The sequence below is a fragment of the Monodelphis domestica genome, chromosome X, assembly GCF_027887165.1.
Source record: "Monodelphis domestica isolate mMonDom1 chromosome X, mMonDom1.pri, whole genome shotgun sequence".
NCBI lineage: Eukaryota > Metazoa > Chordata > Mammalia > Didelphimorphia > Didelphidae > Monodelphis > Monodelphis domestica.
Window position 1 is genome coordinate 61,586,977 of NC_077235.1, and position 58,749 is coordinate 61,645,725.

Below are 58,749 nucleotides of genomic sequence, written 5' to 3' on the forward strand. Positions count from 1 at the left end.
TTCCTCCCAGTTCAAGATCAATGATTCTACTGCAATAATAGTCCAAAAGATGGACCCATCTCACTTAACTTCTTTAGAGACTTAATTTCTTCAACTGTAGTATTGGGGGAAGGAAGTACCTACCTCTGCCTACCTCACAGAGCTGTTGTGAGGATCAAGTTTGAAGATGGAGGGGAAAGCTTTGAAAAGGAAAAACACAATGGTCCAAGTGAGAATTAGTGAGGACCCGAGAGTTGGAATGGAACGAGGGGGACAGAGGAACAGAGGGGGCAGAAGACAGAGGGGCAGAATCAACTGAGCTGGACAACCACTTGGCTGAGGGAGGGAGGAGAGGACTCAAAGATGCCTCCTACTTTGCATCTAGGTGACCACGTGAATTATGGTGGGGCTGCCCTCCAAAATGGGGAGTTGGAGAGGAAGGTGGACTGGCCAAAGGAGGAAGAGTAATTTGGGTTTGGAGAGGCCCAAAGGGCAGTGGAAAAAGCTGGATTCAAACTTGTCAGACAATCACTATAGATGTGATCGTGTTGGAATTGCTGGAATCACTCTGGGAGAGTGGACAGATGGCAGAGAGGGAAGCAGACAGCGACACCATGAGCTTGAGCGATGCCAACATTTAGTAGGAAGGAGGAGAAAGGTAAGAATTAGTAGGTGTTACAGAAGGAAGAATTCTGATTTGGTGGGGGGAGGCAGGGTACTTTTTAAAATCCCTCTGAGCCATTTCAGTGCAGTCATGGTGCTGCCACTCAGTGGTAGGAAGTGAAAGTAGCAAGAGTAGAGTCATGAAGTCTGACACTTCAGGGAAAGGGAGAGGTATCTAGAAGTACAGCAGTGGGAGCAGGAGAGGCCTCTGGGGCTCCAAAGGGCTCCTATTTACAGCCTGAGAGGCTTACTTGGGAGTTTCATTTGGTGGTTCCTTATTGTCACCAAGGACAGCAGAGGGGGTGGCGTTGGCGGGGAGCCTTGGCCTAAGCAGCCATTCTCTATCTTCTTGCATGGATTGGGCCCTTGACAGCACTGACTGCTCACCTTGTTATGATAGGCCTTACTGATCACGTTATTATAAAGGGAAATGGCACAGGCTTACTAGAGATAACCACATGCTGCCCATCAACTGAGAATGGCTGGAAAAACGGGGATGCCAGTGCAACGGATTGTATTTGCATCGTAAGATATGGAACAAACTCCTCAAAAACTCAGAGAAAATGGGCAAATTGACACGAACGGTTGCAGAGCAAAATCAGCACACATCCAAGAAGAGCACTGACAGTGACTCCAACAGTGGGAACGAGAGGCGCTCTGGAAGCAAGGGGCAAGGAGAGGAATCTGGACAAGAGATCATTCACTTTGTCACAAAGCGGGCCTAGAACCTAGGTCTTCTTGGTTCTAAAGCCAGTGCGCTCTCACTCTCTGCCTCTCTGTAGAATTGTCTTGTGATGCGGATGAAAAAAAAGGCTCATTAATTTTTATTCATGTAATTCTACTTGAAGGCTATGTGACTTCCAGCGTGAGGAAATCATTTCCGAATGCAGGTTGCAGCCCTTCTCCCCATTAGCAGCCTATTGCCTGAGTTGTTGAGGCCAGAAAAATGTATTGCCTGCCACTTAATCTGTGGCACACCCCTTCCCCCCCCCCCCAGGATATGGTGCCATAATAAGGTATCCAGAAAGGACCTCTGTGGAGAAGGGTGTGCACGCAGGTAACAGCCAGCCAGCCAGCCAGCCCCCAATCCTGCTGCCCCAGCAGGGGCCAGAAATCTGTTGAGTACAGTATTAGCAGCAGTGGTCCCCTTCTCTGCTCTGCCCTCCTAGCTCCGGTGTCCTCTGAAGGGCCACTCATCAGTTCCCCCTAAGGCAGGGCTCTCAGTGCCCTCCCAGCACCAGGGCCAGAGCTGGGGATTTGAAAACAACATGAAGAAGGCCTTGGTCTCAGAGAACGGAAAAGCTTCCTTTTGGGGGCCCAAGTGGCCTGGCTCGACACCCAAGCCACGGGGGAACGTTGGACCGTCATTCCCTGGAGAAAGCGCGGAGGAAAAGGGCAACGTTCCGAGAAAGCCCCCACCCTCACGTCTGGGCCCTCCTGAACATCCGGGTCCTCGGAGACAACATGGCGAAAATCTTTTAAGCGGCAGTGAGAATTCGGGAGTCTGAAGGAATCATACCTCCCTCTGCTGGAAGGAAGGTTTGCCTGGCTCTCGCAGGCCCTCCAGTGGATGTTGTAAGCCATTTCTGGTGTGGAAAAAGCAAGACAGCTGAAAAGAGGGCTTTGAGGCCAGAGGGGAGAAGGCCTCCTTTCATGGGATCTCAGAGCCGGAAGGAAGCTAAACTGGCAAGCCTCAGCTCGCATCCCGGCTTCCGCAGGAGGCCTCTCGGGCTCTCTTACTTAATGCTTCCGAGGGAAGCCTCGGAGATGGCCTCTCCTTCTCTCCCCATTAGAATGGGAACCATTGAGGGCAGGGACCATTGTTTCTAGCTTTCTTCCTCAGTATCCTCAGTGCAGATTAAGCTCATGGAAAGTGCTTAACAAATGTTTGTTGTCTGACTGAATGAGTCCAGGCTGTACCAGAACACAACATGGCCAACAAGTGCTCTTCCAGACTGGGTTTAGACGCTCCCAGTGGGGCTGCCCATTCCATTCCAGTTGTCTTTTGGTTTTCCTTTCCCCTTCTCCTCTCCCCATCTCCTGGAGGCTGGATGTGAGGCAGCCCCTCACAGGCTAATATGGCTGTTGATCAGCACATAAGTTCTGACCTGGACCACTTCACCCCTCCATAGGCAGCCTGATTGACTCTCCCTTTCAGGAGCTCACCATATGGGTGCTGGGCTGAGCTCTCCTGGAGTCTCAAATTCTTGATCTTAAGCAATCTGGTAACCTCAGCCTCTTTGGTAGCTGCAGACCAGCACCCATACACCCAGCAGGAAGTTATTCTTTGTCTCCAGCCTAAATCTTTGGCTTCCATATCCATAGTTCCTATTTCTGCCCCCTCAGATGGAGTTTTGCACACTATGAGAAGCCTCCAGGGCCATTTTCTGCCAAACCACTAGCAACTGGACAAATCGTCTCCACGTTAGAACACTAGCACCGAAGTCAGAGGATATGGGTTCATATGGTTCCCCTGCCTCTTATTACTTGTAAGGACTTTGGGCAAATTACTTAATGCTCTTCTTCCCCACCCCATTGCCACACCTCAATTTGTTCAACTGCAAAATGGTTTTTGAGGTTCCCTCCAACTCTAGATCTCTGATTCTCTGGTCCTATTTATGGATATAGACTAATTTCTTCCTCTCCTTAGGCTTCAGTTTCCTTATGTGTAAATTGAGAGGTTTAGACTAGATGGCCCCTGAGGTCCCTTCTGGCCTATATCTAGGATCCTTTGATCTTTGCTTCCCCTACCCTTCTGCCTTGATTTTCTACATTCTGTAGACATCACACACATGTTCTTACATCCTTTTCAACTAACAAAACATATCGAACTCTGAACATTAAAATATATCTTGGGGGAATTCTTCTCTTTCTCCATCCCCTACTCCCACAACACTCAGATGCAGGCAGACCTTCTCTCTGCTCCAATGGCAATCCAGTTCTGAGCATGACATTTAGGAAGGACATTGGTAAGCTGGAGCAGATCCAGAGAAGAGCAGTCAGGATGGTGTGTCAGGTGAATATAGCCATCCCATGACCATTGAGGCAAAGTGGACTCCCTACACACACATCTAGATAGTTAGATGGGTACGAGAATCAACAAAATTTTTGCTGTTACTGAATAATAGGATGTGAGCTCCATTGAAAAGAAGCAATGCTCCTATATGGAAAAATGATAACTGTAAATCTTAAAAATTGTTTTCATTATCATAATAGAAGAAATATACATAGGCAGAGGTTATGGTATTAAGCTGTCTAGGAGGATATGCAAAAAATGGGGGAAAAGAGGATTGTACTAAGAGAAATGTAAAGGAAGACGTAAAATGGGGTAAATTGTATCATATAAAGAGTTGTCTGGGTGAGGGGAAAATACTATTACAAGAAGGGGAGATTGGAGAGGTGACAGGTAATACTTAAACATTACTTTCATTGGAATCATTTCAATGAGGGAAGAAGAGCCAGATTTATTGGGGTATAGAATCCTATCTTACCCAATAGAGAATTAGAAGGAGAATAAGGAAGGGGTGTGTGTAGTAATATAAGGAAGGGAAAAGTTGGGAGGTGATTAAAAGACCCTAAAGATAAGTAGGAGGGGAATAAGAAGAGGTGCTAGGAAGGGGAATAAAATAAGGGAGGGGGGAAAAGGGACTGATTAAAAGCAAAACACTGGTATGGAGGAGAAGAGCAAAAGGAGAAAGGGCAGGATTAAAAGAGGAAATCAAAATGATGGGGAATACACAGATGGTAATCATAATTGTGAATGTGAATGGGATGAATTCATCCATAAAATGGAAGCAGATAGCAGTGTGGATTAAAAACCGAAATTTTACTATATGTTGTTTACAAGAAACACACACACAAGACAGGTAGACACACACGGGGTAAAGGTAAGAGGCTGGAGCCAAATCTATTGGGCTGCAACTGAGACAAAGAAGGCAGGAGTTGCAATTGTGATCTCTGACAAAGCTAAAGCAAAAATATATCTGATTAAAAGAGATAAGGAAGGTAATTACATCCTGATAAAAGTCAATATAGACAATGAAGAAATATCAGTACTCAACATGTATGCACCAAATGATATAGCATCCAGATTTTTAAAGGAGAAACTATTGTAGCTTAAGGAAGAAATAGATAGTAAAACTATACTAGTAGAGGACCTCAAGCTTCCCCTATCAGATCTAGATAAATCAAGCCAAAAATAAGAAAGAAGAGAAGTGAATGAAATTTTAGAAAAATTAGAGTTAATAGATATCTGGAGAAAAGCAAATAGGGATAAAAAGGAATATACCTTCTTTTCAGCATCACATGGCAATTATACAAAGATTAACCATGTACTAGGGCATAAAAAACCTCTCAAACAAATGAAGAAAAGCAGAAATAATAAATGCAACTTTTTCAGATCATAATACAATAAAAATTATAATTAGTAAGGGTCCATGGAGGGGCAAATTAAAAATCAATTGGAAATTAAATAATCTAATTCTCCAAAACTGGTGGGTTAAAGAACAAATCATAGAAATAATTATTGATTTCATTGAAGAGAATGACAATGAGGAGACAACATAAAATCTGTGGAATACAGCCAAAGCAGTACTCAGGGGAAAAGTTATATCCCTGAGTTCATATATAAATAAAAAAGAGAAAGAGGAGATCAATAAATTGGGCATACAACCAAAAACACTAGAAAAAGAACAAATTAAAAATCCTCAGATAAAGACCAGATTGGAAATCCTAAAAATTAAAGGAGAAATTAGTGAAATTGAAAGTAAAAAAGACTATTGAACTAATAAATAAGACTAGGAGCTGGCATTTTTTAATGTTTTTATTTTATTTTTAGATTTAAACTGTTAGTTTCCATTTGTATCTTTTTTTAAAAAAATCTTTATTTAATTAATTTAGGATATTTTCCCATGGTTACATGATTCATTTTCTTTCCCTCCTCCCTTCCATAGCCAACAAACAATTCAACTGGGTTTTACATGTATCATTGACCAAGACCTATTCCCATATTATTAATATTTGCACTAGGGTGTTTGTTTAGAGTCTATCCCCATCGAACCATGTGATCAAGCAAATGTTTTTCTTCTGTGTTTCTACTCCCACAGTTCTTTTTAAAAAACAAATGAAATAGATAAAGTATTGGTTAATCTAATTTTTAAAAAGAAAGAAGAGATTCAAATTAATAGTACCATGAATGAAAAGGGTGATTTCACCTCTAATGAAGAAGAAATTAAGGCAATTATTATGATCTACGTTGCCCAATTACATGATAAATATGTCAATCTATATGAAATGGAAAAAAATTTACAAAAATATAAATTGCCTAGATTAACAAAAGAGGAAATAGTATACTTAAATAACCCCATCTCAGAGAAAGAAATTGAACAAGCCATCAAGGAGCTCCCTAAGAAAAAATCTCCAGGGCCAGTGAATTCTATCAAACATTTAAAGAACAACTAATCCCAGTAGTCTGTAAACTATGTGATAAAATAAGCAAAGGAGTCTTACCAAATTGTTTTTATGACACAGATATGGTACTGATTCCCAAGCCATGAAGACCAAAAGCAGAGAAAAAAACTATATGCCAATCTCCTTAATGAACATAGATGCAAAAAATCTTAAATAAAATACTAGCAAAGAGACTACAGCAAGTTGCCACAAGGATTATTCACTCTGACCAGGTGGGATTTATACCAGGAATTCAAGACTGATTCAATATTAGAAAAACCATCCATATAGTTGACCATATCAACAACCAAACCAAAATAAATCACATGACTATCTCAATAGATGCAGAAAAAGCCTTTGACAAAATACAACAACCGTTCCTATTGAAAACACTAGAAAGTATAGGAATAGAATGGCCATTCATCAGCAAGTATCATCTGCAATGGGGATAAGTTAGAAGCCTTCCCAATAAGATCAGGAGTGAAGCAAGGATGCCCATTATCACTACTACTATTTAATATTGTACTAGAAACACTAGCAGTAGCAATTAGAGAAGAAAAAGAAATTGAAGGGATCAAAGTAGGCAAGGAGGAGACAAAGTTATCACTCTTTACAGATGATATGATGCTATATACTTAGAGAATCTGAGAAAATAAACTAAAAGGCTAGTGGAAATAATAACTTTAGCAAAGTTGCAGGGTACAAAATAAATCCACATAAATCATCACCATTTCTATATATTTCCAACAAAACTCAGCAGCAAGAGTTAGAGAAGCTCTACAAACTACAAAACAGTTTTCACACAAATAAAAGATCTAAACAATTGGAAAAACATTAATTGCTCATGGGTACGATGAACTAATATAATACAAATGACAATACTTCCTAAATTAATTTACTTATTTGGTGTCATACCTATCAAACTACCAAAAACTATTTTATAGAATTAGAAAAAATTACAAAAGATCAAGACTATCAAGGGTACTAATGAAAAAAATGTGATGGATGGGGGCCTAGCAGTACCAGATCTTAAACTGTACTACAAAGCAGTGGTCATCAAAACAATATGGTACTGGCTAAGAGACAGATAAATGACATCAGCAAACTAGTGTCCAATAAACCCAAAGATCCCAGCTTTGGGGATAAGAACCCACTATTTGACAAAAACTGCTGGAGAAATTTGAAAACAGTATGGCAAAAATTAGATTTAGATGGACATCTCACACCCTATACCAAGATAAATTCAAAATATGTAAATGACTTAAATATAAAGAGTGATGTTATAAGTAAATTAAGTGAACATTGAATAGTATGCCTGGGGGAAAGAGAATTTAAGACCAAGCAAGAGATAGGGAATATTACAAGATGTAAAATGAATAATTTTGATTATATTAAATTTAAAAAGTTTTATACAAACAAAACCAATGCGATCAAAATTAAAAGGGGAACAATAAACTCAGAAAAATATTTTATATCAAAACTCTCTGACAAAGATCTAATTTCCCAAATATATAAAGAACTAAGCCAAATGTACAAGAAATCAAGCCATTTCCCAATTGACAAATGGTCAAGGGACATGAATAGGCAGTTTTCAGGTAAAGAAATCAAAACTATCAATAATCACATGAAGTGTTCTAAATCCCTCCTGATTAGAGAAATGCAAATCAAAACAACTTTGAGGTACCGCCTCACACCTAGCACATTGGCCAATATGACAGTAAAGGAAAGTAATAAATGTTGGAGGGGATGTGGCAAAATTGGTATACTAAGACATTATTGGTGGAGTTGTGAACTGATCCAACCATTCTGGAAGGCAATTTGGAATTATGCCCAAAGGGTGCTAAAAGACTGTCTGCCCTTTGATCCAGCCATACCACTGCTGGGTTTATACCCCAAAGAGATCATAGGCTTGTACAAGAATATTTATAGCTGCACTCTGTGGTGGCATAAAACTAGAAGATGAGGGGATGCCCTTTGATTGGGAATGGCTAAACAAATTATGGTATCTCTTGGTGATGGAATGTTAGTAGTCTCTTGGTAACTGAGGATGACGATTGTCTTTGTGTGTTTTCATCTATGATAGATGAGTGTGCACTAAGACACTTTTGCGTGAAGGAGATTTAAGTGGAAAAGTCGATGCACAGAGACAGCCCCCCTCTCTCGGAGTTGGAAGCCTGGGTCCAGTGGCATGAAAAGTCATTACACCTGGAGACTTCCTCATGGCCATGTTGTCTTTTGTGCTCCAACACGCCCTAAGCACTCCACAGGGCTTTGCTGCATCACCCTCTCAGCCTTTGAACCTTCTGATGGAATACTATTGTGCTAAAAGAAATAATGAACTGGAGGACATTTCTGAGGAACTTAGAAAGAACGCTCTCCACATTCAGAGAAAGAACTATGGGAGTAGACACTCAGAAGAAAACCAGCTGCCTGATCACATGGTTTGAAGGGGATATGACTGGGGATGTAGACTCTAAATGATCACCCCAGTGCAAATATCAATAATATGGAAATAGTTCTTGATCAATGACACATGTAAAACCCAGTGGAATTGCTCATTGGCTACTGGAGAGGGGGTGGAGGGGAGGGAAAGAACATGAATCATGTAACCATGAAAAAATTTTCTTAATTAATCAATTAAAAAAGAATTAAATTTTTTTAAAAAAAGAATGCATGCCCTTTGATCCAGCAATACCACTACTGGGTTTTTACCCCAAAGAGATAATAAAAAAGGGTTGTACAAAGACCTCCATGAACTGATGTGGAGGGAAATGAGCAGAACTAAGAGAACATTGTACACAGTAACTAAAATATTATGGGATGATCAAATGTAACTGACTTTGCCACTAAAAGCAGTGCAATGATCTAGGACAATTCTGAGGCACTTATGAGAAAGACTGTTATCCACATCGAGAGAAAGAACTGTGGGAGTAGAAATGCAGAAGAAAAACAACTGCTTGATCATTTGTTTATATGGAATATATGGGATATCGGATTTGGGGTTTTGATTTTAAAAGATTATTCTATTACAAAAAGGAATAATATGGAAATGGGCATTGAGTAATAAAACATGTGTAACCCAGTGGAATTGCTTCTCAGCTCCTGGAGGGGGGAGGGAAGGGGGAAGGGAGAGAACATGAATCATGTAACTGTGGGAAAATATTTAAAAAGAAAAGGAGAGAAACAGTGCAGAACATACCACTTATCATCAGAAAGAGGACCACAGTTTTAGAACTGGAAGGGACCTCAGAAGTTTCTCTTTCATGGCCAGGCACGGTTGATAAGAAATCTTTCCCCAGATGAATCATGTGATTCCCCCCATCTTAAAATGGCCTTTTTCCTTTTCTCCAAGTTGTAGATAGTTGTTTGTAGTATGCAAGGAGAAATTTAATTCCTCCCTAGTCAATTTTATTGAACATACTCTAGACAGGCTCCTTGTGACCTTGTTAACAGGACCATTTCTCAGAATGGGTCTTGAAAGGTTTCCAGGCTCCTCCAGGATTGCCTAGAGTGCTCAAGTCCATTTTCTGGCTTTTCCTCTTTTTCCCTTGTGTCTTCCTTCTGGAGTACCTCAGGATCAGGGAAGAGGGGATCCCTCTCCTTTTCTCACCTTGAGCGGAGCAATGAATGTTGACATGAGCTTCAGAAGCACACAGCAAGTTACACATGTTTGCTTACTTGGCCTGAAAAGAGAGTTCCTGGTAGTCAACTTTTCCAGCCCAAGAGTTGGCAGAATCTGAGACAATGACAAGAGTTCCTGCAGGAGCTGGCATGCTATTTCCCATGTGGCTTAAAAGGAGAGTTCATGGACAATGTTGGTGACTCCCAGCATTCTGTATAGAAAAGAGGGGGTACCTGGATTTCCTAGATATAAGAAGAAGACTTTCTTGGGTAGTGCCAGCTTTGGGTGTTACCTTCTTACTAACCTCTGATTCAAGAATTCAGAAATGGAAGTGGAATTCCTTGAGTAGGGTGCTACTTGGATCACCCACATGGCACCTGCAAGACTTGGGCTCTTTCCCACCTCCAACCCTCTCTCCTGTGAGTAATTTAGATAGTGCAGGCCCAAAGGGAAGGGGGCTGCTTATCCAGCTCCTCAGTCATCCAGGGGAGCCCAAACCTCATCAGGAGCTACATGTCTGGAAGGCTCTGGCTAGGACATCATGGGAAAGCTAGAGACTGAAGGTCAGAATGTTGCCCCAGTGGCCAACCCAAGTTTGGATCACTTCAAATCTCTAGCCCTCAGTTTCCTCTTCTTCTCTAGGACCCAGTTTCCTCATCTCTCTGTCAATAATGTTTGCAAAACTCAGAAATGCTTGGGAAGAGTTAGTTGTTATTCTTTGAAAGGCATTTCTAAGTGGGGGAACCAAACAGTATATAAAAGTGATGGTACCCATCTGGTTTCCCTAGGCAGAGGGTAGAGAGATGTGTTAGAAGAGGATGCTTCCTTAGAAATCAGAACTGAGGACCCAACTACATCGAAAGGGAAATCTCCCGACAGAAGAAATGAATGGAGGATGGCATCTGCATTCTAGGACATGGCCAATGTGAGTATTTGCTCGGTTTAACTAGATATCTTTTTTATAAGATTTTTTTCCCCTTCTCAATTGGGCTGGCCCATATGGAGTGCTGAACCTGGAGTTAGGAAAATCTGAGTTCAAATTTGGCCTCAGACACTCTGGGCATAACATTTAACCTCTATTTGCCTCAGTTTCTTCATCTGCAAGATGGGAACACTAATAGCACTTACCTAGCAGGATTATTGTGAGGATTAAAGGAGAAAATATTTGTTAAAATCTCTTAGTACAGGGCCTGGCAAATAGAGCTATGTAAATGTTGGTGGGTTTTTAAAAAATCTTTACCTTCTGTCTTAGAGTGGATACTAAGTGTGGGTTGCAAGGCAAAAGAGTGGTAAAGGCTAGGCAGTGGTGGTTAAGTGATTTGCCTGGGGTCTAGTCTAGTCTAGTAGTAGTCTCTCGGTAACCGAGGATGACGATTGTCTTTGTGCGTTTTCATCTAGGATAGATGAGCGTGCACAAAGACACTTGTACGTGAAGGAGATTTAAGTGGAAAAGTCGATGCACAGAGACAGTCCCACTCTCTCGGCGTTGGAAGCCTGGGTCCAGTGGCACGAAAAGTCGTTACACCTGGAGACTTCCGCCGCTGCATTGGATGGCCATGTTGTCTTTTGTGCTCCAACATGCCCTGAGCACTCCACAGTGCCTTGCTGCGTCGCCCTCTCAGCTGTTGAACCTTCTTACTGGTTTCTTCCGTCTGTTCTGCCAAAGCAGTCTTCACATGCTGGGGGAGCAAAGCCCTGGTTCACCAGGGGTCTACGACCCAATGGCTACTCTCACAGGGTTTGGCCAGCCTGTTGAAGCCGTTGCCCGGGGTGTGGCCGCTGCCGCATGCTAGCAGCTACTGGGAGCCACAAGTGGGAGCTGGGTGTCAGCCTGGGGTCATGCAGCTAAGAAGTATCTGAACCGAGAACCTCCTATCCCCAGGCCTGGTGCTCTATCCACTGAGCTACCTAGCTGTCCTGCCTGTTATTCAAAGAGGTGAGAGAGATAGGAAGTAAACACCTCATAAACATAAATGAAATAAAAGCTTTAAAAAAAGAAGGTAAGGGGGCAGCTGGGTAGCTCAGTGGACTGAGAGCCAGGCCTAGGGACAGGAGGGCCTAGGTTCCAATTTGGCCTCAGACACTTCCCAGTTGTGTGACCCTGGGCAAGTCACTTGACCCCCATTGCCTAGCCCTTACCACTCTTCTGCCTTGGAGCCAATACACAGTATTGATTCTAAGATGGAAGGTGAGGGTTTAAAAAAGAAGGTAAGTACAGTCAATACTGTTTGAGAACCTTCTGAGCCAGTCCAAGATCATGGTTCTATCTGTTGTCCTCTATGTGAGCAGGGCCTACCCCTCCAAAGCCTCTCCCCCAAATTCTGCCCCTCTGACCTATGGGAGTACTTGGATTCCCCCTCCAGCCTTCATAAAGGGCATCAATGACACAAGGGTGTCTCACTGGGGCTCTATGGGAGTCTTCAAGTCCCTTTTCAGCATCTTTCTGCTGTGGACAAGGACACAGACCTCATCCTGGACTGACCTAGAATCCTTGATGGACTTCTTGACCTTTCTGCGTCCTGGAGTCCCCTGGCCACCTGCAAGGCTTAGACATCCCTTTTCAGAGTCATGTTTGGAAACGAAGAAAATCAGTGCCACCGAGGAAGCCAAAGGTTAGTGAAGATAAAGCTGTGAGGCTTCCTTGTCCTAAAGCCCACCCAGGCTGGGAATCCCTGGTCTAAGAGCACTCTCCTGAAGTCAATAGCACTCTCACACTCACCTCATTGGATGCTCACAAGAATCCTGTGCCATACATGCTCTTGTCTCCATTTTCCCAGAAATGGCAGAGAAGGTGCTGCTCTGCATTAGGGAAAGGAGTTTCCTCACTTGGGAGTTCCCTCTAGCAACAAAATTGTTGGTGGTGTCCCTGGGGACGGGGGAGAATGACACGGAAACAAAGCTTCCTAGCACAAAGGGAAAGGAGGCCAGGGCCAAGCTTGGGGAGGGCTAAGCTGGGAAAACTGATGGAGCAGCCTGATGCTGGGCCTCTGGGCAGTATGGGAGGGGTAGAGAGAGGGCCAGGTCCGCAGGAGGCCCAGGGGTGAAGCAAAGACTCAGCCAGGAGGGCAGGACCAGGTTGGGGTCCCAAGCCCTGGGCCAGGCCTGTTGTGCTGGTTTCATTTGGTTCCATTTAGGGGCTTCTGCAGAAAAGCATTCCTTTATTGCCAGGCACTCTCCTCTTCTGGGGACACGGTTTGGCCTTGAGTGGCCCTGAGAAGGCCCAGAGGGAAAGTTCTCAGCAGGGAAACTATTTTCACCTTCACTTGCCCCTGGTTAAGCCCTCTTCAGTCTGGCCACAGCGCTAACCATCAGACTCCCCATTCCTTTTATCTGGTTTTCCACAAGGTAACAACAGAAGAGCCTACCCTGGAGTTCTGGTTGAGAAGCAGGAAGCCACTTGGGCCATCTTCATTTCCTTTTACTGTGGTAAACCTCCCCAGATGAGTAATGGAAAACTAGCTGGTACCAGGGATGGTGGGCTGGAGGCCCGGCCTGGACGGGGATGGGGTGCACTTCCAGGGGCCTCTGAGGCTGGGCTGGGGAAAAGGGCCAAATGAAGGGGCCCTCTGCCACTCAGGAAATCTTGTCTGGCTGCCAGGGAGCACCCCGGGACCTTCCCAGGGGTTATGGGTAAAACAAGGACTCTGATAACAGGTGGACCAGCCCCCAGCTCTTAGTGACCCAGCATCATTGAGTAACGAGTCCTACAGAAGAAACTTTGGAGTCACTGTGGTGTGGTGTGGTGTGGGAAGACCTGCTGAACTTGATACCAACAGGCCATCATTGGGATCGCCCCTCAGAGACGTTTTACCCTGGGCAGGTCACTTGAAATTCTGGCCTTCAGTTTTCTCACCTGTAAATTGGGAACATTGAACTAGATGAATGGTCTCTTCCAGGTTCATATCACCACCTCTGGAGTCAAAAACCCTAAGATTCAAATCCTGTCTCTGATACACTGTGTGTGTGTGTGTGTGTGTGTGTGTGTAAGAGAAACCTTAAGTCCCTTTTCCTCCCTGGGCCTCAGTTTCCTCCTCTGTAAAATGAAGAGATAGGAGGTTCCTTCCAGCAATAGGTCTAGGAGCTTACCAGACAACAAAGGGGATGGGGGGAGAAGCACTTATTAAGTGCCCATTTTGTTCCAGGAACTGTGCCAAGTACTTTACAAGCATCTCATCTCAAGCGGAAGGCTCCTTGGAGCTCATTGGTCTAGCCTCATCCTTTTATAGACGATGAGTAAATAGCTAGGGGACAGGGAGGGGAAGGTCACACCTAGGACCCCAGATCCAGAGCTGGAAGGGACCTCAGGGGTCATTTAGTTCAACACCCCCTCACCAGTATAGAAAATGAGGCCCCATTGGAGCTCAGAGTTTGGGGAAGCTCTGGACCAGAGGCGACAAATTATTGGGAGTATTCCTGATAAGGATTTGGAATAGGTTCGGATAAGTTCATTGGCAGGAGAGAGAAATTCTGGCAGGAGGTCTTAGGCCAGGTTAGAACGAGAGAGACCAATCTGTTGGAACTTTCAGGTGGGGGCTTCCAACCGTGTTCTGAGCTCCGAGGAGATTCTGAGCGTCTCTGGGCTGAGCTTGGTCCTAAACTCCGGGATTTTCAGACGGTCAGAGGCAAGATCTTCTCTTGTCAGGGTTTCACACTAGCCACACGGGCACTCCTCTCTTTTCCAACAACTGCCAAGCCAGGTATTGCCAAAGGGAAAACAGATTTGTCTCTCTCGTTCTAAACTGGCTTAAGACCACCTGACCGAATTTCTCTCTCCTGCCAATGAACTTATCAGAACCTATTCCAAATCCGTATCCACGATATTTCCAATAAAACAGAACTAATGAATGTAGATGCCACAGGGTGGGAGCTAGAGGGCATCTCCAGGGCTCTCTAGGTTAGTGGTTTGCCAAGTATGGGCTGGGCACTCCTTGGGGTCCTGGAGACCCTCCTTCAATTGATCCTGGAGGGCAAAATGATTTTCATAAGAAGATGTTTTCATTTCCAACATAGTCACTGTCGATAGCTCTAACCCGTATACATGAAAGAAAGCTCTTTGGTGGGTTTATTCTCAGAGTTTGAGAACAGCTAACTGCCTTGGCCAAAGTCACTGGAACAGGAAGCAGCAAAGTCCAGATCTGATTCTGAGTCTTTGCTTTTAAATCTTCTTTTCCATCATGCCATGCTGTCTCAGAAATCCATAGACAATCGTGGGGGACAGGGGACTCATCCAAGGTCACCTGGCTGATAAGGGACAGCTTGGACTTGATTCCCAGGCCAGGGCACTGCTCTGCCTACTGTGCTTCCTTGGCTCTAGGCATGGTGCCTCAGATGTTCTGTAGGTGATTTGGGAAGGAGAACGGCTGCCGAGCTTTTATCTGAATCGCTTTTCCTGCCTCTGGTTAGCCCAGAGAGGAGCTCTAAGGGCTTTTTAGGGAACACCAGACCTCAATGACTTGTATCCTGCAAGAGCCTATCCCCAGCTTAGCTTCGGCTTAGACATGGTGGGCGATTTCACTAATCGACATCCAGCAAGCGGGACAGAGTTTATTTCCACACTGAACTGACCACAGACTTATCATTAAGGATATCTCAAATGACTCTCAAATAGAGTTCCAGCTGGCGGGCAAAGCAGTCAGGAAGCTATTTCCTGCCTCCTCTCCCATTTGCTGGGGTTTTCATACCGAGCGTTAGCTTTGTGGAGAGAATTTGTTTTGAAATCAGTCAATCAGAAAGCACTTATTAAGCCCTTCTTGGTACAGCGGGGAAGTACTGGGGTTTGGAATTAGAGAATTTGGGTCCGAATGTCACTCTAATGCTCCCTTCATGACCTTGAGCAAGTATCACTTCCCCTCCCTCAGCCTTAGTTTCACCATCTGTAAAAGGAGAGTTGGACTCGGCTTCGGAGACGCCTTCCAGCTCGAAATCTCCCATCCAATATATGACATTGGACAAGTCTCTTCTCCTTGCTACGACTCCGTTTTGTCCTGGGTAAAACGGGGAGGGCAGTATTGAACTAGCTGACCTCTGATAGGCCTCCAGCTTTAAATCTATGGCCTTTGGCAAGTTACCCATGCTCCCTGGGCCTCAGTTTTCCTCAATGAGAGAATTGTGGCCTCCAATGTGTCCATTTCTGGAGGTAGAAAGGAAAGAATTCCGGCCCTTCTAAAGGGCTTTCCCCATAATGAATGATGCCCGAAGAAAGGGGGCCATAGCATGGATCCTGGGAATCTTTGGGTTACACAGAATTCTTTATTAGTGCATAGTCAGAGCACTAACATCTGAAAGGGGAAGAGAAGATGACTCTTGGGCTCAGCTGGGATTTTAGATCTTAATGGTGGCAGAAAGGGACTGTGGGAATGCGCGGGCTCACACTGGTGCTGTCCATGTTTTCTAAAATGGTAGGATGGAAAGTAGAGTCAGAAGGCTCATTTCCTCATCATGTGCCATTAAACAAAGAACTTCTCTGAACCTCAGTTTTCTCATCTGCCAAATGGAAATAATAATCCCTTTTCTGCTTATATTAAAGGGCTATCAAAAATTTCCCTAAATGGTATCAGGAATTTGAGCTATTATAGATACTAGACAATGACTTAAAAAAAACCCACCTTTGTTATGGTCTCTAAAACAGAAAGAAGAGCAGCAAGGGCTGACTTGTGTAAGGTCACACAGCTGGGAAGTGTTTAAGACCAGATTTGAACCCACGTTCTCCTTACTCCAGGCCTGGCTCTCTATCCACTGTGCTACCCAGCCACTGCTGCTACAGACCTTGGAATGTTAGGGCCGAAACCCATTTTGCCCTCCCTTTTCCTATTCCCCCAATTTGCAAACTACTCGACTTCCTTTTTGTTCATCGGTAATTCATGCTAGGGGGCACCAGGAGCCATGGCAGTGTGGCTAGTTCCAGTCCATGTAGGATCCCAAGGCTTTGTGTTTCCTCCCGCTCCAGCTGCTGCACAGTATCTCTTCTGACTGGCTCTGGCTCCTGTTCCTAGACTCAGCCCACCACCTGGCAGGGGCAGCCAGAGAAACTGAAATGGCAGCTGGTGGTAGAAGGAAAGGAGAGAAGCAGCCAGGATCTGCCTAGATAATCCCCAAGCTGGAGAATGAGCTTTAGGATCAGCATGAGTTGGCCAGAGCCAAGGGCCAGCTGTTATGCCCTGATTTGGGTTCCTGGGACCAGAGGGAGTTGGGAGACTGCAAGGCTGCCAGTCCAACCCCCTCCTCAAATCTTCCAGCTGGGGGGGGGCTATTGGCTGGGGAAAGCCCTTCCCTACGGAAGTCCTGATTGAGGGTTCAGCTTCCAGCCCCAGATAGTCCTCGACTGGCACTACTATCCTTTTCTGCCCAGCTATAAGGGGTGGTCCATTGGTGCTCTGAGTGCCATGGCCCATACCAGTCTCTGAATCGGGATACTGTGAGCCAACTGGAAAAGGGTTGGGGACTCGGGACATGGCAGAGGCAGAAATCTGCTCACTGCTCAGTATTTAGCAGCCTCTGGCTACAAAGTTTTGTGCTGGAGCGCAGACACCCCTATTTTGCCTAATCGGGGAGCACAGCGGACCAGCTGTCTGGAAGGCCCAAATCCCAGGGGCCCAAGAATTTGATAGCCAGCTTTCAGACAGCACACTGGTTTAGGTTTATGTTCCAGGCCTCCCCACTGAAAACAAAGAACCCTAGAACCTTGTCCCAGCTGGAATAGGCCTTAGAGATCATAGGAACATTGGATCTAGAACTAGAAGGGACCTCGGAGGCCATCAATCCCCTCATTTTATAAGAGGAGGAACTAGGCCCAGGGAGGAGAAGGGGCCACATACAGGATCTGGGATCTGGAGCTGGAAAGGACTTCCAAGACAAGCTAGTCCAACCTCCACATTTTACAAAGGAGACTGAAGCCCTACGTAGGTGGGCTGATTTACCCAGGGGCACCCGTATGTCCTTTAGGGATCTAGAACTAGAAGGGACCTCAGAGGCCATCTAGTCCAACTTCTTCACCTTACAGAGGAAGAGACTGAGGCCCATCAAGGGAAAGAAATTTATGTAGGCTCCTAAGAGACCAGCAACTAATTCCTTTCAAATCACAGAGGACAAAACAGGTCCCAAGAGGAAAAGTCTTGTAGGTAATGAGTGATAGATCCAGACTCGCACCTGAGTCCTCGAATGACAGATCCAGCATGCTTCCCATCATGGATTTTGAGCCAAAAGAGAAACAAAGCCTTCAAGGTAATCCCGGGTTTGGTATGTGCCTGTGTTGATGTTATAGTACAATAGCCAACAGCACAAGTGGTTCTTGCTTTATTAAGTGGAAGAAATGGACGTCCATTTGTGGGTCACCAGGGTGACCTTTTAAAAACCAAGGCAACGGGGAGCACTTTCTGTCCTAAGTGATCAGTGACCATGTCCTCACTAGGGGAGAGAGGTTGGTGGCTATCAGTGGCATATGAGGGAACACTCAGGGGGTTGGGGGGGACCCAAGCAGGGGCAGCTACCCGCCAATGTTCAGCGTGAAGAGGACCCGGCCCACGAACCGGTCATTGGTGATGTTGTTTTGAATGTTTTTGCCCTTCAGCTGACACTCCACACCCACAGCCCGATTCTTCTTTACTTCCGTAAAGTGTACCGCCACCAGTGGGGATGTGTAGTTAACCTGCAGGCAGGAGGAGAGACTCCACTTACTGAGGCAGGGAAATAATGTCACGGTATCCATCCTAGATCAAAAATTTCAAGGGACCTTAGAGTCCAGCCCCCTCATTTTACACAGGGGGAAACTGAGGCTCGCCGGGGTTAAGGGACCTACTAAAGGTCACACAAAGAATAAGCCCTAGAGCTAGAAGAGACCTCAGAGCCTATCGAGCCTAACCTCCTTATGTTTCAGAGGAAACAAATGAAGGGTCTGTCCCAAAGTCCCAATCAGACCATAGGATGTCAACCGTAGATCCAGAAGGGGCCTCACAAGTCCTCCAGTATAGTGTTCCCATTTTACAGCTGAACAAACAGGGGGCCCAGAGAGCTTCAGTGAGTTATCCACGATCATCCACTAGAAGTAGGTTGTGAACCTAGGTCTTCATGACTCCTAGACAACATGCCACGTCACTTCTCATGAGCTCAGGCACTTTAAACAAAGATTTCTAGCCTGAAGGGAGGGTATCCAGTTTTAGATAACTGAGAATTTCTTCAGTAATCTCCAGCTGTCTAAACAGGTATGTGATACTTTGTTGTATGCCCCAGTGCATTGTAGGATTATCAGGTGGCAGCCTCGGTTCTAGTGAAGACGATTTTCCCAACAATGCGTGATCCGAGTCAAAGAGAGGAACCCCATTCTCTCCTATCCCCTTCCCCGAACTTCAGCATCGTGTTTTTCTTCTAACGGAAACCCAAGGGATGTGAGAATCAGAGGGTTCCAAACTGGGCCTTGGTCTAACCGAGCCCACCTGAATCTTCTAATGCCAGCTCCAATTCCCTTTGCCCTCTACTTCTGGGGACCCAAAGACTTCATTCAGCCCCGCCATGGTCTTCTCTCTGCCCCAAGCTGCCCAATGTGCTCTAATGTAGAACAGTGCCTGGCACATAGTAGGCACAAAATAAATGTTGACTAATTGACAGCCAGAGCATCTACCTAGGCCTGCCCTCCCTGACAGAGGCTTCATGGCCAGATGGTTCCTCCTTCTTTCTCTCCCCTCACAATTTAATCCTTTGTAATCGTCTGGCTTCAGGCTCCTCATTCTACTGAAAATGCTCTCTAAAGGTGCCAGTGACCTTCATTTTAACAACCTGGTGGCTTTTTCTTTTCTCAATTTAATTGTATTTATTTTAAGTCTGACCACTGCCTCCCTATTCTGCATGTCTTTAAAAAACACCTTATTTTCTGGCTTAGAATCAATACTGTGTATTGGTTCCAAGGCAGAAGAGTGGTAATGGCTAGGCAATGGGGTTAAATGACTTGTCCAGGGTCACACAGCTGGGAAGTGTCTGAGGTCAGATTGGATCCCATGTCTGGACCTAGTTCTCAATCCACTGAGCCACTTAGCTGCCCCCAATCGGGATAACTTCTAAGCGTCCCTCCCTTATTTTATCCCCTTGCTTTATTGCTCTCTCACTTAAGATTTTTATACCCTTCTAATGAGAATAAGGTTCCAGCACTACCAGCCCTCCATCCCCTTTTCTCTTCCACTGTAATGCTTCTTCCATTCATGCTTCTTTTCTATGAGATTGTTGCCTCATTTGACCCCAGCCTACCCAATTTTATTTTATTTTTTTAAATCCTCCCCTTCCATCTTGGAGTCAATACTGTGTATTGTCTCCAAGGCAGAAGAGTGGTAAGGACTAGGCAATGGAGGGGGGTCAAGTGACTTGCCCAGGGTCACACAGCCCAAATTTATTTTTTTAAGCCATAATCAACTCAACTCAGAGCCTTCTATCTGTGTATGTACTTTCCAACTACCCTAGTGATGCTATATAGCATTCTTGAGTTCTGATCTCCTTTTCCCATATAAGTAAACAGTCTGACTTTATTAAATCCATATACTTGGACTTTCTTCTTTACCTTCTTATGTTTCTCCTGATTCTTGAAGGTCAAATTTCGGTTCAGTTCTGGTCTTTTAAAAATACCTGAAAGGCTTTTAATTCATTAAATCTCTACTTTTTTTCCTTGCAGGGCTACAATTAGCTTTTTTTAACCCTCACCTTCCATCTTGGAATCAATACTGTGTATTGGTTCCAAGGCAGAAGAGCAGTAAGGACTGGCAATGGGGGTTAAGTGACTTGCTCAGGATCACACAGCTAGGAAGTGTCTGAGGCCAGATTTGAATGCAGGAACTCCATCTCTGGGCCTGGCTCTCTTAAGCAGTGAAGCACTTTGCTGCCCCTGCACTACTGGGCAGGTTATCCTTGGTTGCAAACTTGGCTCCTTTGCTCTTTGGACTAGAGGATCCCATGCCCCTAGGTGGATCTTGTAGCTCCACAAGACTTCAATGGTTTCTTTCTAGCTGCCTCTAGTATTTTCTCCTTGACCTGAGAGCTTTGCCTTGTGGCTGCTCCTTGGACTGGCCTGTTCCTTGGCTGTTACCTTTATGTTACGGTGGGTCTCGGGTCCTCGGGGTGGGGGTGCTACTGCCTGAGCTCTCCTGGGGGGCCACTGACTTCCTTGTTCTTCTGATGGCCTGTGGTCACTGCCCCTCAGCATCCCTGTGGTCTATGAGTGGCCTCAAGTGGTCCCACAGGGCAGCTGCTTCAAACCCTCTCAGGGCCAGCTCACAGTAGGACTCTGCTCTCCTCAGCAAGACAGCAGCTGCTAGAGTCCTGCCCTCTGAGGCCCCAGCCCCAGGGACCCATATGTGTCTCCACCAGAAGCTAAAGCCAGGACTTAGTGTGCTCATTGGGTGTTAGTGGAGGGCCCGCCCCTTTCCTTCTTCCCCCTCCTCTTGATAAAGCCTCCACCTATATGCCTCTGAACTTTCAGGGACCCAGCACCTACTTTGGAGTTGAGTGCTTCCCTCAGACCTTCTTCCAGGAGAGATCTCTTCCCTCAGGGACCAGCAATGGCTTCTGGCCCTCTGCCCGGCCTCAGAGCCATTCTTTTCAGTTATTTGTGGGGGAATTTGGGAGCCCTAGGTGGATCCTGCCACTCTCCCATAATGCACTTGGCTCTCCTGATCTGGCCGTAGCAGGTAAGAAACAGTTGAGTGGGCCTTGTGTGGGCTCACTGCCCCTCTTCTGAGCTACCCTATTTCTTGCAAGAGCACCTAGCCTTCTGGTCTCCCACATACCCAACCAGTTGTTAAGGCCTGTCATTCCTACATCCACTCTTCGGTCTCCTCAGTGCTTATATCACCGACACCCAACGTCAGGGCCCCCTTGTCTCCCATTTGAATTATTGCAATGACCTCCAAAACGTGCTTGGATGCTTCGTCTCTCCTCTCTCCTCTCTCCAATCTAGCTGCCAAAGAGATTTCTCCAAAGCACAGTCTTGTCACTCCACACCCCCACCCCAAGAAGCTCCCATGGGTACCCATTGCCTCTTGACTCAAGTACAGACTGCCCTGTTGGACATCATAAAACCCTTCACAACCTAGCTCGGACCTATCTTTGAAGACCAGTTTCACAACAACTTGTTTTTCTGTGAACACAACATTCTATCTCTTGCCATCCTTCCTTTGCCCAAGCTGTACCTCCTGCCTAGCTTACTTTCCCTCTAGATCCCTTCAAGTTTCAACTCAAGTGCTACTTCCCACAAGGCCTTGCCTTATTCTCCCAGGTGCTAGTGCTTCCCTCTCCTCAAATTCCAATTATTCTCTTGACCTTGTTTTGTATTTTCAGATGTATGGACATGTTGTTCCCCCTCCAAAAGTATGGAAGCTTTTTGAGGTCAGCTTAACAAATGCTCATAGAATTGAATTGGGCAAAAGGGGAGAGACAGAGACAGAGACAGAGACAGAGACAGAGACAGAGAAGGAAGGAGGAGAGGAAGAGGAAGAAGAAAGGAGGGGGAGGAGGAAGAAAGGAAGTGAGAGAGAGAGAGAGAGAGAGCCTTGCTCTATTTCTCCCACAGACATCAGATGTAGGTTAGCAATTCCAGGGAGCCAGGAACAGGACTAGGAATGATACTTACATGAGTGAGCTTGCCATAGTAGGGGTAGTAACTGAGGTCAAATGTGCCAGCTTCTGGATAGAATTGCATAGACTTGAGATCACTCTTGTTGCCTTTCTGGAGAGGAGGAAGCAAAAAGGACACTGGCTTCTGAATGGTGAACCCCAGCTCTGCATCTGGCAGGGACCTCGGCGACCATCTAGTTCAACAGCCCCTCATTTTATAACTGAGGAAACTGAGTCATGAGAAGGGTAATCCATTTGCCTTAGTTCCCACAAAGGATCCTAGATCTCCCTAAAGCTAGAAGGGACCTCAGACGGGGAGGTAGAGGCAAAGCCACTTGTCCCAGGTCACATTTGATAAGTGCCCTGGTAGGGCAAGACTTAAACTCAGATGTTCTTTGTCCCAAGTCTAGTGCCCTGCCCGTCAGGCCAGCAATTCTCAGTGGTGGTTCTCTGAGCCCCTTTTTATTCTCGCTACCAAGTTCTCTCCCTCCCTTTTTCTACGACTCTCCTCCCCCCTGAGAAGGCAAGAAATAGAATACCCATTATACACATGAAGTCCTTGGCGATTACGCTAATGCTATCATTATAGAAACTGTTCTGGTTCTGTTTGCTTCATTTTGTACAAATTCATGCAAGTCTTCCCCCATTTCTCTGAAACCAACTCTTTTGTCATCTGTTCCCTTTGTTAAATAGCCCTTATTTTCTGTCTGATTATCAGTTCTAAGACAGAAGAACAGCAAGCGCTAGGCAACTGAAGTTAAATGACTTGCCCAGGGTCACACAGGTAGGAGCTGTCTGAGGTCACATTTGAACCCAGCTCCTCCTAACTCCAGGCTTGGCACTCTGCTACCTAGCTGCCCCTTATTTTCATTTTGCATACTTTCCTACAAGGCTTCCCAGGTTTCTCTGAAGCCATCCCTTTCATCATTTCTTCCAGCACAGTGATATTCGGTCACGTTCATACTGCATAACTTTGGTGGCCATTTCCCAGTTGCTGGGCAGCCCCTCTGTTTACCCCCTTTGCCCCAGATGAGCACATATAGCAGAGCAGATCTCTGGGGGTTCCTGGGGCCCTTTCCAGGAGGACCCTGGAATTCAGGAGGTCTCTGTTTTCCTAATAATGCCGAGACATTTTCATTTTGGATATGGTAAGTGTTGACAGCTAGAATACATCTGAACAAGGCTCTGGGGAGAGGTCCTCAATCATTTTTTAAACCCTTACCTTCCGTTTTGGAATCAATCCTATGTATTGGTTCCAAGGCAGAAGAGTGGGAAGGGCTAGGCAATGGGGGTCAAGTGACTTGCCCAGGGTCACACAGCTGGGAAGTGTCTGAGGCCAGATTTGAACCTGAGACCTCCTGTCTCTAGGCCTGGCTCTCAATCCACTGAGCTACCCAGCTGCCCCCCTCAATCATTTTTAAGGGTGCAAAAAAGTTGGAGAACCAATGCTACAGTGGGTGCTGGTGAAGAAATTCATGCCATCAATGCAGATGGGCCCTGTTTGGTAGCTTTAAGCTAACACATACTACAGGAGATAGAGAGCCAGATCTGGAGTGGGGAAGACCTGGGTTCAAACCTGGCCTCAGATACTTCCTAGCTGGGTGACCCTAGACAAGTCATTTAACCCCAAAAGCCTAGCCTTGACATCTCTTCCATCTTAGAATTGATACTAAGACACAGGGAGAGGATTTTAAAAATCTTAACTGACATAAAAAAAGAATTTTTTAAAACAAAAGATCACAGGTCCCTGGAAATGATTCACCCAGGGTCAAACAGCTAGTGGGTGTCAGTGGCAGGACCTGAACTCAGGTCTTTCTAACTACAGAGTCAGTTCTCTATCCACCATGCCATGCTGCCTCTTTCTAAAATATTAACTAGGAATTGTGCATCAGCCATGGGGCGGGGGCAGGAGAGGAGAGAAAGAACATGGAAAAATATTCTAAATTAATTACATAACATTTTTTCAATTAAAAAAGAAAATATTAACCAGGGAACAATGGTATAGCCCAAATGCTTAACATGCTCAGTGAGTAATTGGTATAATCCAGATTTCTCTTCCTTAATTTTGCTCCAAAGGGACCCAGGTCTTCCTTTGCCCCAGCAATATGGATTTATTTCCCATGGCCGTCCCCAGGCCTGTCTTTTCAGGCCTAAAATGTGCTGGGCCCAGATGAGTGGGGCATGCTGGGTAGTATCCAGATGCCCCATGCGCTGAGGCTTTTAGTACTACATGGGGCCAACTTCTTCCATCTAACTCTATCAAGCAGAAACATTACCTGAACATGGCAGTTGACCTTCACAGGTTCTCCGTTGCCAGGCTGAAAGCCTACAATCTGTTTAAAGCAACAACAACCACAAGCAGCTTTTATTTATTGAACTTCAATTTCGTAAACATTTGTTGTGAACCTGCTATACGTGGGGTCCTATGTCTGGTGTTGGAGGAGGCGTGACGATGAAATAACTTGGAGTCCCTGCCCTCAGGGAGTTTTTAGTCTAGTTGGGTACAAGACACGCACATAGTTAACTCTGATCTCTAGAGAAGGAGGGAGAATAAAAAGAGGCTCAGAGGAGTCCAGGCCTCTCTTTCCTCACCTCCTTTGTTTCCAAGCCCTTGTTGCCACCCGAAATGCTGCTCTAACTCTTTTGGGGTGTGGATGATGCCTTTCTCTCTGTCTTCAACCTCTTTGGGGAACATACTCGGGCAGGGGATTGCTGGGTCAGTGCGGATGGAGGTTTTATTTCATCATCATCCAGGAGAGTCTGGCCAAATGACAGCCCTCCAGCCGTGTATTCTCACAGCCTCTTCAATAGAGACGCTTCCCACTTTTGGCCAAGTTGCAAGGTATGAGATGAATCGTCAGTGCCATTTTGATTTGCACTCAGGGGGAGCCTGATTTCACATGGCCTTTGAGCATGCGCAGTTCTTTTGAGAATCATTTGTTCATAACCTTTGAGGGGGACAGCTTTTGGTCTGATATATTTGTGCAAACTTCCTAGGAAGCTCAGACATCATGCTGTTAAGAATTCTCCCCCAGCCATAATGAGGAAAGGCGGTGCCTCCTCTGCTCCTCGAATTTTGTATAGGATGGACTTTTATATAGTCAGGTCTATATTTATTTGGAGTTGATAGTTGTGGGGGGCATAAGATGTTCTCTGTAGGGGAGTTATCTGTGGGCCTTTCTTAGGAAGGATCCTGGAGTGGTTTTCTATTTCCTGATCCATTGGATCTGTTTGTCGGGCAATCAGAGGTCAAGTGACTTGCCTGAAGTCACATAGCTCAGAAGTGTCTGAGGCCAGATTTTGAACTCGGGTCTTCCTGGCTCCAAGCCTGATGCTCTATCCACTGAGCCACATCCCTACCTCTCCCAAAAATCTTGGTGCATTTTTAGGAACTTAAAACTTGTGTTTTGATAAGCTAACTCCCAAATATTGAATATGTTTTACATTATTTTGAGTAGAATTTCTCATTTCCTTCTGGTCTTTGTTAGTACTCAGTAGAGCACTACTCTCCTGAAGTCATCCATTTACTGAAGTTATCTATCCATTCTTTGATGATTCTCTGGGGTTTTCTTTTCTTTGTAAACCCTTACCTTCCATCTTGGAATAGATAAAGTGTATTGATTCCAAAGCAGAAGAATGATAAAGGCTAGGCAATGGGGGTTAAGTGACTTGCCCAGGGTCACACAGCTAAGTCTGGGGTCTTCTAAGTATCTTACCATGCTGTTTTTCAATGAAATTGTAATAATAATCACTAGCGTTTGCATAGCATTTTAAGATTTGGTAAGGTACAAATGTCTAATCTGAGCCTCACAACTAGCTTATTATCCTCATTTAACAGATGAGGAAAGTGAGGCAGTCAGGTAAAATGACTTGGCAAGTATTACACAGTTAAGAATCTGAGGCAAAATTTGAATTCAGATCTTTTAGAACCCCCCCCCCCAGTCCAGCACTGTCCACTGTTCCACCTAGCTTCCTTTTAAGGTCAAGACAACATGTGTAAATCATGTTGCAAACCATATTATTATGTGTGCTCTATCTTCGTCACGCTTATATTATTTACTTAACTGCTTAGCAGCAGGGATTTTAAGGTGTGGGGTCTTCAACTGGAAGCATGTTGGAGTGTTGCATTCGGTGTCAGAATTTATCATGGAAAAATTTTTGAGAGAAAGAAAAAAACATGATGGAGGCTAGGAGTGGAATGTGTGGCAGCCAAGACAGCATTTGTTTTGGTGGTGCTGCCTGGTTGCCTTCAGTCCAAAGGGCCATGGGCCCATTGAGTGTGTAGACTGAGGCCTGGAGCTCCCTCCCTTTTTCACTGAGGGGCCTTCTCTGAGAGCAGCAAAAACCACGCCATAGGTCACTGATGGCCAACCTTTTAAAGATGGTATGCTATGCCCCCACCATAGATAGGGCAGGGAGAAAAGGCTCCCATTGGGCTGCTGACCAGGGTGTTGGGTGATGAGAAAAGGTCAGCAGGCAAAGTGGAGAGGGGAAAGTGAGCAACTCCACCAGAGTCTGCCTGCCATAGGTTTGCCATCATGGCCACGGGTGGGCCTTACCCGGTTCATCTTCAAAAGGACGCAAGGTTGCCCGGTAGAATAGCCAAATGTTGGGTCATCAAGCCCAGAGCAGTTGCCCAGATATGAGCGCTTGAACTGACAGGCTTTCTTCTCTTTGTCCTCTGCTCCCTCCTGGATGAAATACTTCCCGGGAGGGCACTCCAGATTCTTTTCATCTTGAATGCTGTCATTGTACGCTGCAGTCAGAGGGAGGATAAATTGAGGCTGGCACAGCAGGAAGGCCTCCCTTTTCAAACAGCCTTCCATCTTGGGCTCTGAGCAGTAGGCATGCATTCAATGCCCTCCCATCACTCCCACCGCCCCAACCCCTACTCAGTCAGTCAAGCAACAGGTAGCGCCATGTGGATGGAAGAAAGGAGCCCTAGCACCGCCGGAATGACACATCCTGGGATCAGCTTCTGGCTGGGCTAGTGTCAGGAGCTACTGAGATTCAGCTAGCTGGCCTCTGCTCCAGGACTAGGAGCGTGGGCCTGCTAGCTTGAAGGAAATCTGTTTGTAGGTTTAGAGGCTTTCCCTTCTTTGCTAGCCAGCCTGCAGCAGGCCCACCAATCACACAGCAGATGTTCAGTCAATGATTTTTGAATCATGGGTAAGCAGGGGAGAAGGCAGTACAGTAATACAGGCACTTGCTGTCTAATGGCAGATAGCAAATTCGAATGGAGTTCTGGCATTCATCAGCAACTCAAAGGTAACCTTTTCCCATCCCACCTAGAACTAATACGTCCGGATCGATTTGGACTGGACCTCCCAGGTGAAGAAACTCCCTTCACTAATGTAAATGGACACCCTTTCTGGAATTTCTCGTCTCAAGAGCTCATGCTTGCACTGTGAAGTTAAGTGATTTGCCCAGCATTATATTGCTAAGACATGTCAGAGGCATAATTGAATTCAAGTCTTAGTTTTGAGGATGATCTATTATGCCATGCCAATAATAACAGGAATAGCCATAATAACAGTCTAGGGACTCCATTGGTGTAGGAAACCTCCAATGAGAAAACTCTGTTTAACAGGGCAGACAGACATCTCTGCAAGTTGGCATGTTAGGGATATGCTTAGGTTACTTAAGAGTTTGACAGGGACAGCTCTAGAACTCCAGGCCTGGAGTCAGGAGGGCCTTTCATATGTTGCAACCATCTTAGGTTCACCCTAGGGCTTTTATCCCCACCTTGTCATTTCTGCGTCATAATAGCCTTGCAAGGCTGCTAGTGCTACCAAGGACTGCCCTCCCCTCTTAAAGATAAGAAAACTGAGACTCTTTGGATTTTGTTTCCATTCCTCTTGGTCTGGCATGTCTGCAACATGTAGAATGGGGGCTCAAAAATGGAGCCCATGACCAGGTTCCCCAGGATGTGAAACACCCTGGGTGTGGATCTCTAGACATCATTGGCCTGGCTGGTTCCTTTTTTAGCATTTTGTTGCAGATGTTGGCTACCAGCCCCGAGTCCTCACACTAATCTTAGTGCCAATAGTGGGTCAGAATTAAAGCTAAAAACTAGCTGCCCTAAACTCATGGGCTAGGGCATTTGCTTGTTGGAGATTTGGTATTAACAGGGAGAGCCCCTTAGAAAATGGAAACCGGCTTCTGTTTTTAAGCAAGCTACGTTCAATTCAAGGGCGTTTTCCCCCCTGGTCTTTTTTAGAGGAACAAATTATGTTCACATAAATAAATTTTGAAATAGAAACTAAAGTCACATACTTATTGTTCCTCTTGAGGTATTTCGACTAAAAATAATATGACATGGGCCTGACCTTCATTGCAAAATCCCAGGGCCTCATGGGAATGAAACTGATCCTCTGCCTACAAGATATTTCTGTTTCTGAGACCTTCTCCTTTCCTAAACAGTTGTCCTGCTGCTTACCGTTGGTCAGTTCATCAAATATGAGATCTGGAAAAGACTTTAGAGAACCTTCAACTTAGGAGATCTGAGCTGCGGAGTCACTAGAGACCTTGGGGGCCATCTAGTTTAGGCCCAGGGAGGTAAGTACCCTAGGAACATAGGATCATGAATTTAGAGCTAGAAGAACCTTTGAAGCCATATAGTCAGACCTTCCCTTTTCACTTCTTAGGGAACCGAGAGATACAGAGGAGTCGCTTGTCAGTGGTCAGACAGTGTTGGAGACAGGATCTGAACACATGTCTTTTTGACTCCACATCTAGTCTTTGGAAGGGACATCAGAGGTCATCTAGTCCACCCTTCTCATCTTCCAATTGAGGAAAGCAGTGGAGTGATTTGCACAAAGAATAAAACACATAAGGAGTTTGGACTGAAGAGGACCTGGAATAAAATCTGACCTCCAATACTTCCTAGATGTGTGATCCTGGGCTAGTCACTTAATCCCCATTTGCCTAGCCCTTGCCCTTTTGTCTTGGCATTGTTACTAAGACAGAAAGTAAGGGTGAAAAGAAATTAAAATAAGCATAAGGATCCGAATTTGAACCCAAGCCCCCTGACCAGTGATATTTCCATTGTTCTATGCTGACTCTACTCTGAGCTCTTCATTGTAGAGTCAGAAAATCAGGCCCAGAAAGGGGAAATGACTTGCTCAAGGTCATATGATGTTCAGGCTGGGTCTTGAACCTGGGTATCCTGGCCTTTTTCCAACTATGTTAACACAGCTAAATTTAACTTACTGGCTTTCCCTCTCTGGTTTCAGCTCAGCCCATCTTCTGACTGGCTAGTGGCTGAAATGGAGTCATGGCATGGTGGCAATGATGAAAAATTGTGCAGTTACCCTGGGGACAACCCAGCATCTTCCTCCATCACTGGAATGTCCCTGAGGTCCCTCTTAGCCTTGATCTTTTTGACCCAAGGGCCCTCCCAGCTCTGAAGATCTCAAGTTTTCTGAAGTCTTTGTTAAGAAGGAAGGAAACAAGCATTTGTTAAGTCAACAAAGCTGGGTGGCTCAGTGGATGGAGAGCCAGGCTTAGAGACAGGAGGTCCTGGGTTCCAACCTGGCTTCAGACACTTTCTAGCTGTGTGACCCTGGGCAAGTCACTTGATCCCCATTGCCTAGCTCTTACTGCTCTTCTGCCTTGGAGCATCAATTCTAAGACAAGGTAAAAAAGAAGTATATCATTTGAGCCTCACTGTCCTGGGATAGGAAGGCTGTTCCTAGCCCTGTTTTACAGGTGAACAGACAGAGACAGAGTTTAAGTGACTTGCTCAGGGTCATACAGCTAGTAGTGTCCAAGGCAAGATTTGAGCTCAGATCTTCCTGACTGCAGATCTATTCATTGGCCCACCCAGCTCTCTCTATTAGGGGAATCCAATGGCTTAGTCAATATAGCCACCACATTACTGGCTTAACTCGACTACTGATGGCTTAGCCTCTGGTGCCCAGAGGTAGAACCGATAATTGTAACCCTCCTTTGAGCTGGCAGAAGGAAGGGGCTGCTCACAACCCACCCAAACCTAGTTAGGGGCAAAGTGCCTGCCAGGGGCTTTCAGAGTTCTGCGCCACTGGCCTCAGGTGTACCAGGAGGTCCACACACTAGCTGTCTCTGTGGAAAGTCTCTGGCCCTGAGAAATGATCTCTTTTCCCTCCAGAATGTCAGTGTGAAAGAAACATTCTTCAGGAGAGACTTGAATTCAAATCTTACCTCGGATACTTACTAGCTCTATGTTCATGGGCCAATCATTTTACCTCCAAGCTCTCATTTTCTTTATCTTTAAAATGGGGGCGATAACGCCTCTAGTCCCACCCAGTAACAAAGGGCCATCCTGTTGGGTGTTGTATATCTTTGGCAAATGAAACAGTGGTCTCCTAAAACTTAATATCACATCGAGGGTAAAGGAGAGGCCCGTGGGGACTTCAGAGACCATCTAGGCCAACCCCCTCATTTTCCACATAAGGAAACTGAGGACTCAGCCAAGGTCATACACAGGAGTCAGGCCATGGACCTGAAGCTAGAAGAGATTTTAAGAGGCCAGCTGGTCCAGTCCCCTCACTTCCCAGATAAGAAAATTGAAGCCCAGGAAGAGGACTTTCTAAGAATGACAGAAACATGGCTTCAGAGTTGGAAGTGATCTTAGAGGTCATTTAGGCTAACCCCCTCATTTTCCATATAAGGTAGTTGAGGCATAGAGGAAGGAAAGGGACTTGACCAAGGTCTCCCAGGCAGTACGCATTAGAACTGCGATCTGAACCCTGGTCCTCTGCCTCCAGAGCCAGGGTTCTTCAGTCTACTCCTTTGGGAGGAAAAAACTCCAGGAGTGAAAGATGTTGTCAGGGAAATGTTTGAGCAAAAATGAAGGGTTTTTTGGTCATGTGGTGAGGGGTGACCTGTTGACAGGTAGACAGACGCCCCACTGGTACTGTGCTGATGTCAGGAGACATGGAGGAAGGCCTCCAGCACCCACCTTGAGGCTGGTGAACTTTTGAGGTACGCAGTGCAGTCGGGCAGGGCTTGGCGATAGTGTTAAGTCCTGGGAGGAAGATTAGCAGGGGTGATACTGCAGGCCCAGTGGGGCTTTAGAATGCTGGAGAGTGGGTTGTTGGGAAACTCCGACTGGACACTCTTATGAGCCCTTCCCCTTCTTGGCCTTGGGACCAAGCTGGAAAGGACCTTGGACCCTCTACCCGGCCAGGCATCCCCTCTAGATGCTCCCACTTGCAGAAACACCTTAATCCTGCCGTCTTCCCCACCTTGGAGGATGGACTTACCCTGGAGGAAGTGATGCAAGCTGTCCACGTAAGAGAGCCATGTGTTACGTTCAGACGCGTTGAAGTTGAAGACAAAGCTGTAGGTGTAGGGCCTGATCATAACTCCTGGCAAGGGAAACAGGGCTTAGTCGGATTCATTCAGGCTGTCTCTGTAGCATTCCCTTTCAAGATGGCTCTCTCTTCCCATGAAACCATTTCCTCCCCCACCCCAGGCAATCAAGAAATGGACCATTATTTGCCAAGGCCTATTTAACATTCCTCCTTAATCACTGCATCCTTTAGTCATTGCCGGGAAGAGCCAGTGGCGAGCAGAGGTTGGCCAAGCAGTGCAGACAGCAGATGGATGGCCTTGGGCACTCACCGGGGGGACTCACTCGATCCCGGTAGGTTGGGATGTAAGGGCTGATGGTCAGCAACATGGTGTACATACACAGAGTGAACATCCCGGCCAGGAAGGCATAGAAGATAAGGTAGAAGAGCAAAATGAGACCTATCGGAGAAGCCAAAAGAAAGGTAGATCAGGGTCCCTCCCATATGCCCACCTCCTAGGCCCAGCAGCGCCCAAATAAAGAGGAGCCCCCACTCCTTTGTCCACTTAAGACCATGGGGCTACCGTATCCACACCCACTCCCTGCAGGGGGCTGCCAAAGCCTCAGTCAGGCAGATCTCATTCATTTGGAATCTGTGATCATGTGGGAACAGGGCCCTCGCCGAAGGTCACCTTTCCTGTGCCGTCAGTCAATGACTCAATCAAAACTCGTTTATTAAGTGCCCGTTCCGTGCCAGGCACTGCGCTAAGTGCTAGGGATGCAAATGAAGCTGGCCCTGATTTCAAGGGGAAAGAGGGCAAGCACAAGGAAAGAGAAACTCAGCAAAGGGGAGAGAGGCAGGACAGGTCATTCCCTTTGCATGGGGAGCTCGCCATGTGGGAAGAGTTCCGTCTCCCCATCCAAGCGAAGTGGGCACCTTCTCTACCTTAGAGAATTGCCCAGCTAACCAAGGGGCAAAGAGACTTCCCCAGGGTGGCAGCTGCTTGTTCACAGGCATGACTCAACCTCAGGCTTTCCAGGCTTCTAGGCTAGCCCATCTCTAGTCCAATTCACAGTTGCTGCCTCTCGTCCTAGATAAATGCAAGAAGGGCAGGTACTAGCAACCAACAGGGTGAATTGGGATGGGCGTCATGGCGCAGGTCCTGCTTGAGCTGCACTTTGGAAGGATTCTGTAGGCAAGGAGGGAGTGCACACTGAGGATTCAGATAGTTGTTCTTGTGGTTTAGTTGTTTGGGGCTCTTTATGACCCCATTTGGGGTTCTCTTGGCAGAAGTTTGCCATTTCCTTTTCTAGCTCATTTTCTAGATGAGGAAATGAGGTAAACAGGATTAAGTGACTTGCCCAGGGTCACACAGCTAGTATGTATCTGAAGTCACATTTGAACTTGGGTCTTCCTTATTCCAGACCTGGCCTGCATTGCCACTTAGCTGCCTTGGAACACCCGGATGCCCAGGATTCAGGATAGCCTGGCAAAGGCATGGAGATGAGAGCAGGTGGGGCGTCATATCCACGGAACATCCTGGAAGCCAACTAGGGCCCAAGATGGTTAAGTAACTTGTTCCATATCACACGACTAATGAGTTTCCAAGGTGGGATTTGAACCCAGGTCTTCACTACTCATGTCCGATGTTCAGTTTACTATGCCAGACTTCTTCCAGTCAGCTGTGAAGAGTTTTAATACCAGAAGAGTTTGTGTTTAGTCTATGGGGCCATAGGAGCCACCAAAGCATTTTGAGACAGGGAGGGCTATGGCCAGACCTGGGCTATAGCATCTGTACATGGGACAGACTGGAGAGGAGAGAGAATAAAGGTTTCATGGACTCCCAGATAGGAGACTATTGTGATAGTCCAGGTAAGGGTTGCTGAGGGCTTGAACTAAGGTGGCGGCTGTGAGTGAAGGACAAGATGGATGCCCTAAATGTGGCAGAGGCCAGAACGAGACCTAGCAAGAGGTGGGCCACATGGAATGAGGGATCTGTAAGAGTCAAGGATAACTCCAGACGTTGGAATCTTAGTGTCGAGAAGGTTGGCCACATCTTCAAAAACCAAAGGCCAACAGAGAAACTTGGGAAAGGGGAAGGTTTGGGAGAAGGAGGAATGATAAGTTGTGTACTGAACTTGATGAATTTGAGGTGTCTCCAGACCATCCAGTTGGAACTATCTAAAGGGCGTCTGGTGATGAGGGACCAGAGTTCAGGAAGTGCACTGGACCAGGTAAGTATGGTTGGGAGTCACTTGCATAGAGGTGGCCATCGAACTCATGGAAGCCAACAAAGTCACCAGGTAAGCTAGAGAGAGAAAAGAAAGGGGCCAAAGGCAAGAACAAAAGAAACACTTGGATTGGGATTTCAGGCGAGTGAGTTCCGGATGGAATGAGAGATCCAACAGGCTCCTGGATTTGGCTGACTTGCCCTGTCATGGGGTCTGCCTCCTGCTTCTTCCCCCTGAGGAAGAATGTGGGACAGATAACAGCTGGGGTCATCCTGAGGGACTCCAAGGAACAAGGCTGTGCTGAGGGATGGGAGAAATGAATGCTGGCAAGCTCTGGTTTCTCTAGAGAACTCTTGTTCCCTCCCTCTCAGAAGTCCTTGGAGGTAGCAGTTGTCATGAGCATAGCTCTCTATCCTAACACATAGGAGGCACTCAACAAACATTTGGTCTCTGATGGTCCTCTAATCCTAAACCCTTAGAACCATGGTGGTGAACCTGTGGCACATGTGCCAGAAGGGGCACTCAGAGACTTCTCTGTGGACATGCATGCTGCTTCCCCAGCACAGAGTTCACCAAAGTTCATTACTAGAAAGCCAGAGAGACTCTGGAGCCAGGCTGCTCCCCTTCCCCTCTCCACTCCCATCTGAGGACATTTTTCATATTACCTGCCCTTCTAAAAGGTTGGCCATCACTGCTCTAGAAACTTTCTTCAGCTGATTGGAGGAGGGAAAGTGCTGAGCCTGGAACAAGGCTGGGTTCTTTTTCTCCCATCTCTCATCCCTAAGACCCTCCTCCCAAACTCCCCAAAACCAAAGCAAAACCTCAGTTCCAGAGAAAGCTAGAGGAGGCTTGTTTTCCCTGCTCATTCCCCTCCTTAAGGACCAGAAAGGATCCTCCATCTAGAGCCAGCAGGAGCCTCAGAGGCCATCTAATCCAATCCCCTCACTTTATAGAGAACGAAACTAAGGCCTGGGGAAGGAAAGTTAGTTGGTCAGTTCATCAATAGTGAAATAACTTGGGGCAGCTAGGTAGCACAGTAGATGGAGCACCAGGCCTGGAGTTGGAAGAACCTGGGTTCAAATGTGACCTCAGATACTTCCTAGTTGTGTGCCTCTTGGTAAGTCACTTAACCTCATTTGCCTAGGCTCTTCTGTCTTAGAATTTATAGTAAGAGGGGCAGCTAGTTGGCACAGTGGATAGAATACCAGTCCCAGAGTCAGGAGGACCTGGGTTCAAATATAACCTCAGATATTTCCTAGCTGTATGACCCTGGACAAGTCACTTAACCCCATGTGCCTAGCCCTTGCTCTACTGTCTTAGGGTTGTTTCTAAGATAGAAATTAAGAGTTTTTTTTTAAAGAATTGATACTAAGAGAAAAGATAAGGGTTCAGTTTTTTTAATAGTGAAGTAATTTGCCCAAGGTCACATGGGGGCTAAGTGTCAGAGGTCATATTTGAACCCAGGTACTCTGATTCCCAAGTCAGTCTTCTTTCCACTATTCTGTGGCACCCTGCCCAGTTACAGTGCCTCGCCTGGGCTCTTCCTATCCTTTTGCCCTGATAGCCAAGAGCTCTTTTGTTAGGGTTAAAGCCACCAATGATGTCAAGCCACAGCCCTAATGGTGGACAAGTGTTTAATGACATGAAGGCATCCTTGCCTGATAACATTTCCTTGAATTGGTCAAATGCTCCTGGCGTGGGGGTTCTCCATCACCCTCATCCGTCTGGCCACAGGTACCACCCTAACCCAGGCAGAGAGCTGGGAAAGGAGACACAAGCCCAGCTAATGGCATTAGGAGGAAGCAGACAGGAAGGCCAGGTCTTGAGGATGAGCCAGTGGAGGTGGGAGATATAGAGGGGGGACAGGCCTGGGGTGTTTGCTGAAGGGGAGAGATCCCTTCTTGCGCCCAGGTCCCATCCTATCAGAGGCCCCTTCCTAAGCCCAGCCCAGTCTCCCTCTCTGCAATCCTTCTGGGAAAGACTTGAAAGCCTGGGCTCTTAGGGATGAAGCTGAGCAGGGTGAGTCACTGTTTATCATTCCTCTGGGTCAGCCTCCTCTCCTGGGGTGAGGGGAGGCCTTAGCTCAGCCAATCTTCCCAGAAGACAGTGGCTCAGGACAAACACTATCCAGTTGGCAGGGACAGAATGCCTTGCCATGCCGGGTCCCCCCACCCATCCTGCCTACAAAGGCATCCGCATTTCCAGACAGGCCTGGAGAGGTAATGGGACCTTTTCTGGTTTGATTCTGGACTCACGCCATCTCTTACTCAAGCCCTAGTCTCAGTATCCCTTCAACTTCCCCCTCAGCTTGCACAGGGAGTTCTTCTGTACCTACTATGTACAGAGCCAGAGTTTAGATGAGCCACATGGTGGCAGAGAGCTCCACCACCACTCCATACCCAGCTAGATTCCCAGTCTGGCCACATCCATCTCCCCCACCATCTCTCACGTCTATAGCCACCGCCCGAGTTTAGCCCCACTTCACCTCTCACTCACCTGGACAATTACAGCAGCCTTCTGACTGGTCTCCCTGCCTCAAGCTCCTCTCCAGTCCATTCTGTCCTCTCTAGAGTCTTCACTTCTGACCATGCCACTCCCCTACCCCATTTCCAGTAGGACTCCTGTCCTTTGGTCAGCTTTGACCCTTCTTAGTGTGTCGGCAGCCTACTTTCCCAGGCTTATCGCACATCATTCCCCTTTGTGCACTTTCAGGGCCAGTCCAACTGGCCCTATCATTATTCTTGGTACATGATACTCCATTGCCCACCTCCATGCTTTTGCCCAGGCCATCTCCTACGCCTGGAATACCCTTTCTCCCTCACTTTTGCCTCTTTGAACCTCTAGCTTCCTTTGAGTCTCAGCTCTAAACAAAGTAGATCCTGCTTCTCCCCCCGGCTCGTTCCTCTCTCCTCAGTCCCCAAGTTCCATTGTATTTACTTATTACTGTACTCTTACTTCCTCTTTTCTCTGTTTCCATTTCCTTGGCTCTATTTGCATCATTCTCCTCCATAACCAAAGAAGAAATAGTTTGGTTTTGTCTTTCTCTCTCCTGGGCCTAGCACAGTGCCTAGCCTAGAGCAAGTGCTTCATGAGAAATGGGATACGAACCCAGACGCTCTCCATTTTAACACAGGGTAAGGGCTTAAGAATGGCCCAAAGGGCTATGGGAGGTCCAAGGATGAAGGGGAGCTGTGGGGCAGCAGGAGAGGCTTCCTGGAAGGGGTGGTGCTCCAGCTGGACATCAAATGGGTAGGAATTCAACAAGGCAAAAAGGGGTAGAGGGCGCCGTGTGAATAAAGGCAGGAGAGTGAGATGTGCGGAGGGAACCATGAGCAGTCCGGTTTGGCTGTAAAATGGAGAAGTAGGCTGGAATCAGATCAGAAAGCCAGGTAAAGGAGTTGGGACTATAGAGGTAGTAAGGAGCCATAGAAGGGTTTGGAGCAGGAACGTGGTCATCAGATGTATTCTGAGAGGTTCATTTGGAAAGGTGGCTAGGAAGGAGAGAGAATAGATTCAAGAGATAAAATGCACAGGCCTTGGCCACTGCTTGCCTATGGGAGCCAGCCTGTCAGCCTTAACGAGTCCACTACTGACTCAGGCAGCTGCATAAGGACCCCTGAGCCTGGGCCATCTGCACTGTTCCCCTGTCCCTGGCAGAGTCCACTCTGACCACACCTTCTTCAGGGCCAAGCTCTGACATCAGTCACTCACCTCCTGGCTCCTCTCCTCTGACAGAATTTACCAGCAGCATCAGGTCATAGAGGCAGCATGGAGGAGGCTTGGCAGAATAGTGTCCTAGAAAGACAGTCTCTGAGGCTCGGGGAGCGGGTTCCAATCTCGCCTCTCTCATTCTCTCTCCCCCTCCTCTTCTCCCCCCCCCCCACCTTAGCATACTGTCTCACCTCTGCTTCTCCCAAACCTGCCTCTTCTGAACCTTGGGAGTGGGGTGGTTCCTATCTCTGGTTGCCTTCACTTGGGTCCTAAAGTCACCCTCTTTGAGGCAGCTACCAGAGGGACCTCATCTACTCATCTGGGGAGAATGCTCATCAGATCTCCCCTTAGGTGTCATGCAGAGCAAAGCAGCAAACCACAGGCTGCTGGCCCCTTTTCTCTGGGCAGGTGATGGAGTAGGAAAAGGGTATCATTTCGGAGCCATTTACTGATCCCTCTGCACCTGCTTTTGCCAGAGCTTCAGAGGCGGGAGCCACAGTGAAACACCGAAAAGGTAGGAGCTGTCTGCCGAAGCCTCCGAGATCCTTGTCTAATACTCCCTTCCCACCACCACCCAGATGATAGCAGTCAGGCAACAGCATTAAGAATAAAATGGCGGGGCCATCAATCCCATCAACTACTGGATGAGGAAGCTTCCTTCACTCATGCAAGTCAGTCCCTGCTCTACAATTTCTAGTTTTAGAGGATGTCCAGTGGATACCGAGAGACTCAATGACTTGTCCAAGGCCTTCCAACCAGTGTGGGTCAGAGATGAAGCTGGAGCCCAGCCCTTCCTCCCTCAGAGATCAGCTTTCTGACCATTGCTCATATCTCCCCAAACTTCCTTTCTGTTTGAGTACTTATGCACTGTTTGCTAAGTTATTACAAGTCTGTACAGAACCTGTAGGCTCCTTCCCTCTTGGCCAGCTGGCTTTCCTTGAAGAAAGGAGATAAATACCTGCAAAATACAGGCCTATTTCATGAGCTTTGATTTAAAGTGTGTGCAAATCAGGCTTCTGTCCTCTGCATTCCTCTCTTTCCATTGTCTCGGAATTCTTGTTGTAGTTGTTTTCCCGCTGAGATACTTCATTTCTCTCCCTCTTATGGAGGCCATTCAGCTGCCAGGGGCTTCTTCCCTTGCTAGCTGCCATTTTCTCCATTTCTGCCCTAGCCTGACTGTCAAAAAGTCAATCATCTGCAAACAAAGTGTCCATGGGGCACTGGTTGTTTAAAGGAACTCAGTGGAGAATCCTTTCGTAAAGTGAAGCCTCCTGTCTGAGTCTTCTTCCAAACTGGCCATCACTCAGCCACTAGGGCCAGTTTCAGAAGACCATGTTCAAGAACTTTCCCTCTGGCCTTTTTGTTCCCTCTAGGATAAAATACAAATTCAGCTCATCCCGGAAGGTCCTCCCCAATCTGGTTTCCAGCTTCATTACCTATTTCCTTTCCAGTCAGGCGCTCTACCTTGTGGCCAACTGGCCTAGGTGCTCTCCAAACTGAGCCACACACACACACGTGCCCCAGATCTCGAATGCATTCCCTGCTTTCCTCCACCGGTCTAGAACTTGACCCTCCTTCAAGCCTTGGCTCAGATGCCGCTGCCTCCAGAAGTCTAACCTGTTTTCTCCTTTCCCCAATGCAGTTATGACACTTCCACCCACTCTTGTATGACCTTGGCCCGACTTGGCTCTGGCCTTGTATTCCCCAGAAGAGTATAAAGCCCTCATGGGCAGGGGTCAGTTTGCATTTTGGCTTTGTCTTGCCAGTGGCCTACCATAGTGCTACCTTCTATCTAGTAGGGATACAAATTGGAAAGTGAAGAATCTGCTACTGATCTCTTCTGTGAACTCAGGTGCACTATGGGGCTAAGGCAAATTCAAGCGGATAGTAGGACAAGCTGATTTAAAGGTAGAAGGACCCCCATCTCTGTCTCTTACTCTATGTGACCTTGGGCAAGTAACTTCACCTCTTGGGCCTCAGTTCCCTCCTCTGCAAAATGAGGGGGGGTTGGACTCAGTGACCTCCAAAGTTCCTTCAAGCACTTCATCCATGATCCTATGACCTGGTTTTTATTCAGGTTCCACTATTGACTAGCTGTGTGACCAATGTGGTACACTGGATTTGGAGTCAAAATGTCAAATCCTCACTCAGCCACTTATCACTTCTGTGACCTTGGGCAAGCTCTTTCTCCTCCCTGGGCCTCAGTTTCCTCTTCTGTAAAATGAAAGGGTTGGCCTAGATAACCTGAAAGACCCTTTCCATGCCCTAGGGCTAAGATCCTGTAAATTCTCCTGTCCTCTCTGAGCCTGTTTCCTCCTCTATTCAATGAAGTGGTTGAATTAAATGACCTTGAAGGGTCCTTCCAGCTTTAGCTACCAAGACTCTGACTATATACTTGCTGGTCATCCCAGATTTCTTTATGACTAAAAGCTTTCCCAAGCCCAGATGACAGTCTGACAGCCCTGTCGTTCCCACCGCTCTTCTCTTGGAGGAACTCCAGTGGGGTGGGTTTGGCCTCAAGGCCTTTTCTAGGGGGCTCCAAGTCCTGCTGTGAGAGGCATCTAAAGTCATCTATCCTGGGATCGGAAAATCAGCAAGGGTACAAAGATATAAAGCAAAGCAGATAATTCCCACTTACTCCAGCTCTGGCCTGAGCGGCCTAAAAATTCCCTCTTCTCAGGGTCCCACAGGTAATTTTTCACTTTCTGCATTTTGGCTGCCAAACTCCACTTCTCGGTGGCCTGGGCCTCGTCCTCGTCCCGGTCTTCTGAGTGAAGCTGGTTCCCTTCATTCTCGTTCTCCTGGAATCAAGACAAAACACAACCCCCTTTTTTGGGAAAAAAAAAACTTTCCAACAGCCCATCCCACTGGCCAAAAATAAATGAAAACTACTCAAGAGCTGGCTGCGTTTCAAAGTTCCATTTTCCCATAATCCAACCCTTTGTTACCAGAGGCAGGATTTCTTTCTTTCTGGGTTTTGGGGGAGGGTGGTAAGATATTATTCCCACTGACTTAGATTCAAGAATCTTTTCATTGAGGGGCCAGCCCTGTCCTCAACCAAATACTCCCAGGTCTTTGGGGGTCAACATTCATTCTTGTCATCCTTGGTTCTACTTAATTCTGAGTGTTTCCCAAGGAAAAGCAACTGCCTGACTACAATGGCTGAGGGGACATGACAGAGGAAAGACTCTGAGCGAACACTCTGATGCAAATACTAACAACATGGCAATGGGTTCAAGTCAAGAACACATATGATACCAGTGGAATCACGCGTCGGCCACGGGGGGTGGGAGGGAGGAAAAGAAGATGATCTTTGTCTTTAATGAAAAATGCATGTAAATGATCAAATAAAATACTATAAAATTAAAAAAAAAATTCTGAGTGTTTCATCTTAATGAGTAGACTAGAGAATGGGCCATGCCAAGGCAGGCCTTGAGAGGGGAAGATTCTCAGAGTAGGATGGGGTTCTGTCAGAGGATGAGCTAAAGCTCATGCAATCCTTTGCTTATAGCTCTATATATTGATGTATACTTCACCTCTCTTCAATTTCCTTCATCTTTCATTTATCTGAAATGTCTTTTTTATTCTAAATCCCTCTTGATTAGATAAATACAAATTAAAGTAACTCTGAGGTACCATCTCACACCATCAGATTAGCCAGTATGACAGTAAAGGAAAATAATAAATGTTGGAGGGGATGTGACAAAATTGGAATGCTAGTACATCGCTGGTGGAGTTGTGGATTGATCCCATCATTACAGAGAGCGGTTTGGAATGATGCCCAAAGGGCTATAAAAGAATGCATACCTTTTGATCCAGTAATACCACTACTAGGTCTGTATCCCAAAGATATTTTAAAAATGGGAAAGGACTTGTTTGTACAAAAATAATTATAGCTATGTTTTTTTGTGGTAGCTAAGAATTGGAAACTAGAGGGATGTCCTTCAATTGAGGAATGTCTGAACAAAATACGGTATATGATAGTGATGGAATACTATTGTGCTATAAGGAATGATGAACAGGATGATTTCAGAAAGAACTGGAAAGACCTTCATGAACTGATGCAGAGTGAAATAAGCAGCACCAGGAGATCATTACACCCAGTATCTGCAATATTGTGGGACAATCAAATGTGACAGACTTAGCTACTAACAGCAATACAATGATCCAGGTCCATCCTGAAGGACTTATGAAAAAGAATGCTATCCACCTCCAGAGAAAGAACTGTTGGAGTAGAAATGCAGATGAAAACATGATTTATCACTTGTTCATTTGAGTATATGTTTGGGATTTTGGTTTTAGAAGATTATTCACTTACAAAAATCAATAATATAGAAATATGTTTTGCGTGATAATATGTGTATAACCCAGAAATTGGAAAAATTAAATGCCTTTTTAATTAAAATTTTTTCAAAGAACAGAAATATGTTTTCTCTCCCTCTTTCCCATATTGGAAAAAGAAAAGAAAAGCAAAACTCATTACAGATCACGAATAGTCAAGCAAAACAAATTCCCACATTGACCATTCTGCATCCTGTGGCTATTGCTTCACTACCAAGAGAGAGGTAGCACATTTCATCATGGGCCTTCTGAAATTGGGGTGGGACATTGTGATGATCAGAATTCTTAGCTCTTTAAAACTTGAGTGTCTTTACAATTTGTTGTTATTGTATAAATTGTTCTTTAGGTCCTTCTTGTTCACTTCACTCTGCATCAGTTCATATAATCTTCCTAGGTTCCTCTGAAACCATTCCTTTCGTAATTTTTAATAGCACAATAGTTTTCCATTTCATCCATATAACACAATTTGTTTAGCTATTCCACAAATTGGGCACCCCCTTAATTTCCAGTTATGCCATAAAAATTGATAAAATATTTTTATACTTATGGATCCTTTTCTTCTTTCTTTGATCTCTATAGAAATATGTGCCTAATAGTGCTATCACTGAGGCAGGTTTCTCTGGGTTACATTTTCCACTGCCTGAAATTTCACCATTAGAGATTTACACCTTTGGATGTCTCTAAAGAAGCCTTTGTTACAGTGCAAATCTCATTAGATAAGTTGTTATCATGTGCCTTTTGGAAGACTGGCAAAGACAGTAAGCTCCCCTTAGACTTTTTAACAGCTTCTAAGATGTGGTGCCTACCACAAGAGTCAGTATGGCCTGATGCACTAGGTAGGAGGTGGGAGGCCCAGGTGCTGTGAGTCACTTGATAAGTCCCTTCACCTTGCTAGGCTTCAGCTACCTGCCTTCTCTAGAGAATTTGTCTCTGAGATTCCTTCCACCTCAAAAATTCTACGATCCATGTTCTAGATCTCCAGCATTTTTGTCACTGAATACATTTTCATTTCTGTTATTATGTGCCTAGCACTCACTATGTTAGGTATTATAGGGGCAGGAAACAAAGAAGTATTATGACCCAGTACCTACTCACAGGGTGCTCACAGAACTCTTTAGTGTGGAAATGGTCAGGAAATAATAAGAGGCCCAGCTCTAGAGCCTAAAAAGGATCCCGGAGGCCCTTTAGCCCAACCTCCTCATTTTACAGAGGGGAGAAATGAGGCCTGGGGCCAGGGAGGTCACACAGAGGATCCTAGGTCTAGATCTGGGACAGACCTCAGAAGCCCCTGGAATTGTCCAGAGTCATACAGGTAGATATAGCTACAGAAAGAATTGGAAGGGAAATCATCTAGTCTAGCCCATTCATTTCCTAGTTGTAGAAATTGAGTGTTGGAAAGGCAAAGGGATTTGCTCATAGATGTTAGACACTGGGTTGCTCACCTTAGAACTACTGACTTTTGCAAGATTTTGGAGAAGGGTTGGAACAGTCAAGAAAGACTTCCTGCTATTGTACTATCAGTAATGGTGAATCACTTGATTTCTATAAGAACTAGAAGACCCTCCATGAACTGATGCAGAGTGAAATGGACAGAACCAGGAGAACATTGTACACAGTAACTGAAACATTGTGGGATAATCAAATGTTTGCTACTAAAAGCAGTGCACTGATCCAGGACAAACCTGAGAGACGTATGAGAAAGAATGCTACCCACGTCAAAAGAAAGAACTGTGGGAGTAGAAAAGCAGAGGAAAAACGTATGCTTTATCATCTGTTTATATGGGCATAGGACTTGTGGTTTTGGTTTTAAAAGATGACTCTATTACAAAAATGAATAATATGGAAATGGGTTTGACCCATTGTATAGCCCAGTGGAATTGCTTGGGCAGGGGGCAAGGGGGGAGGCAGAGAACATGAATCATGTAATCATGGAAAAATATTTTAAAAATAAGATGATATTAAAAAAAAAAGACTTCCTGGAGGGGAAATTGGTGGGGGAAGAAGCTTGAACCAGGTCTGTGTAGATTTCCCAAAGCCAAGTGAAAATGGTTTTTTTGGATTATCCACTGTTTGGAGTTATCCAGACCACTGTTCTGGATTTCTCCCAGGGCTGTTAAGTAAGACTTGACTCTGCTGACTAAAGCAATAAAGGAAAACCTGGCCTGGCTCCTGGAGCCCTCCCCAAAGAGGTCAGAGTCAGAACGACTTCCAACCTAGCACGTTTACAGCTAAACTGGCTCTTCTTTCTCTTTCTCATTAGCTCCTGGCCCCATTATCCTCCCAGGCCACCCAGGCTCCATCTGAGACTTCAGCTCCACCCTTCTTACTCCCAAGGACTTTTCAATGGGGCATGAGATGGAAACTTCCCCCCACGTCCAATCGTTCCCAAGTCTTCTACATTCCATCTTATTTCCTGTATCTCTACGAACAGCTGCCACCTCAGTCTAGTCAACATGCTACCTACCTCTTGCCTGGAGTATTGGGTCCTAAGGAGGGCCTATAACTGATCTCTCTGCCTGTCTTTCTCCTCTCCAATCATTCCCAGGTTTGATGGTTTCCTCCTCACTTCTTTCCCACTCCAAAAGCTTTGTCTGTGTCACCCAGGACAAGTCCCTTCATATCAAAGTTCAGCCATCTGTAAAGTGCGAAGCCTAGAGTCAAGGGTTTCTGGGATCCCTTCCTACTCTCCATGTGTCATCCCCTTGTGACCTTAGACACATCATTTTCCTTCTCAGGCCATGAGTTTTCCTCTGCTATAGAATGAACAGGTTGGGTTAGAGAACCTTGGAGGGTCTTTCCAGCTCCAGATTTGAGATTCTATGACTAGATGACCATGACATTTCCTTCCAGCTCAAAACCCATAATCCTTTGATACTTCCAGCTCTGGAATGATGACCCTTATTTCAATAGAATTGGTTTCCTTTGTAATCGATCCTATGTTTATTTACAGATTTTTTAAATGTGATTTTGAACAGGGACTGGTCCATATGCTTCAGCAGACTTCCCAGGGGTGGCACAAATTGAGGATAAACTTTTAACAACAAATGTTAAGAAGTCCTAGCTAGAGGATGAATCCGCCATTAGCTGTCCTTGTCTAAAACTACCTTTCCTCTTCTTGTCGCCCATTATTCTGCCAGAACAACCCTCCTCTCTAATTAGGCCAGATATTCAGAATCCCCAGAAGGTGCCTTGTGCTTTTGCTCATTTTGTCCCGGATCTAGAATACCTTTCCCTCTCCTTCTTGCCTGAATCCTGCCTCTCTCTGCCAAAGCCCAGATAGTGATCCGCCTCTCCCACTAAGCCTTCTGGCTGCCCTGACCTCCCATGGAACGTGTCCTGATCTTCAGTGGCCCATGTCCTCTGCTCCATGGAGTGGGTAAATGCCTCTTCAATGTGCATGCACTAGAGGTGTGAACCAAGAGTGGATGAAATTGGCTTGGCTCCCCAGCTAGACTGCAGGCAAGGACAAGGCAGTTTGGCTGAGCTGGCATCTGTCTGCAGCTCAGGCTGTGGTTCCCATCGAGCTGAGCCACAGAAGAGCTCAATTCTGTATTCTTCTTCATTCAATGAACTGATTTCTCTCACTCACTGAGATCTGATCTGTGATGAGAATAACCATAATGGTAGTACCCGGCCCCCAGGACCAAGTGGCATTGCAGTCTCTCCTCAGGCCCATCTGCTTTGGGCCTTGCTCTTGGCTCCTGGTGGGGGAAAGGGGGGTGCCAAGACTCCTTGCTTCATCTGCAGTCGAGGTTAAGCTACCTTCTCCCTGCCTGCTGGCTGAGTCTCAACAGCCACTGCATTGCTGCACTAGTCAGGCACTAGCCCTACATGGTATCAGAAGGAACAGAGGAAACCCTGAACTAGCAGCAGAGCCTCTTGAGTGTCAGGAGGGTCCTCAGCCTAAGACCTGGGGGACAAAGGAGGCTCTGAAATCTTACTCTGGGGACCGGGTGGCATCAGGGTCCAATGGCTCTGGAGTGGAAAGTCTAGAGGGCTCTTAGGGGCCACTGCAGTCATGGGACCTGTGCCATCTTCAAGATTCTAGATGGATTTAGACTATGCTTTGAAAGGTATCTTCTTTCCCATCCCTTTCCCTCCTTTACTCCTCACAGCTTCCTCCCTCTCTCCTCCCCTGCCTTCCTCTCTTCCTGTCTTTCCTCTTTCATTCCTTTCCTCCTTCCCTGTCTTCTTCCCTTTCCTTCTTCTTATTCCCTCCTTCCTTCTCTCCATTCCTTCCTTCCTTCCTTCCTTCCTTCCTTCCTTCCTTCCTTCCTTCCTTCCTTCCTTCCTTCTTCCCCTTCTCTTCCTCCCTCCCTTCTTTCAGAAACATTTATTCAGTCTCTCTTATGTCCAAGAACAGCCATGCTGATGAGCTCATGAATTTTCTGAATTATTAGAAGATATACAAGGTCCTATCTTAGGGTTCCCCAACCCTAATTCTTGTATAGGTGGGACTTTCACCTGCCCCTTTATTTGTTCACCAACTTCCTTTCCTCTGGTACTTGCTCCCTCCTGCCTCCTTCATTCTCCCCGACATTTTCCTGGGATGAGACCAATTGGATTTGGGCGTGTGTTTGTCACGGGGAGCAGTCCTTTTTCTTTTTTTCCATTTGAATTAGTTTATTTAGTCAATTTTGAACCTTATTCCTTGGTTGCAATAATCACATTATTTCCCTCCTTCCCCTCCCTCCACCCTTCCCACAGCTGACCCACAATTCCACTGGGTTTTACATGTGCCCTTGATCAGAACCTCTTTCCATGTTGTTGTTTGCACTAGGATGTTCATTTAGAGTCTCCATCCCCAGCCATTTCCCCTCAACCCATGTATTCAAGCAGTTGTTTTTCTTCTGTGTTTTTACTCCCACAGTTTTCCCTCTGAATGTGGATAGTGGTTTTTCTCATAGATCCCTCCGAGTTGTTCAGGATCACTGCACTGCCACTAATGGAGAGGTCCATTACATTCGATTGTACCACAGTGTCTCAGTCTCTGTGTACAATGTTCTCCTGGTTCTGCTCCTCTCACTCTGCATCACTTCCTGGAGGTTGTTGCAGTCTCCATGGAATTCCTCCACTTTATTATTCCTTTGAGCACAATAGTATTCCATCACCAATATATACCACAATTTGTTCAGCCATTCTCCAATTTATGGGCATCCCCTCGTTTTCCAGTTTTTTGCCACCACAAAGAGCGCAGCTATGAATATTCTTGTACATGTCTTTTTCCTTATGATCTCTTTGGAGTACAAACCCAGCAGTGCTATGGCTGGATCAAAGGACAGATGGAACTATGGGCCCTTTGGGCATAGTTCCAAATTGCCCTCTAGAATGGTTGGATCAATTCACAACTTGACCAGCAATGAATTAATGTCCCGACTTTGCCACATCCCCTCCAGCATTCATTACTTTCCATTGCTGTCATGTTAGCCAATCTGCTAGGTGTGAGGTGATACCTCAGAGTTGTTTTGATTTGCATTTCTCTGATTATAAGAAATGTAGAGCACTTTTTCATGTGCTTAAATAATAGTTCTGATTTCTTTGGCTGAGAACTGCCTATTCATGTCCCTTGCCCATTTATCAATTGGAGAATGGCTTGATTTTTTGTACAATTGGTTTAGCTCTTTATAATTAGACCTTTGTCAGAGGCTTTTGTAATGAAGATTGTTTCCCAATTTGTTGCTTCCCTTCTAATTTTGGATGCATTAGTTTTGTTTGTACAAGGAGCAGTCCTTTTTCAAAAGTGAGCCACTCACCCTCATAGTAAACTGGTGACTCCCAGAGCTGGTTTCACTATAAGTCCCATGTTACCAACTGAATACTGATTCCATTGGATGCAGTTCCATCAGGAGGGCACTGGATGGACTTGAGGGTCAGGTAGACTCAAGGCTGGACTCACGACAACTTGTCAGCCACATGATCTTAGACAGACCACATGCCTCACTTTCCTCATCTGCCAGATGGCACTATGATACCTCACTGCCTACCTCAGAAGACTAGAACAATGAACGGAAAAGGTGCTAGAATCCTAGCTCTAGAGTAGGAAGGGACCTGAGAAGCCATGAGAGACTAAGGCCCTGAGGGCTGAAATGACTTTAAGGAGAGGACAGAATTAGGGTTCACCCCCAAGTCCTATGACTCCAGGTTTTGTTTCCTTTTCACCCCATCCTTCCTTCTGCTTTCCCACAAAACCACCTATTAAGGCCTGATTAATGGAAGAATAAGCCTGTGTGTTACTGGAGGGAGTACTCACACCAGTGGACTCATGGGTTCTTGCAGTATGGAAATTAATGTCATGGGGGAGTCCCACCACCCTTGCCTGTAGTGTTTGGAAAGTTGTCATCATCATTGTTGTTGTTTGTCCTTTGATTTCAAAGAGGACCAGTGACATCATGGGCTATTTTCTTGACTCATTAGTGAATTGGATTTAAGTGAGTCAGGTAATGTCCACTTCCCATCTAAAGGCCCACAAAAATACTGATTTCCGCAGGAGCTCATTTAGTCCTGGTCCTAGAGAAGTCATAGAAAGACTGGTTGATGGATTAAAGAGAACCATTTTCTGCAGGACTCCTTTAAAGAACAAATTCTCTAGTGCCTGTGAAAGAGTATTCCGTTCTCAATTTCTTGACTTTTCTGAACATGCTATATGTGTAAACTGAGGCACACTGTCATGTCTGTTTGGTGCTCTGTTCTAGAATTTGTGATCATGAGGTGGTGGGAATTGGGACGGGAAGAATGACCTCCTTGGAAGGGAAGCCTTTCACAGACTGTACATGGAGATTAGGGAACTGGTGTCTCTTTTCCCTGTTCTCTGCTTAGATATTGATGCTAAATTTCCCTTTAATCTTCAAGCCAAAGTAGCTTGAAAAAGGCACGCCATCTTCTGACTCTAGGCCTTTTCACTGGCTGTCTCCTTTTCAGAAACATTTTCCCCCTCATCTCCTCCTCTTGGCTTCTTTCAAGTCCCAACTAAAACCCCACCTTCTCCAGGAAGCCTTTCCCATTCTCTCTTTAACTCTAGTGCCTTCTCTCTATCAAATAGCTCTTACTTAGCCTGTCTAGAGCTTGATGGGACATCGTCGTTTTCATGTTGTCTTGCCTGTGGGGCTGTGAGTATCTCGAGTGTGGCAATTAGACTTCCCTTTGCCCCTTTTTGTATCTGGAGTGCTTAGCATAGTGCCTGGCAGATAGTAGATGTTTAATAGATATGTAGTGACTGACTCATCAAAGCCAAGCTGCCAGGGTACTCATTTCTCTGGCTTGTCAGTGAGCTTAAACTTCAGTGCCCAGAACTGAAGACAACTCTTCAGATGGAGTCTGTCCAGGGCAAAGTACAAAGTACAAAAGGACTAGAACCTTCTATGCATTAAACGCTATGTATGATGCCTCTTAATGAATTCTAAGATTACGTTCTTTTTCCTGGCTGCCACATCATACAGTTGGCACAAATGGAGCTTGCAGTCTATTAAGACCCTCCAGATTGGTCTTTTTTTTCAGATGAACTGCTTTTCAGTTGCACCTCCCCCATCCTGTACTTGGGACGTTGATTTTTTAACCTAAATGAAAAACTTTACATTTATCCTTGATGCATTTCATCTTACTAGACCTGTCCCAATATTCCAGCCAGTCAGGATTTTGCTGGTACTGTCATTGTAATCCAGAATAGCAATTATCTCTCCTAACGCTGTCATTTAAAAATGTGATAAGCAAACTGAATAATGGAGACAAATATTTGGTGGCCCCACACCTGTACTGTCTAGCCATTCCTGGACTCATGGACTCATAGAATGTTAGCTGTCCTGAGAGGTCACCCTGTTTTCTCCTCTTCTTCCCTGAGACTGAATCCCATATGATCTGAGTGGGGAGCCTACCCTCAGCTGGAGGAGCATACATTTCAATTCTAGAACCCCAAGTGAAAACATCAGAAGTATCCTTTGAACCTCTCCAGATTTCCAGAAAACTGTCTAGAATTGAGGATATGGGCGAATGTGTCCAACACCCCCCAGTTTAATTTTTCGGGGATAGTAAATATTTAACTGGGGGGAAGAGTATAGTAGACCTGTTGATTAAGAGATCCCTAATCAATGAAGCCCCTCCAATCCACTGGATGAAATTACAAAGTGGGGACCTTTTTCATGAGGGAGCGCTCCCCACGGAGCTGCGCATATACACTGCCCCCGTCCCCCCTTTTGAAATGAGAGCAACAGGTGGAGAAAGGGAGTCCCTTCTTGGGTGGGCCCCAGACAAATTCAGTTTCTTCACTCTTCCCTTCCTGTCACTGGAGCCAGGCAATCTGACTTTCCTTTGGTTTAACTTTTCCCCAGCCTAAGAAGGAACTAATTACCAGCCCTGCCCTTACCCAGTCTCTAGAATGGCCCCTTGGATAACCAGTTTGGGGCTGATGAGAGGGCCAGAGGCACTAGCTTGATCACTGTTGACTATGAAATGGGATCCCCAGTCCCCAGCCCTAAAGACCCCGCTTCCCGCCAGTCTGATAACAACATGAGGTCGATCCCACCTCTCCCAGAGACTCACTGGCTTGCTGGAAATATTCAGGGAAATGTCTTCAGCTTCTGCAGACTTGGAGTTCTTTTCCATGGCTTGGTGGGAGAAAGTGGGAATGGCCAGGAGGGTGAGCCGTCGGAAGGCTAGGTGGTGACTGGCAGCACTGGCTGCTGCAGACACTGGGCAGCCTGTGGCACTGAGCCCTCTTGGCAAGAGTCCTCCCCAGAAATAAGCTGACATTTCCCTTGCTACCTGACTGGTTGGCCCCCTCTCTGCTCGAGGGAAAGCCCTTGGGAGAAAAGCAAGCTCATCACTTATAAAGAGACAGGGATATTCCAGGCTGCAGAAATGAGAGGCCCCCCACTCCCACCCCCAATTCCTGCCTCCTGGAATCCACTGGATCCAATAGGGATCTTTTGATTTTACATATCCCGAGAAACCAGTGGATATTAATGGGGGGGTTAAGAACTGGAGTAGAGGCTGGGAGGTGGGGGAGATGGCCAAGAATAACTTGCTTTGCTCATAAGGCTGATATCATGTAACAGGATCCAAGCTATCAGGATAGATTATCTTTGGCCCCTAAACAAGTGCTGTGCCTAGCTCCGATGTCCCATCCCTGTGACGATGACCATGGAGCCCTTCTTCCTAATGGGGATCAGAGGCCCCCCTCCCTATACATCCTGCCAGAAGGTGTCTGAATATGGATTTGTTGGATGAATGGATGACTGAATGAGAATATTTGTGGAATGAATAAGAGGGAGCCCAGGGGCTCTAGCCCCCTCCTCCCCTGTCAGCCTGTTCCCATCAGTCACCCCTGCCCCCTCCCCCCAAATGCTGGCCAAATCTCTGGAGTCTATATTTATCGCCTAGTATTGAGGCAGGGAACAAGCTGGGACAGTGTTGGTTTCCCAGACATATATATCTCCCAAATCCTGTGTGGGATCCAGCAAAAGAAACGGCCAAGAACATCAGACAGTGTTGCTGGCCCACTGGGGACCCATTTACCCGGAGGTCTGTGGTGAGCACAGCACGTGACCTTGTTGCCAGGTGGCTGTGAAATGCCTTGGAAACTGGGATTCCAGTCACGTTGGGACTGAAGAGCAACAGTCTAGCTGCTTCATTTAATTTGTCTGTTGTGAGCCTGATCCAGGCTGAGAACAGGCCCCGTAGGGCTGGCAGGGACCTCAGAGACCACCCAATCCAACCCCTTCATTTGACAGAGGCCCCTGCAATGACAATTAGCTTGCTCAAGGTCACCCATAGGATTCTAAGTCTAGAGCTGGAAAGGACTTCCGGACCCAGAAAAGGCCCTTTCCTTTTACCCAGGGGGAAACTGAGGCCCAGAGAGGGGAAGAGACTTGCTCTAGATCATTCAGGTTGAGTCAGAGACAGGTATTCCCATGCTACTTCATAGTCAGCTAGATTCCTGATCATTGCAACCCTCATTTAACTAAATTTTATTGAAATAGCTCTGATCATATCTCTGCCCTGTTCAATAAACTCCCATGACTCTCAATTACCTCTAGAATCAACTATCCACTCTGAAACTTCTTTACAACCTGGTCCCTTCTGATGTTTCCAGGCTTGGACTCTTCTCTTTGAAGCTTGTTTTGTAGAAGTATGTTTGCATATCATCTCTTCCCTTAGAGCAGTGATGGTGAACCTTTTAGAGACAGAGTGCCAGGCCTCCTGGACAATATAGGCCAATAACACTGAACTCTCCACACAGGGTACCACTTGTACCTTCTGCACAGCCCTATGCTTGTCTGGAGAGGGCTGAAGGCATACATAGGTGGTGGAGAAAGCTCCAGGCTGGTCTAGATGGGGTAGGAGCCCTGGTCACCCAGGGCTTGGGCTTCTGAAGCTAACGGTCTCACTTGGTAAAGGCCCACACCTATGGCTCATCTCTGGTGGTCCTGCTTTGGACCTTCCTCCACCTGTAACCAACACACCGCCAGCTAGAATCTTCACAATACAAGGAAAATCTGACTTGTCCAAACCCCTCATTTTACTGGGAAGGAAACTGAGGCCCAACATCATCAGAATGGACTCTGGGTTACCTAGTTCCCACAGTCAAGCAGTTACCAAGCATCATCGATTTTACTTCCATATCATCTCTTTCATCTGTCCCCTCATCTTGCATTGCATGGCTGCCTCCCTTGTTCAAAACTTCATGACCATACACCTGGATGACTCTTGTATAAATCTTCCTTTTTCACATATTGCCAGATTAACCTCCTCTTTGCATAAATCAGTCTGTTACTCTCCTACTCAAAAACCCACTAAATAAAGGCCCAACTCTTTTATCTTGGCATTCAAGAATCTCCATAGGAGACCCTTTGTCCTCTTGGCAAGATTTGTCAGGCCTCGCCAAGCAGGAAAACTTCCGGTATGGAATACATTGCATTTGTCTGGGGAGAGGTCCTCCTATACTCCTGTTTATAGATGGCATCCTACCGGTTGTATCTAGCACTATAATATCTCAGATCCTCCTGGGAAAGATCTGTAATTGTCTAAATGAGTTTGCCCTGTCCATCCACACAAAGAAAACCAAGTGGATGAAGAATGTCTATTGTTCTTATTATGAAATGCAGTTAAATGGATGACCTATTTTGTTGTTGATGTTCAGTCATTTTTCAGTCATGTCTGACCTCTGTGGTCCCACTTGGTGTTTTCTTGGCAAAGATACTGGAGTGGTTTGTCATATCCTCCTCCAACATTTGACAGATGAGGAAATTAAGGCAAACACATATAGCATCTGAGGTCAGATTTCAACTCAAGTCTTCCTGACTTCAGGCTCTATCCCTTGGCGCTATCTACTGCACGACTTAGCTAACCCCAAATAAAAGAGAACTGATGATGTTAAGATGTGGTTTTCGAAGTCATTATACCAGCAGGGATCCTTATTACAGATTAGTGATCCCCATTTCTGAGTTTGACTCTACTGGTCTAGGCAATTCCATAAGAGAGCAGGTTGCTCAAGATGGTGCTGACCAGCACTGAGCGAAGGGATTCCTCCTACTGCTACTGATGAAACCAAAGGTCCAGAACTAAAGGGGAGGTGCTGTAGGGGAGTCGAAAGAGGGACTGTGGGCCTCAGCTGGCCAGTAATGCCAAGCATGGCTATGTGGCAGCCATGAGTTGCTCTAGGAGATGTGAGCACACTTACATAGACATTTATATGTATGTACATATGTACACATATATAATCACTCACTGATGAGGAGAGTGGACCCCGAAATGGATCCAGAGCTCAGCCAAGAGCAGAGGAAGAGGAGTCAAGCAGGCTGGCTAGTTTCATTTAATGACTCCAAATTTCTCCAGAAACGAAGGCCCATCTCTTGAATATCAATATTCGACTGGTGGTGTTCTATGGTTCTAAGAGATGGAATGGAACCGTCTCCCAAGAATTGAAAATGAGCACCTCTGGGAGGGGCCCAGGGTGGCTGCAAGCAGGTGGCAACACATTATAAATAAGAACTTCACAGAAGAATTGGAGAAAAGGCCATTATCAGAGCAATGGCCGATGGGAAAGGATGGGTTCATCATGTGGACAGAGTCGGAGTAGGTGGCAAGTAGACTCCATTGGCATTCCAGCAATGGCAGGAGGAAGAAAGCAAGACCTCTGGGCAGCCAGGCAGTGAGCAAATAGTCATTAGACCCTTACTATGTGCCAGGCCCTATGCTAAGTCAGAAAGATACAAAGGAAGATGAAAACAGCCTGAAGGAAACAACATACGAAAGATAAGGTAAATGGAAGGTAATCTCAAAGGGAAGAGGCTAACAGTGGCCAGGACTAGGAAGGGCCTTTCAGAGAAGAATCCAGGGAACCCAGGAAGTGAAAATGAGGCAGGGAGGAGGGACAGTGGGTGGTCAGTCAGTGAAGATGCCCAGAGTTGGGAGATCGGGTGCTATGTGTGAGGAACAGTCCAAGAAAACTAGTAGAGGGGAATGGAGGGGAATAAGGTAGACATCCAGCCCCTTACAAATACAGAAACTGAGGCCCAGGGAGGCAAATGAACTGCTATAAAGGACACAGGTATCTAATCTTGGGTTTGATTGTAAATCTGGTGCTCTTGAAACATGAAAGGGGGCAGATCATTTGGGGTTAAGGACATCAAAGAAGGGAAGCCTCATGGAAGTGAGCAAGAGGCACTTGACTTGGGTGGTCCTTGAGGAATGGCATTCCCCCAAAGAAGGGAGATAGGGCAGCTGAGCTGGAGGGAGTGGGGGACTGCTGCCAATTAATGGTCCTGCAGAAGGGGGCCAATCTTCCTGGAGGCAGCAGGTCAAAGTAAAGAGAGTCCAGAACCCTTGGCAAACACTCCACATACTGCAGAGCTAAAAGGAAGAGGAAAAAGAGATCCAGGTAAGACCTCTTTGTGCCCGAGTTCAAGTCCTGGTGGGTGGAGTGGTTTTTCTTTAAATATGAATCTCCAAGTTCGAGGAGGAATTCTACTGACCCTCAAGTCAACCAGAGGAAATTGGAAGGGATGTGAAGACACTAGCTAGCTTGGAAGCCACCCTCTTGGGTTAGATGGAATTCTCTGAGACCTGCTTTTCATTCCTTGCAGCCCAAGTCTTGATGTTTTTATTACTCTTCTTTTCCCTTGCCGTAAACTATAGAAAACTCACTCTTGGGGGTTGGATCCAGAGAAGAGAGAAAGAGGAGAGGGAGAAGAAGGGGAAGGAGGGAATTGGGGGCAGGAGTTCCCCAACCCCTCTATAAAATGAGGGGATTGGATTATCTGGCCTCTGAGGTCCCTTCCAGCACAAGAGCTAGGATCCTATGTGTGGCCTTGGACAAGTCATTTCCCCTCCCTGGTCCTCAGTTTCCTCCTCTGTAAAATGTTGGGGTTGCATTTGCTGACCTCTGATATCTCTTCTAGTCTCTGAAGTCCCAAGTGGAGTATAAATGCTGATTGCTCCCCCTGCCTTAGACGGCAGTCCCTGTGTACTGTAACAGCCTGTGACCCACCTTCAGGCTGTAAAGGTGGTCCATTCAAGTCAGATGGTGCCCCAGAAAATGGCCCATCCCTACACCCACATTTGCATGTGGCCCTGCCAGGGCTTTTGCTCCAAGAGCATCCAAGGTGGTCTGCAACAGAAGACCCCATGCTACCCCCACCAAGCAGATGGCAGTTGGATTCTCTCACCAGTGGGCTGGCATCTGGACTGCCCTATCCTGACAGAGGGAAGCCCTTGGTGGGATTAATGGATGATTCCAGCCTGCTCAGGAAAAGGGCCTAGAAGAGTCTTCTCCCTGTCCACTAGGGGGCTGGAGGTCAGGTAGCCAGTGAGTCCCAAATTGCCTCTGTGTAGCGGCCTGAGCATTGGGCAGAGTCAGGAAGACCTGAGTCCAGATCCTGCTTGTGACATTTGCCAAAGCCTCAATTTCCTCATCAAGAGAATGGACCCAGTAATTTCTGAGGTCTCTTCCAGCTCTGACTCCATGATTGATCCTTTTTGGGGGGGTTCTATTTCCTGTTCAATGCCAGAACTTCTCATTCTCTTCAATTCTGCCCCCATTTTCCATTTCAAGCCCCAAACCTTGCAGGCTTTCCCCAAAAGAATCTTCTTTCGGTCTCTCTGATCTTGGTCGAAGTAGAAGCCGGCCTAGGGGTACTTCGTTCTGGGTCTGGCCCTGAAAAAAGTTTAGACGGCCTCCTCTGTTAGGGCACAGCAGCAAGAGGGCCAGAGAAGGAATAAGGTGAGTGGAGCCCTTGGGTGAGGCCATTGAAAACTGGGGGAGGAGGCTTTTTCATAGAGGACAATCACTTTCTCCTTTTGCTTGCCACTGGGTGGCTATTATTAGGTGCTTTATTGGCCCAGTCTTCCCAGGAGGTCCTACTTCATGCCCAGAGGGCACGCAGCTAACTCTGCCTCCACCTGCCCCCTCTGAATTCCTTGGAGAGGTGGGTGGGGGACTGTGGTTGTGGAATCCATCATACATAACAGATGAGGTCCTTAAGCACACTCGTTTTGCTTTACCAGGGAAGGCTCCCTGGGGGAGGAGTATATCCAGGAATGGCTGTGATAGAGAAATGAAAGAGAGCATTTAGAACAAAAAACATTCTCCCCTGTCCTTCCCTAACTGGGGGGAAGCCACAGGCAGGCTGGCTCATTCTTGGGCTAATGGGGAGTAACACAGAGTAAAGGAAAGAGCTGGGGATGGAAGTCAGAAGACCGAGGTCTCAGGCCCTCATCTGCTGCCCATTAAGGAATAGCCAAAGAAACTATGATTGATGAAGGTGATAGAATTATGTCGAGGAAACTGTTAGAGAAACTCGAGAAGACTTGCATGAACTGATGCAGGGTTGGTTGACGACGCAGATTGTGTCACATGGGCCTCCTAGCACTTAGCACAGTGCCTGACATGTAATTAACGCTCTTCAATCGATTCATATCCACTCTAGATTCTCCCTTGCTATAGTACTGACCCAGTTCACCATTCCCACTTTTTCCCACCATTCCCACTTTTACTGTTGTTCTTTTTTAATATTTTCCCATGATTCCCTGATTCATTTTCTCTCCCTCCCTCCTCCCAGAGCTGACAGCAATTCCACTGGGTTGTACAAATTCATACTATTTCTATATTATTCAGCCATTCTTCTTGACAATGATTCTGACAACTGGATTTGGAGCCAGGGTACCAGAGTTCCACTCTTTGGCCAAGTCACTGCTCCCCTCTGGGCCTCAGTTTCCTGAGAGGTTGGGATTTCATGACCTTTCAGGTCTCTTCCAGCTCTAGAGCTAGGATCCTCTGTTCTGTGAGCAAGTTGTTTCACTTCACTAAGCCTCTGTTTTCTTGCCTGTGGATGGGGGATCTGTATTGGCAGAGGGAGCCCCCATACGGATTAAATGCCGTCTTTCCAAAGCACCCCTGTTAAGTCAGTGCACCTTCACCTCCCCTCCAGCCCTGTTGCAGAGCTCAAATGACAACCCAAACATCGAATTCTCCCTCGGAGCCTGGGGGAAACAAATTCTTCTTTCAACTGGGCATCACCTCAGTCTTTGCAATGTGTTTTCTGGGCTCTGGGAAAGAGTTAGCATGAATGTGCCAAATGGTCTGTAGCATCCCCAATGGCCCAGTACATCTTTCCAATTAAGTGCTAGTCTACTACACACAGCATTCTCAATTGCATTAGACTCTAAGGATAGGGCATCGTCTTACATTATTTATGGTGGTACAGTGTGCTCGTGTAATCCTGGGTAAGTAAGGCCTGGGACTCTGTGTCTCAGAGCAGAGGAGGCCAGCCAGGGGCCCACTGACCACAAGAACACAATCAGTATTGCTATGCTGCTGCTCCCTTCCAGCTGGGTTTGGAGCCATCCAACTGGGCACTAACTCTGGGACAGCCAGAGAGAAAAGAATTACAGCACTACCCTCTCTGAGACTCCATCTTCTCATCTGTAAAATGGGGCGCATGTGCCCAGGCCCACCTACCTCCCAGGGAGGATCAGAGGTCATATGGGAAGGGCTACATCAATGGAAACTCTTTTTACTCTTACTATTCTTGTTTCAATAGGGACCTTGGCCAAAGGAGCATTGCTGATTGGGGAATTGCAGGTGACAGAGGGACCGCTTGACTTTGAACTTTTCCAGGGCAGGGGCTGTCTTTTCCATTTGTTTGTATCCCCAGTGCTTGGCGTTGTGTCTGGCACACAGTAGGCACTTGATACAGTTCCTTACTGACTGAGAAAAGCCAAGTCTGCCTCTACCCTCGCCATGCTCTCAGCACTTCCACCTGGACTCTGCCTGCCCAGGTTCGGTCTGAATTGGCCCCATCCGGCTCAGATTCAGATATCGGATGATTTAAAAAACTCTGAGATAACTTGGCTGACCGGGATGATCAGGAGGAAGCCTGTGATCTGGGGTTCCATTGGTGTCAACAGTTGGATTCATATAAGCCGGCAGCCTCTTGAGGCCAGGAACTGTCTCACTTTTGTCTTGACGTACGTAGCTCCTGGCCCACAAGAGGCACTTCATAAATATTGATTGATTTGATATGAATTTAAGTCATCTGTTATCTCTTCTCCTACTGTTTGCATGATGGAATGGGAAGAGCTCTGATGGGATAGGATGGAGAAGAACTGAGTTCTAGCCAGAGATCCCCCTCACCTTGTCATGAGACTAGAAAGAACCCTAGACCCTCCCCCTAGGTCCTGGGTACCTCTCTTTGCCCTTGGCGGGGCTATTTAGTCCCTTCTTCTCGAAGATGAAAAAGAAAGATGGTGTCTAAGGGTTCCCTCAGCTAGAAACCATAGAATCCTAGACCTAGAGCCCTAGGAATCTCAGAGGTCATTGAGTCTATTGTCTTGTTTTGTAGATGACGAAATGGAGGTTCAAGGAGAGGAGATGACTTGTCCAGGGTCACATGGCTCATCA

At 46.3% G+C, this 58,749-nt stretch overlaps 1 protein-coding gene across 1 annotated transcript; it reads right to left on the reverse strand.

Annotated features, from left to right (window-relative positions):
• Positions 1–17,982: 17,982 nt before the first annotated feature.
• On the reverse strand, positions 17,983–50,615 carry ATP1B4 (ATPase Na+/K+ transporting family member beta 4). Its single transcript, XM_007507134.3, has 8 exons — positions 50,391–50,615; positions 40,156–40,318; positions 31,907–32,035; positions 31,546–31,650; positions 26,860–27,056; positions 24,577–24,633; positions 22,317–22,412; positions 17,983–18,356 (listed from the first exon to the last, which is right to left on the reverse strand). Exons 1-8 carry the CDS (start codon positions 50,598–50,600, stop codon positions 18,195–18,197), a joined length of 1,119 nt encoding a protein of 372 aa, XP_007507196.2. The 5' UTR covers positions 50,601–50,615; the 3' UTR covers positions 17,983–18,194.
• Positions 50,616–58,749: the final 8,134 nt, after the last annotated feature.

Excerpts from the sequence above, each read along its gene's own strand:
- ATP1B4 (XM_007507134.3), bottom strand. The coding sequence starts at position 50,600 with ATGTCAGCTTATTTCTGGGGAGGACTCTTGCCAAGAGGGCTCAGTGCC. Across the intron at positions 32,036-40,155 it reads CCGCTCAGGCCAGAGCTGGA|GTCTCATTTTGCTCTTCTAC; the intron begins GTAAGTGGGAAT and ends CTTCTCCGATAG. Across the intron at positions 22,413-24,576 it reads AGGTCAACTGCCATGTTCAG|AAAGGCAACAAGAGTGATCT; the intron begins GTAATGTTTCTG and ends CCTCCTCTCCAG.